This window comes from Sorex araneus, chromosome 6 (genome assembly GCF_027595985.1).
Source record: "Sorex araneus isolate mSorAra2 chromosome 6, mSorAra2.pri, whole genome shotgun sequence".
Taxonomy (NCBI): Eukaryota; Metazoa; Chordata; class Mammalia; order Eulipotyphla; family Soricidae; genus Sorex; species Sorex araneus.
The window spans coordinates 152,499,692-152,559,509 of NC_073307.1; the positions used below are offsets into that span (position 1 = coordinate 152,499,692).

At 36.3% G+C, this 59,818-nt stretch overlaps 4 protein-coding genes and 2 pseudogenes across 4 annotated transcripts; all 6 read right to left on the reverse strand.

Annotated features, from left to right (window-relative positions):
* Positions 1-3,716: 3,716 nt before the first annotated feature.
* On the reverse strand, positions 3,717-6,707 carry LOC101545719 (olfactory receptor 10AG1-like). The gene is made up of 2 exons (XM_055143747.1): positions 6,647-6,707; positions 3,717-4,714 (listed from the first exon to the last, which is right to left on the reverse strand). The coding sequence occupies exons 1-2, from the start codon at positions 6,705-6,707 to the stop codon at positions 3,717-3,719; spliced, it is 1,059 nt and encodes a 352-aa protein (XP_054999722.1).
* Positions 6,708-7,016: 309 nt separating this feature from the next.
* LOC129406009 (uncharacterized) lies at positions 7,017-22,386 on the reverse strand (annotated as a pseudogene).
* Positions 22,387-29,999: 7,613 nt separating this feature from the next.
* On the reverse strand, positions 30,000-30,950 carry LOC129405798 (olfactory receptor 10AG1-like; annotated as a pseudogene).
* Positions 30,951-38,594: 7,644 nt separating this feature from the next.
* Positions 38,595-39,545, reverse strand: LOC101545987 (olfactory receptor 10AG1-like). The gene has a single exon (XM_004621718.3). The coding sequence runs from the start codon at positions 39,537-39,539 to the stop codon at positions 38,595-38,597; it is 945 nt and encodes a 314-aa protein (XP_004621775.2). The 5' UTR covers positions 39,540-39,545.
* Positions 39,546-46,888: 7,343 nt separating this feature from the next.
* On the reverse strand, positions 46,889-47,839 carry LOC129405761 (olfactory receptor 10AG1-like). Its single transcript, XM_055143095.1, has one exon. It carries the CDS (start codon positions 47,831-47,833, stop codon positions 46,889-46,891), a length of 945 nt encoding a protein of 314 aa, XP_054999070.1. The 5' UTR covers positions 47,834-47,839.
* An 8,599-nt stretch (positions 47,840-56,438) lies between these two features.
* On the reverse strand, positions 56,439-57,389 carry LOC129405769 (olfactory receptor 10AG1-like). Its single transcript, XM_055143149.1, has one exon. The coding sequence runs from the start codon at positions 57,378-57,380 to the stop codon at positions 56,439-56,441; it is 942 nt and encodes a 313-aa protein (XP_054999124.1). The 5' UTR covers positions 57,381-57,389.
* Positions 57,390-59,818: the final 2,429 nt, after the last annotated feature.

The following is a 59,818-nucleotide window of genomic DNA, read 5'->3' on the forward strand; positions in this document are numbered from 1 at the left end:
TCTAGTGCTCCCCCTCGGAGAACCCAGCAAGAGTATCCTGCCAGCATGGCAGAGCCTGGCAAGCTCTCATGGTGTATTCAATATGCCAAAAACAGTAACAATGATGAATCTGATCCCCTTGGCCCTGAAAAGCCTACAATGCAGCGCCATTGGGAAGGATGAGAAAAGAGAGGCTGCTAAAGTCTCAGGGCTAGGAAGAATAGAGACAGTACTGGTGCCAGCTCAAGCAAATCGATGAACAATGAGATGACAGTGATACAGTGACAGTGAATGAAAAGGTAGCTAAGTGGTCAGTTCAGCCTTTGGGTAAATATGACATTGAAAGTCATATATCTGGGGCCTGTTAAGAGAGTATAGCATGTAAGTATAAACATTACACATGGTCAACTCCGTTTAATCTCCAGTATCCCATATGGTACCTCAGCCCCACAGGACAGGTCCCAAAACACTATCAGGAGTAATTTCTTAGCTATGTCAAATATGATCACAATACCAGGAAAAAAAATAATGTATCTGAACCTGAGATTATTCTCTTTACGAGATATCTTTGAAGCTTTATGGAATCAGAAAAAACAGAACTGAGAACTGCTGCTGCTTGCTGCTGTCTCTCTGTCTCTTTCTGTCTCTCTCTCTGTCTCTCCCTCTGTCTCTCTCTCTCTCTCTCTCTCTCTCTCTCTCTCTCTCTCTCTCTCTCAACGGAACAATAACAAACATCAGGATCACTGTCCTAACGACCAAGTTTTCATTAGGACAGTATTCAATGGGAAACATTTTTATACAAAGCTTATAGTAAATAAAAGTAAAGATGAAATGAATAGGTGCAGAATTACTTCCCTAAATTAAATGCATATGGAAATAGGATCCCACCATGCTACTTGATATTGTGTGTATACAAGGTAATAAAGAAAAGTGTAACTATCTCAATAAAACAGGAGAAAAACATCTTCTATGCATTCATAGAAGCAAAACTTTAAAATTCCAAAATTGTCAAAAAATGAAACCAACTACTTACATACTATGCACATATTTTATTGCTTTACTATAAATGAAATGGGGACAAGTAATGCGCAGAGGTTATTTCTGGCTCTACAGTCAGCAATCACTACTTGATAAGAATCAGGGGACCATATGTGCTACTGTGTTCAAATTAAGTTGGCCTCAGGCAGGACAAGCTCCCTACAAACTGTACTACTGATCCACCCCAAACCTTAAATAGATTTATGCAAATTATTGATTTCAGAAGCTGAAATATTGGCATGCAGCTGTTTGTGATTTTGTGGATAGATGACAATCTTCCTATATACCAATTGAGCAGTTTCATTTCTTCAAAGACCTTCTAAAGAGTTAAAGACATGGAAAACCATGCACTTTACTGTGAGTGCAGAGGTGTGAACTTATGTAATCCCAAAGGTAACTTCCAAAATTTTCTTATAATTCATAGATATTTAATGTTTATTAATGCATCCATATTCTTTCCTCTCCAACCTGTCTTTCTGCACGAAAAATGGCGGCGGCAGCAACGTCCACGTGGCGGGAGCCATCTTCTAAGACTCCTAACCCAGAGCTATATGACTTTTACACTTTTGGGCTACCAGGAATCATGGGAAGCGGGTGTAACTGGCACACCCCTCGGCCCAGATAAATCCAGAGCTGCTGAGAGTGAAATGGACCCTCTGCGCTTAAAGACTTTGATTCCAGAGACCTTCTAACATATTTAGCCATCCAGCACAGCTTCTTACAGCAATGCACTGGGACTGTGAAATGGGATATGCAATTTCTGGCAGGTTTCCCTGGACTTGATAGAGAAATCCAAAACCACGTGTCTCAACTTAACGTCGCTTATTTGTCAGCAATGTGAAACGGTTTCTTTTTAGCATTTCTGACTTTGGGGGGAAACTGCAAATAATAACAGTGAGTTTTTTGTTGAAATATTGAAGGTAATCAAATTAGCAGCCAATTCTCTAGACTGTAAACTAAGCAACAGCCCCATGTTAGCCGAGAAGAGGAAATATCCCTCTTCCCTGGTTGATTCCCATTTTTGGGGAGAAACGCGGTGTGTGGTCCACCATACTATGAGGCGCGGGAAGGGGGATGAGGAAAAATAAAAGGAAATAGAAAAAGAAAAGAAAAAAGAGTTATGTACTTGGAGCAGCAATAGAAAACCAATTATCAAATGCTTCCTTGTTAGTAGGGCTGTCTTTCTTGGGGGGAAACTCCAACAACAATAGTAAGTTTTGTGTTAAAATATGGAAAGTAATCAAGGTAAAGAGAAAATGAAGTGAAATTCATCAGCTATGCAGTTGAGGGGGCGCAGTGGTGGGGGCAGTAGGTATACTGGGGTTTTGGTGGTGGAATATGGGCACTGGTAAATGGATGGGTGTTTCAATATTGTATAACTGAGACATAAGCCTGAAAACTTTCTAACTTTCTACATGGTGATTCAATAAAAAAATTAAAAATAATGATAAAAAAAGAATACATCCAAATTGGGATTAGGGTTTGGAGATCTCTTAAGAAAATACATTAATCAATCAAAGCCTGTCAATTTGGAGCCACAAATCTGAATTACCACATGAATAACTATGCCGATTCAACAGCTGAAAAATGGTAGAAATTTTGTATTATATAATTTGCTTTAGCAAAAGTCTGTTAGGAGACATATTAATATGAAACAGAAGATTTACTAATTTTTCTAGTGGATATTACCAATATAGGATCATAGTAGATGAAATGATTATGCTCCCAATATGCAACTCATTATTCTATATTTTTATTGTCATGGGATCCATACATACATAACTTATGGCATGTGGTGCTCAAAATAGAACCCAGAAATTGGTAAATACATAGCATGTACTCTTTCCTTCAGCGATGAAATGGACCCCCAACCAAATGAATTGAATCTCTATTATTGCCATAGTTGCATGGCTATGGGATGCAATACAAATTTACCCATCAATAATTGTAATCACCTTCTCAACAGACATTGTGTAATAAGACTGACAGTCTCTGCTATAGAAAAAAAATAAGTAAAATCTTTAGAAAATGATTGAATTTGTTATCTACATTGATACCCAGTATGCCATAACAGATTGTCTTATTTTTCAGTTTTTAAGAAATATGAAAACCATGGGCTGGAGCTATAGCACAGCAGTAGGGCGTTCGCTTTGCATGCTACCATCCTGGGTTAGATACATATGCCCCTCTCGGATAGCCCAGAAAGCTTCTGAGAGTATCTTGCTTGCACTGCAGAGCCTGGCAAGCTACCCGTGGTGCATTCAAAATGCTAAAAAAACAGTAACAAACAAGTTTCACGATGGACATCTTACTGGTGCCCACTCGAGGAAATCAGTGAGAACCCGCTCAAGCAAATCAATGAAATGACAGTGACAGTGATGAGAATCATATTATTAATTGATAGATCAACCAAGCTTATTGGGGAGACAAGGATCATTAAAAATGGTTCAAAAATGTGGACTATAATGAGCATAGTCAATAATAGAAATAAAGTATTTGAGTGTAGACCAGAGAGACAGCACAGGGGAGCAGCTATCTCCCAGTACAATTCCTGGTATTGCATATGTTCCCCAAGCAGGGTGTGACCCACAGTCCCACCTTGTAAATCACAAGGTAAAATCATTGTTTTTCCTAAGAGGATGTGTTTGTTGCCTCATTGCATGAGAATCAGAATAAATAGCTACTCTTGCCCCATGACATTACTTTTTCAGAAATAATTTTCTCAGCGCTGCAATCACCTCCTTGTTCCGGAGGCTGTATATCAGAGGATTAAACATTGGCGTCACCGTAGTATAGGAAAGAGCCAGCAGTTTTTCAGTGAGTGGAGACTGCATAGACTTTGGCTGTAGGTAGGTGATAGTAGCGGATCCAAAGAATAAAAGAACAACTATCAAATGGGAAGAACAGGTGGAGAAAGCTTTGGCCCTGCCTGTGGCTGTTGGCAGCCTCAGAATGGTGCCAATGATTTTGCTGTAGGAGGCAAGGATCAACATGAAAGGGATGATCACAAAGAGCAGAGTTCCTATAAGGACTGTCACCTCTGGAAGAGACGTGTTTCCACAGGCGAGCTTGAGAACAGGGAGGACGTCACAGAAGTAATGCTTAATTTCCTTTGACTTGCAGAAGTGCTGAGAGAACATTTGACACGTTTGCCACATCTGCAGTGGGATTACACTGGTCCAGGATCCAACAGCTAACAGGACACATACTTTGTGGTTCATGACAAGAGGGTAGTGCAACGGGTTACAAATGGCCACGTAGCGGTCATAGGACATCACAGCCAGGAGCAAACACTCTGTGGATCCCAGTGTCGCAAAAAAATACAATTGAATGGCACACTCCACTCTCGAAATGCTTCGATCCTTTGTCAACAGGTCCTTTAGCATCCTGGGGAGAGTGACTGTCACATAGAAGATTTCTAATGAAGAAAAATTGCCCAGGAAAAAATACATAGGTTTCCGTAGTGCAGGGTCAAACTTGGTTATTATTATTATGAGGCCATTTCCAAATAAGACAATCATGTAAATGATGATGAAAAGGCCAAATAATAATACTTGGAGGTTTGGAAGATCAGAAAATCCCTGGAAGACAAATTCTGTCACCGTGGAAGTGTTGCCTTCTGCCTTCATCTCTTCATACTTCGTATCTACGAAAGAGTTAATCAGAAAACAAGTCAATTCATTTTCCAGGGTTTTAACTACTTAGATTAGCACACAATTTTTACTATTCTTTTGTACAACACTTAAGATTCATATACGTTTTTAAAGTATCGTGCTTACAGTTTCATTAATATGAAAATCAACAAGAAAATCCTGTCAATAATTTTTTACATATTTGTTTTCCTATTTGTTGAATATGAAGTGTTTAAACAAAAGTTTGTGATTTATCAAACTTTTAAATATTTTAATATGAATTATTTTTCATTTTTACATCGTACTTATTTTGGTAAATTCTTAGTTCAAATTCAAATTTAATTCTTCTACTTATATAGAATTTAAATGTTTCCAGACCTGCAGTCAGTTTTTAAATAAAAACTATCATAAAGTGCTTTTATTTTTTTATTATTTTTTTTTTGCTTTTTTGGGTCACACCCAGCAGTGCACAGGCTTACTCCTGGCTCTGTACTCAGAAATTACTCCAGTCAGTGCAGGGAGACCATATGGGATGCTGGGAATCAGACCCTGGTCGTCCTCGTGCAAGGCAAACACCCTACCCGCTGTGCTATCGCTTCAGCCCCATCAAGTGCTTTTAAAGATTGGTTTCTCTTTGAAGATGTGCTTATTTAAACCATTTAATTATAAATTAGTGAACATTAAAGATCATATATGAATTAATTTCAAACTGTCTTTCAATGTAATATCTCTGGATGTTCAATGTTGTATCAGTGGTCATCAGTGGTCATAATGTTGTACTTGATAGGTCTTGGGTTGGAAAGTGTCTCTGTAACAACCTTCTCATCAACAACCCAGGCAGTAAGAGGCAGGTTCATCCAGTTATTTACTTTCACAAAATCAATTCTGAACATGTGGGCTCTTTTCTAAAACTTATTCATACTCAGCCATTGAGTGAGACACAGTCATACGTGGTTTGTATTGTTTCCATTTAAATCCACATACTCACTTATTGTTTTTATTTGTAGACATTTATTTTTATGCACTCATTGTTTTCTTCCCACATGTGTTTATGCCCTTGAAGAGATATGTGACTGCTTATGTTTAGTTAAATTGAATGTGAGTCATATGAATTGTTTCTCTGTAATAGTAAATAATATTTAGAAATATTTTTACTTAAAATTAATGTTTTTTTAAAATCCTTCCTTTCTCTATGTCTCAATAAAAATTACCTCCCCTCTTTCTTCTCTAAATATATATACATGTACACAGATAAATATATATACATATATATATTTATAAAGTACCCCAAATTTTTTTCTCCTATGCTTTTTCTCTTGGCCTTTTACTGCTGTACTTTTAGGAATTTAATGTTTTTGAAATTTCTTTCTGAACGATCATATACCTATTTTAAGTACAGGCTACATAACTTATATATTGATCATTAATGGAAAACCAACAGCACTTGGTGCAAAGACGAAAAACGGTAGCTATGGTCTAAGTATGTTCACTGTGGACAAAATTTGCCTTCAAGCAATAAAATTCTCAACATAAGCCTGACAGGAACAGCAACCCAGCAAAACCTTGGCATTCTGAGTATCTTGTGACCAATAAATTCAAAATTATATAGTAGCTTATAACTATCTATAGTATACCAGTGTGCATATTAAACTCTTAAATTCTAAACAGTTAAAATAATTTTAAAAATACTTCTCTGATTTTACAGTTTTCAAAAAAGTGTTTGATGATTATGAATGATTAAATGCAAATCAGTATCTAAGAGAGTCAGCTAGAGGCAAATAGTTGATTTTAAAACACATCTTAAAGTGTGTCATATAAAAAACTGTATCATATAGACAACAAGTACTGCTGTTTTACTACACCATCAACATATTTTATGCTGCTGAATAATTCAATATATAAAAGAACATTTGGTCATAGCTAACCTCTTTTTTTCTATGCATTAGTACACCTGTGTAAACTTCTTTGCTTTGTAATCCCATATTTAATCAGCTAACCATTATTCCAGGAAACTGGCTTTTTCTTTTTGTACTGGTCTTCCTTTGTGTGTGAGCTCATTTCTCATTCTCTTATGTCTTTCCTACAACATTTCTTACACTGTAAGGATATTCATGGGAAAAGCAAACAAATTAAATACCATAATATAGCCCCCTCCCCAAAATAGCAATGATAGTAGAATATATGTATGAACATGTATCTAACCTTTAATATATATCTGTTGCAAACGTTTCTTTCCACCTTCCCCATTTACTTTTCAAATGGAGAGCAAGTATATGAATATTCAGTGCACTATTTCATAGTAAATGTGAAGGCAATCTCAAACAAGATCTCACTAGCACCAATTTGTATCCAAACCTGCCTTTGCTTTTAATCAGCAATCACAATTAAATAAAATTGATAAACTTCTTCAACTCGTAAATTAGCTGCTGGTTTCTTTTCACGTTGGAAACTTTTGGAAGTTCTCTTTCCTAAAGTATGTTTCAAATATAAGAATAAACCAAGATTCAGTCCTTACAATTTTTAACAAATGGCTGTGTTTTCTTGATGTTAAAATATGTTTGTTAAATAAATTTTATCTGGACAGGAAGAATTCATGCTTACCTGATAGGATTGGGGACAAGTATAATTTTCCTTCATTAATTGAGCAAAAACCAATAAAATGAGAGAATGAAATGTACTTTTTTCTAAAAGAGGATAATTTATTAGAAGCAGAAATTAAAAACCTTTTAAATAAAGTCCTACTGACATTAAACATTTAAAACCTTGTTTTTAAAGTAGAAATTCGACTTTACCTTGGGAATCCTCACTTTTCCCCAGGTAACTCCTTAGTTAACCTGGCTCAGGTTTACCTGAGCCAGACTGATTATCACTCAGGGATTTGGTATAATTACGAGAATCCCTGATCGTAATCTTACTAAAATTGCCAGCTATATTTTTGGTTAATCATTAAAAAAATAGAAGCAATTAAAAACAAGAAATATCATATGAGCTATGATGAAAACTTTTAAAAAGACACAAGTATTAAACTTTAAAATTAAAGAGGCATATTTTCCCATGATTTATAATAGCACCTATATCTGAGAGTGGGCTGGAGCGACAGCACAGCAGGAAGGCTGTTTGCCTTGCGCATAGACGACCCGGGTTCCATTCCTCTGCCCCTTTCAGAGAGCCTGGCAAGCTACCAAGAGTATCTCGCCTGCAATGGCAGAGGCTGGCAAGCTACCCAGCGTGTATTTGATATGCCAAAAACAGTAACAAGTCTCACAATGGAGACATTATTGGTGCCCGCTTGAGCAAATAGGTGAACAATGGGATATCAGTGATACATGATACAGTGATATCTGAGAGCATTACTTCATCTTCTCATTGACCAATATAATTTAGATGCTCCCTCAATCCAGGAAGTGGGCTGGGGAAAGAAATAAAGAGGAAGACTCCCTCAATCTGTTCTATTTTCATAAAGAAATAAGAATTTGGAAAATTTTCAAGCATAATTCATAATAACTAATATAGTCACAAGATGATATGTTTCAAGAAAAAACTGCAATCAACTATTTCCATAAGTACTACTTTATATCTGCTTTTTTCTCAACTTTTATCAGGAATATCTCCTCAATTGTGAAAGCTTAAAATTCTAAATAGCCATAATTAAGTTATAAGTAAATACTCTACCACCTCATGTTTTTTGTGACTGCTCTGAGATTATTGATTATAATCTAATAGAATATGTATACTTCTGTTATTGTCACTGTCACTGTTATTCCATTGGTCATTTATTTGCTCAAGTGAGCATAGTAATCTCCATTGTGAGACTTGTTGTTACTGTTTTTGGCATATCCAATATGCCACGGGTAGCTTACTAAGCTCTACCATGTGGGTGAGATAGTATTCGTAGCTTGCAGTGCTCTTTGAGAGGAGTGGAGGAATCAAACCTGGGTTGGCTGCATGCAAGGCAAGTGCCCTACCTCTTTGCTATCATTCCAGCCCAACTTCTGTTATTAAAAAAAAATAGAGATAGGGTTAAAGATATAGTGCAGCCTGTAGGGCTTGTCTTATGTGGCTCTGATCCAGGTTAGAATTCTGGCATCCCCTATAGTCCCCCATATACCAATAGGAATGATTTCTGAGTGCAAATCATGGAGTAACCCGTGAACATTGCCTGGTTTGGCCTCCAATCATGAAACAAACATCAGTGTATCACTGTATCACTGTCATCCCATTGTTCATCGATTTACTCAAGCAGGTGCTAATAACACCTACATATGTCCCAGCCCTGATGTATATATATATACATATATATATATACACACATATATATATTGCTATGCTTATTTATTTATTTATTTATTTTATTGAATCATCATTTGGAAAGTTACAAAGATTTCAGGCTTAAATCTCAGTTATACAATGCTCCAACACCCATCCCTTCACTAGTGCACATATTCACCATCATGAAACGCAGTGTACGTCTCCCTCATTCTATCCCCACCTGTGTAGCTGTTAAATTTCATTTTAGTTTCTCTTTAATTTGATTACATTTAATATTTCAACAAAAATCTCACTATTATTTTTTGGAGTTCCCTTTGCACCCCCAGAGTCAGCTCTGCTGAAAAGGATGCATTTGATAATTTATTTTCCATTGCTGAGAATGAAAAGATATGAGGTTGCATGTCTGCAATAGTGGCCGCGCCGTTTTAGATTTCTGTATTTTAGTAACTAAGTCCAGAGAAATTTCTGCCAGAAATTGTATCATTGCAAGCTTGTACTTCTCTGCAACTTTATATTCCACATATGAATGAAATCTCTCTATGTCTGTCTCTTTCTTTCTGACTCATGTCACTCAACGATACTTTCAATGTTGATCCACTTATATGCAAATTTCATGACTTCATCTGTTCTAACAACTGCACAGTATTCATTTGTGTAAATCTACCAAAGTTTCTTTAACCAGTCATCTGTTTATGGGCACTCTGTTTTTTTCCAGATTTTGGCTATTGTAAACAGTGCTGCAATGATCATACAAATGTAGATGTCATTTCTACTATACTTTTTTGCCTCTCCGGGATGTATTCCCAGGAGTGGGATTATTGGGTCAAATGGGGTCAAATGGAAGCTCAATTTCTGTTTTTTTGAGGATCGTTCATATTGTTTTCCGAAAGGGCTGAACCAGTCGGCATTCCCACCAGCAGTGGAGGAAAGTCCCTTTCTCCCCACATCCACGCCAACACTGGTAGCTTTTGCTTTTTGGATCTGGGCCAGTCTCTGTGGTGTGAGGTGAAATCTCTTTGTTGTTTTGATCTGCAACGCCCTGATGATTAGTGATGTCGAGCATTTTCTCATGTGCCTCTCAGTCATTCGGATTTCTTCTTTGGAAAAATTTCTGTTCATTTCATCACCCCATTTTTTGATTGGGTCAGCAGTTCTCTTCCAGTGGATTTCCCCCTCTGACTTGTATATCTTTGATATCAACCCTTTATCAGATGGTTACAGCATAAATATCCTTTCCCATTCTGTCGGCTTTCTTTGTAGTTTGGTTACCTTTCATTTTGAGGTGCAGAAACCTCTTAGTTTAAGATAGTCTAATTTATTTATCTCTGTTTTCCATTGCTTGGTCAGTGGTGTGTCATCTTTGAAGATACTATTGGCTTCAATGTCATGGAAGGTTTTGCTGGCCTTATCTTCAATGTACCTTATTTATTCTGGTCTGATGTTGAGGCATTTAATCCATTTTGATTTGATTTTTGTACATGGTGATAGGTTAAGATCAGAGTCCACTTTTTTACATGAAGCTGTCCAGTTTTGCCAGCACAATTTGTTAAACATGCTTTCCTTGTTCCAATTCACATGTCTTGCTACCTTATGAAAGAATTGATGATCATATATTTGGGGGGGTGTGTGTCAGAGTATTCAACCCTGTTCCATTGGTCTGAGACTCTGTCTTTGTTCCAGTACCATGGTGTTTTAAATATTACCGGTTTATAATAGAGTTTGAGTTTGGGGAATGTGATACTTCCCATCTTCTTTTTCCAAAAGATTGCATTACCTATCCAAGGGGACTTATTTTTCCATAGGAATTTCATAAGTTTTTTCTCCATTTCTTTAAATAATGTCAAGAGTATCCTTGTAGGGATCACATTGAATTTGTACAATGTTTTGGGGAGTATTGCCATTTTTAAAATATTAATTCTTCCAATCCATGAGCAGGAGATATCTTTTCTTTTCCTCATGTCCTGTTTTATTTCCTCAAGTAGCCTTTGGTAGTTTTCTTTATACAAGTCCTTTACTTCCTTAGTTAAGATGATTCCGAGTTACTTAATTTTTTTGAGGCACAATTGTGAAAGGGATTGCTTTTATTATGTTGTTTACTTGTCTCTCATTATTTGCGTATAGGAAAGCCATGGACTTTTGGGTATTAATTTTATAGTCTGCAACTTTACTATATGAGTATGTTGTTTCTAGGCTTTTGTGTTAGAGGTTTTATGGTTCTCCATGTATAGTATCATATCATCTGCCAATAGTGAAATCTTAAATTCCTTCTTTCCTATATAGATGCCCTTAATACCTTTTTCTTGCCTAATCACTATGGCAAGTATTTCCAATACTATATTGAAGAGAAGTGGAGAGAGTGGGCATCCTTGTCTCATCCCTGTTCTTAGAGTAAAGGCTCTTAGCTTTTCCCCATTGAGGATGATGTTTGCCATAGGCTTTTGATAAAAGGCTTTGACTATCTTGAGGAAAGTCCCTTCTATACACATTTTGGTGAGAGTTTTCATCATAAAATGGTGCTGGATCTTGTCAAATGCTTTCTCTGCACCTATTGTTAAGATTATATGATTTTTATCTTTTCTTTTGTTGATATGATGGATTATGTTGATTGATTTTCAGATGTTAAATCATCCTTGCATCCTTGGGATGAATCCCACTCGGTAATGTTGTACGATCTTTTTGATGAGTTGTTGAATCTATTTGCTAAGATTTTGTTGAGAATCTTCACATTCGTTTTCATCAGAGATATTGGCCTGTAGTTTTCTTTTTTGTGGTGTCTTTGCTTTTGGTATTAGGGATATATGAGCCTCATAGAAACTCTTTGGGAGGGTTTCTGTTTCTTCAATTTCTGGAAAATCTTGAGAAGAACTGGAAATAGGTCCTCATTAAATGTTTGGAAGAATTCCCTAGTGAATCCATCTGGACCTGGGCTTTTCTTTTTGGGAAAACCTTTGATTACAGTTTCTATTTCCTTGATATTAATAGGAGTATTCAAGTACTCCAGATCTTCTTGGTTCAGGCTTGAAAGATTATAGGAATCCAGGAATTTATCCATTTCTTTTAGGTTCTCTTTTTTGTGGCATACAGATTTTCAAAGTAGTCTCTGATTATCTTTTGAATTTTTTTGGTTTCTGTTGTGATGACCCCCTTTTCATTTCTGATTCGGCTTATTATGATTCTCTCTCTCTGTCTTGTGCGTCTTGCTAGTGGTTTATTAGTCTTGTTTATTTTCCTGAAGAAACAGCTCTTGGTTTCATTGATCTTTCAAATTGTCTTTTGGGTTTCCATGTCGTTGATTTCTGATCTAAGTTTTATTATCTCTTTCATTCTGCCTTAAATGGACTCTATTTTTTTGGTCCTTTTCTAAGGTTTTGAGCTGTGAAGTCAAGATATTTATGTGGGCCCTTTATTCTTTCCTGAGAAAGCCTTGCAGAGCTATAAATTTTCCCTTTAAAGCGGCTTTAGCTGTGTCCCACAGGTTCTGCTAGCTTGTGTGTTCAGTCTCATTCGTTTCAAGGTACCTTTTGATGTCCTCCTTGATTTCCTTCCTGACCCACTCATTTTTCAACATCAAGTTGTTAAATTTCCAGGTGTTTGATTTGGTTTTCTACATCTGTACATAATGAGCTTCTATCTTTCGTGCATCATGGTCTGAAAAGATAGCTGGTACAATGTCTATCTTGCCTATTCTGGTGAGGTATGTTGTGTGGCCTTGCATATGGTCTATTCTAGAAAATGTTCCATGTGCACTGGAAAAGAATGTGTATTTCTTTTTGCGTGGATATAAAGCCCTGTATAGATCTATTAGCCCTCTCTCTTCTATTTCTAACTTCAAAGCCAGTATTTACTTGTGAGTTTTAATCTTCTTGTCCTATCCAGACATGATAGTGCGGTATTGAAGTCTCCAATTGCTAGTGGAGCTGGTCCCTCATGGGAGCGTACACATTTAGGAGTGTGATTTCTTCCTGCTCTACATATCCCTGGATTAATAAAAAAATGGCTTTCACTATTCCTTCTTGTTGGTGTTCAACATACCATGATCTCAGGTCTAGCTAGTCTTGGATGTAAAACTCATTTTTCTGTTAGTTACTTTAACTGAGTATTAACTGAGTATACTTCCTTGTGTGTAAATGACTTTGATACTGTTTCCTTTGACTAAGTTAATTTGCATATTCTGCTTATGTGGCTGAATATCATTGGTTGAAACCTCAACCTAATTAATAAAATGGGGCTGAACAGGCTGCTCTCTTGCAGGCCACAACACAAAATCCTGTGGAGACAGTCATGTTATTCTCCCAAAAAATGCATATTTCTTCCAGGAGTGTAATGCCTCGGACTGTCAAGTAAAACTGCAACATTATTGCCACAGCTTCTAATCTTTTTCAACTTGAAGACAATGTTGTCCAATACTAGTAAGGCCACCCCAGCTTTTATAAGGGAGTTGTTTGCCTGCATGGATTGTTTTCCATCCTTTGACTTTGAGTCTGTTTGTTCTGGCTATTCAGATGTTTTTTGCATGCAGCAAAATGTTGGGTTAAGTATCTGAATCCATTTTGCCACTCTGTGTGAGGCTTCTGGACTCCTTTCATCGTTCTCGCCTTGTGGTGGGGATTTGCGCTGTTTCTTCATGTTGATGTGATGGTATGGTAGAGGGACCTCAAGTTTACTATCATTGTTCCCTCTGGTTGTGAAAAAGGATCCTGGTTGGGCTCAGTCAGTGCTGGTCACCTTCTTCTGTACCCCTCTAGTTCATGTCCTTCTCTGATGTTCCTCTATTCTTTACATGAGGCCTCAAGTGATGCTTGTTGAGAATGTGCTTTTTTACCTTGGGCTTGGACAGCTGCTTATCTTTATTGGTACTTTTGATAAATTGGAATAAACTAGCAACCTATTGGCGAACTATTTTTGGGATAGCTTGAATGATACTCAGCAACCCTGATATTTTAGCAGCTTCTCCTTACCTAACACTCCCAAAACTTTCATAATGTAGGCTCTTTCAGGGTCATGGGAATGAGACCCATTATCATTACTGGTTTTGACATATTGAATATGCCAATGGGTTCCTTGCCAGGCTCTGCTGTGTGGGCCAGATATTCTCAGTTCTTGCCAGGTTCTCAAGACTCATATATATATATATATATATATATATATATATGTATATATATTATATATATGTGTGTGTATATATGTATATATTATGTCTATAAATTTTTGCTGTCTGTATCCCATCGAATACGATGTGGTAATTATGGAAAATGGTTAGAGAGTATCTTTTGATGTCTTGCGATGCCACTTTTGCAGCTGTGCAGTCCAGGAATATTTTCGCTCATATATGAGGCATTAAACAAATATATAAACTAAAAAAAAAAAAGTAGAGATACATCCTAACACAAATGCAAACATTAAGTCTAGCTAAAATGAGCGTGTATACTTGTATAAATATTCATGAGTAGACATATTAAGGAATATATTATAAAAGAGCATATGATAAGTAATATTATCAATATTGAAGGTTTAATAATTATTCACAGATTTAGAGTTATGCTATATTGAGTTTGAATTTTATTTTAGTGTTTCAAATATATGTGCTACATTATTTCATTTGTTAAAACATACACCTTAATGATTCCAAGGATAATGAGCAATTCAGTGGCTACTTTATGTATGTATAACCCATTTTGTAAAATATATACTCAAGCCTTTTCTACATTTATAGTTATGTTGTTTCTTTTTAAGTTTCTGATTTCTGATTAAATTATATACTGATTTGGGGGGATATGTTATTTGCAATTAGTTGTCACTTTAATTTGAACTCCTATATGAGTTATGTTAATATCAAAAAAGTTAGATTATTGATGAAATCAAATTCATAAATATCATTTTTATGGATGCTGTGATGGTGAATATTTAAGAAGTTTTGTTTAAGATCACAAAGACTTTTCTTCAATGTTTTTGCTTGTAATGGTATAGATTGACATTTTGCAATTTTTTTCTTGTCATAAAGTAAAGTAGATTAATTTAGGAAATATCAGAGGATATATATGTTGAGATAAAGAGGTAAGAGAAGAGAGAGCACGTGAGAGAGTCACATAAAGTAAGGAAAGAATGTAATCTAGTTGTGGTGTGTAGGTGGCTTCAGAATGGGGCGCTAACTTGAACTTTCAATTGGACCATACTCTCATGGACATCAAATTTAAACTCAGAGGACCAAGAGAAAAAGTTAATAAATGATACAGCATCCAAAGAAATAAATCAAATCTCCCCACAGATATAAAAACGCAGAAGTTTGGGGCTGGAACAATAGCACAGCGGGTAGGGCATTTGCCTTGCATTTGGCTGGCCTGGGTTCAATTCCCAGCATCCCACATGGTCCCCTGAGCACCGCTAGGAGTTAGTTTCTGAGCCATGAGCCAGGAGTAACCCCTGTGCATCGCCAGGTGTGACCCAAAAAGCCAAAAAAAAAAAAACAGAAAAGAAAAGAGACTGATGTTCTTGGCCAAGGAGATGGCTCCAAAAGGCTCCAAAAGCCTCTGCCCAGAGCATCACGTGGCTCCCAGATCATCACCTGGTGATGAAACTGGACCAAAGATCAACACTGGAAAGAGCAACTCACCCTGGCCTGAAGCCTAAAACACAGCACAGTTAACCCTCAGTTTGTCCTTCCAACAAGGGCCCGACCATTTTGACAGGTTATGTTTGTAGATACTGAAAGATCCCGCAATACGCCATTCGGCTACACTAGCATGCAACAGGGACAGAAGAGATGTTACTGGCACCCACTCAAGCAAATTTATGAACAGGAAGACAGTGATACGGTGATATAGTGATGACTGTAGATAAGACAAAATATGCCTTAGGTGACCAGCCCAGTAGTTATTGTTCATTTTGAACCTCCCTCTTTTTTTCAGCTCACACTTTTATTCCTGATCTTTCCCTAAAAAAAAAACAAAACTCCTTCCTTCCGAGATCCTGGAGACAATAAGGAGTTTTAAGGAGAAGTGTTAGGGTCAGAGTTACTTGAGCTAGAGCAGGTAAAGACATTTGACTCAAAAGCAGCTGAGTTAATCCTTGGAACCCTTATATAAGGTTCATGCAGCCTAGTCAGCAGTGAAATTTGAGGGCAGAGCCAGGCATGAACCTGAGCACTGATGGATGTGGTCCCAAACAAAGTAAAACTAAACAAAATAAAATAAAATAACATATTATGTAGACCATAGAGAATATAAATGGGTCCATAAAGTAAAATGTGACTACAGATCAAGGTATCTCTGTATCACTGACATCCCGCTGCTCATCGATTTGCTTGAGCGGGCATTAGTAACCTCTCCATCGTGAAACTTATTCGGGTAGGGCATTTGTCGTACACAAGGCTGATCCAGGTTCGATTCCTCTGTCCCACTTAGAGAGTCGGCAAGCTACTGAGAGTATCTTGTCTGCATGGCAGAGCCTGGCAAGCTTCTCATTGTGTATTTGGTATGACAAAAACAGTAACAGTAACAATAGAACAAGGTATTTTGGTTTTTTTCTTTCTTTTTATTGTTCTAATGCTTGATTACATTTATAATGGATCCCTAGAAGAATAGAATTTGGGTGAAAACAGCTAACGTAAACCCATAAAAGTAGGCATGAATTATGTTCCTAAAAAGAATTTCTAACTTTGGAATCTGGAAGTAAGAGGTTAGGCATTATTTACTCTAATGGCAGATGGGAAATTTCCTTGACTACCCTAGTTCAAAGGTCTAATATCAAACTAAAAGGGTTAAAGGCATGAAAAGATTAATCTGACCAGGACTGGAAAGATAGTACAGCAAGAAAGGGGTTTGCGTTTCACACCACCAACCAGGGTTCATACGGTGTCCAAAGCACTAACAGGAGTAATTCCTGAGTACAAAGCCAAGAGTAACCCCCAAGCATAGCCAGATGTAGCCGCAAAACAAAACACAACAAAAGATTAAATTCACTAATGTAAATGCAGTTTGTTAACTTTGTGTAATTGTTCTGAAAGCTGAATAATAAAATATAACATAGGAATTTGTCTAAATCATCTTGCTGAAGGTTATAGGCATTTTTATATCAAGTGCGTTGGAGTAAGCATTTTAGGAAAAAAAATTCGAAGTACACATAAGTTAAACTTTTACTTGGGTAATTATGATTAATATACATATATTCACTCATGTTTACAGAAAGGTAAATAAATATGCACCTATGTTTATTTTTACTGGAAACTTGCTTTGCAAGGAGTCTTGATATTTTATGAAAATACTTTATTTAATCTATTTGCATATTAGTCATCTATTAACATTTATTATTGAATAACTACTTATCAAGCCATGTGAAGTACATTAAAAAGTATTCTACCAAACACTAGCATAAGGCTTTTTGAAATTATTTAGATAAATATAATTCCATATTTTTATTATATTTTATGTAAAAATACTAACACTCTTATTTTATATACATTTTTATGAATTACGTGAAGTTCATGACTACTTATGTGTAAGCTTATTCATTAGGCATTTAGCATTGAGTATAGTTTAATTGAGATGATATGCAGTCTCAGGTTAATAGGCAATATATATATATATACTTATATCGAATGTGTATAAACTTTCTCTATATATATAGATACATGGAAGACAGATAGATAGATAGATACATAAAAACACACACAAAGCCTTCTCTTCTTATGAAAAGCTGATTCTATCAAGAAGTCTGGAATGGAAGGCAGTAGATTTCTCTGGGTATTGGAAGGGAGGTATTGGCACCTTAGTCATGAGTTTTATATCTTGAAAGCTATAAACATTTACAAACATACAAATTGGTATTAATGACTGAAATGAAACAGAAGAATAAGAGTAAAATATCTAAAGATATACCAGGAGCTCAGGTGATTAACTTGCATGAAGGGGAGTGTTCAGAGATACACTGCATTGCTCTTGGCATTATCTGTGGAACAAGCACAGTAAAATCTTGACACTAGTTTTGAACTCAAGACACTATATTTTTTTAAATTTTTTTATTGAGTCACCATTTGGAAAGTTACAAATTTTTCAGGTTTAAGTCTCAGTTATACAATGCTCAAACACCCATCCCTTCACAGTGCACATATTCCAACACCAAGAATCACAGTATAGCTCACCCCCTCCCCAACACCCCAGCCCACCCCGACACCCCTAGTCCCCCACAACCCCACCTGTGTAACTGATCAATTTCACTTTACTTTCACTTTGATTACATTCAGTATTTCAACAAAACTCACTATTATTGTTTGGACTGACTCCTCCCTAAAGTTGGACCTGCTGAGAAGGAAGCATTTGATAATTTGTTTTCCATTCCTGAGAATGAAGAGGTATGAGGTTGAGTGACAGCACTTATTGGCCTCATGGTTTTGGGTTTCTGTATTTTAGTATTTTAGTAACTAAGTCCAGAGAAATATCTGGCAGAAATTGCATCACTGCCAACTTGTACTTCTCAGTTATATTATATTCCACATATGAGTGCAATCTTTCTATGTTTGCCTCTTTCTTTCTGACTCATTTCACTCAACATGATACTTTCCATGTTGATCCATTTATATGCAAATTTCATGACTTCGTGTTTTCTGATAGCTACATAAGACATTATTTTTTAGCAATAATTTCCTCAGTGTTGCAATCACATCCTTGTTTCAAAGGCTGTATATCATAGGATTAAGTAATGGAGTCACTATGGTATAGAAAAGAGAAAAGTGTCTATCAATTCCTGCAGAATGTGTTGATTTTGGTCTTAAGTAGGTTATGGTAGCAGATCCAAAGAATAAGAACACAAACATCAAATGGGAATATCCGATGGAGAAAGCATTGGCCCGTCCTGTAGCTGTTAGCAACCTCAGAATGGTGATGACGTATAGGATAACATGGGGTTTGTCCTTTTAGCCTTGATGCAGGAAATTTAGTTTGCCTTAAAGCAATATCCTTTTTGTATGGATACAGGAAGACAGTTAATATTATGCTTTGTAACTTGGGAGCTGATTAACTGCAATAATATTTACTCCTGGGCATCTGTTTTCTCAACTCAGTTCCCTTTAGCTCCTAGCACCCCAAAAGCAGAGTCCTGACAGGAACGGAATGTACATAGGGAAGCTGTGAGCTACCCTGGCATTGAAATGGGCAAGACCAGAGCTCCACGATACTCAACTATAAGTTGAGAGCATGGTCATTTACAAATATTGTCATGATCCAAAAGTAACAAGGAGACTAGGGCCCTGCTGGGGTTAGGAAGACTAATCTGTTCTGAGGACTGTGGTCTGGAACATATAGTGAGATATCCTCAGAAAGAACTAAACTTTAAGTTTGATATATCTCTTACTCTGCTCATACAGAATGATATTGCTAGAATAATCTAGAGTAGATTTACTATGATTATCTAAGTGGATTACTAGCTTAGGAAGGAAGAACGGGACACACCCTTGTTTCCATCCCACCCTTGAGCAGATCTCCTAGTAATCTTGAGTATTCTTCTTAGATGATATTTTCTTAATCTCCTGGAGGAGTAGTCTTACTCTGCTTGTTGCTTTGTTAATGTTCAATGCATCTTTGTATTATCACACTATGTGATTGCTTTATAAACTAAAACTGTAATAGAAGTAGAAGACAGAGGCAAGACAGAAGCAAAGAGAAGACACAAGAGAAGAAGTGGGAGCAGAGAAGACACAGAGAGAAGACACAGAAGCAGAGACAGAGAGAGGTCAGAAGAGACCAGAGGAGAGACTACAGAGACAGAGACAGAGATAGATAGACAGACAGAAGAGAGCATAGTAGGGCACATAGAAGCAGACAACAAAGGAGGAGCCATCCCAATCCGGTCCATACAGAGAGGATCGAGAGCACCAAATGCGAGTGAAGAGAAAGAGAGAGAGAGAGAGAGAGAGAGAGAGAGAGAGAGAAAGAGAAAGAGAGAGAGACAGAGAGAGAGAAAGAGACAGAGACAGAGAGCTTGCGAACACAACACACACACATCATCACCTCTTCCTGTGAGCACGTTTGTATTTTTTACACCAATGATTTTGCTATAAGAGGCAAGTATCAACATCAAAGCTTGAATAACAGAGCTATGAAGAATATAACTACTAAATAAACAGATATCTCATGTACAGCGTTGTTTCCACAGGATAGATGGAGAATGGAAGGGATGCCACAACAAAAGTGATTGATTTTTGTTGGAGCTGCAGAAACCCAGAAAAAAATTGACAGGCTTGCCCTATGTGGACTGGGATCCAGGAGCCAATAGATAGTGGACACATATCTTGCGCTTCATGACTAGAGGGTAGTGCAAAGGGCTAAAAATGGACATGTAGTGCTCATAGGACATCAAAGCCAGGAGGATAATCTCAGTGCCTCCAAGTATTAGGACAGCACACATTTGTGTAACACAGGCAACTATGGAAATGGTTCTCTTTAGCATTCTGGGCATAGTAAGAGATACATAGAACATTTCCAAGAATGAAAAGTTACCAAGGAAAAAAATACATGGGAGTCTGGAGAGCAGGACCCACTTTTCTTATGGGAAATATGGTGTCATTACCCAACAGGATGCAGAGATAAAGGGCTAAGAGTAAACTATACAAAAACCACTGGACCTGGTGTACATCAGCAAAGTCCAAGAGAACAAACTGCATCCATTTTGTGAGATTTTCTTTGTGTGGTATTTCTTTGGGCTTCATCTGTAAAAGGAAAAGAAAGTTTGGATGCTTTTCCATGACTTTCCTAAGCACTGTCTCTCTTTTACTTTTTTTTTTTTTTTTTTTTTGCTTTGTGGGTTATACCTGACGATGCACAGGGGTTACTCCTGGCTGTTCACTCAGGAATTATACCTTGATGTGCTCAGGGAACCATATGGGATATTTTAATCAAACATGGGTCAGTTTCTTTCAAGGCAATTGCCTACCCAATGTGCTATCACTCCATTCCCAGCACTGTCTATTTTTAAGTTTATTTTATTTTAATATATTTGCTTTGGGGGCTATATCTGTAAATGCTCAGGATTATTTCTGGCTCTGAGTCAGGAATTATTCTGGCAGTGCTCAAAGGACTATATGGAAGAAAGGGGATCACGAAAATTTCGATCAAGTGAAAGGCAATTGCTCTACCTGATGTACTTTATCTCCAGCCCCTTTTCTTAAAGCTGAAGCAGAACGTCTCACGTGGATTTTCAGATAGATCTTTTTTTATTAAAGAAGATGGTACTGTATTTGTATTTTCATATTCTCACTTTAGATCTCCTGGATTATGACTTTTCTCATGCCCCTGAATCTCCTTTAAGGTCCTTCATTTACACTTGATGAATACATTTGAGAACAAAACAAACCCTACCATTCTCAGCACAGACATCGGAAGAACAGGAGTCATTAAGACAATACATTTTCTAAAGTAATAACTTAACCTCCTTGATGATCAATGTTATTTTTTGAAATTTCATATAATTTCATATTAGCATTTTCTCCACCACAGTTTAATACAAGTGAATGATAGCTTGTCCACTGTCATTACAGCACTTCATTTTTTTAATTTCTCAATGTTCTTTGAAAGTATATTTTCTTAATATCTAATTAATATCAGGAAATTAACCAAATGTAATATTTTCTCCATAGAAGACTAAAATAATGCTTTTGTGTGGGGCACCAACAGTACAGATTCTTAAAATTTCTGTAGTAACATCGACTTAATAAAGGCAAAATAACCTTAACAAGTTACACAAAAATTCTCTATAAGCCATTAATTTTTTTATGAAAAGCTAAATTTATTTTTCAGATTTTTACTCTTTTTAAGTAAGCAAGCAACGACATCAATCAGGAAAAACCTTTGATTGACTATGATGTGGTCAATTTTGTTGTGGAACTGTCCACCAGAAAATACCCATGTCCAATGTTTAGATTCGGCCTTCTGGAACTGTGAGTTACCATGGCTGGTCTCCCACAATATGATGAACTCAGTCTCTCACTCTGATTGTTCCATTCTAAGCCATGGGACCCAATGTGGCGTTCTTTGGGTGACCTTCTCGGTCCTATCATGGCATTAAAATCACCAACAATGATCTTGTTGAAGGTGTGTTCTTCTTTATAGAACTTCTCCAGCTCCATTTAGAACTTCTCAATTTCTACTTCATCATAGTTGGATGTTGGTGCATAGACAACGAAGATAGAAACTGCCGGCAGTGAGCCAAGTCTATTAAAGTGTAATCGTCTGATTCAGGTTGTTAAGCATTCGAATGGCATGTTCATGTTGACGAGGACACTGACACCACCGACGCCTCTGTTGTTGTATGTTCTGAGGAACAGTTCTTCTCCAGTTTCAAAATTGGCATTATGTGATTGTTGTCTTCTCGTTTCAGTCAGACCAATGATGTCTTACTTGATCTTATGCCCTTGCACCATCAGGTCCTCGATGGATTCTTCTGATGCCAGCATATGTGTGTTGAAAGTACAGACAGTCATTTTAGTTTTTCTTCATTTTGGCAGTCTAGTTTGTCCCTGAAATTTTATCAGCTTCTCCTTTCCCATCCTTCTTAACGCTGCTGTATTGGGGGCTCTTTGGGTGCCAGGCAAATGAGGCTCATTGTTATTACTCTTTTTGGCATATCAAATACACCATGGGTAGCTTGCCATGCTCTGCCGTGTGGGCAGGGTACTCTCCATAGCTTGCCGGGCTCTCCGAGAGGAATGGAAGCTTATCGAGTGGCCTCTGGTCACCCTTGTAGGTGTTCCCATGGCTAAAACCATATTTGAAACACATCAAATATGTTGTGAAGCTTATGGAAAATGGGTATTAATTGTCCTATGCTGTGTCCATAAAGTGGCCTGTAACATGGCTGTGGCTGGGTAGTGGAGGTAGTGGATATTGGGTAGTGGTACTGATGTCGCTGTTGTCTCAAAATTCCAAATGGTATCGGACCACCATCTCCTTCCTGCAAATTTCTACTTTACAGAGCAAGGAGAAATGTCTGCAAAGCTTAAGTTTAAGAAGAGAGCTCTCAGAATAACCATGGACTGGGAGCTCTTTGGCTCTATTGCAGCAATGTTGGAAGATGCCATTGTTCACAACATCAACAAGGAGTATAATAGACTGGTTCAGCACCTCCATGACTACGCGAAGAATGCCAAGAATGAGAAAGTCACAGACTCCTGTCTTCAGAAACTCTCAGGCTTATTCATAAATATGGTTGGGCACGAGCCTCAGGCAATCACACACCAACGTCCAAGATTGAAAAGCTGTGAAGAGAAGCGATAAATGAAGAACTCAAAGATAGAAGAGCAGCAGTGTTGGCCGATGTGGCAGAAGCCGGCAAAATATTTGCAGTGCTCGCCTGTACTTCACCAACTACAAAACCAAGATGACTGCCTCCGACATCCTGATGGATCTATCACATCTTCCAGAAGGGCAATGAAGAGGATTATTCACGACTTCTACTCAGATCTCTTTGACAGCTAAGTCTACCTGCCAACATTCCAAATTCCACAGGGTGGATGTCGTTCCCAACATTCTCCTTTCTGAAATTTGACATGCCATTTCATCAGGAAAGACGCGTACAAAACCCGGTCCTTCTGGAAATTGTGAATTTGTAAAATAAATATAGAAAATGACTATTTTCCATGCAGGATAATTTTCTAATCTTACTATTATTCACTGTATCACTAGGTCTCATTCCCCTGACCCTGAAAGAGCCTCCAATGCGCATCCTTAGAACAACCAATCAAGTACAACATTATGACCACTGATATAAAATTGAACAACCAGAGATATTACATTGAAAGACAGTTTAAAATTCATTCATATATGATATGTAATTTTCAATCATTAATTTTATAATTAAATGGTTTAAATAAGCACAACTTCAAAGAGAAACTAATCTCTAAAGCACTACATGACAATTATTATTTTAAAACTGATTGTAGGTCTGGAACATTTAAATTCCTACAAGTAGAAGAATTAAATTAGAATTTGAACTAAAAATTGATCTAAATAATTACAGTGTTATAATAGAACACAACTTAAAATATTTGAAAGTTTGATAAATCACAAAATTTTATTTAAACACTTCATATTCACTACATATGTCAATTAATGTGTAAAATTATTGACAGGATTTTCTTTTGGCTTTTAATGTTAATGAAAAAGTAAGCATAATACTTTAAAAATATTTGTGAATCCTTGGTATTGTATACAAGGATGGGTATATACAAGGATGGGAAAAACTGCATGCTATGCTAAGAAGTTCAAACCATGGAAAGTGAATTGATTTGTTTTCTGATTAAATCATTCCTAAATATGAAGTATGGAATGCTTAGGTGTTTGGACCATTAGGTCTTTGTTCATCTAAAAATCATTATCTTGTGAGTGGAAAATATAATATATAAGGAGGTATCCTTCATACAATTAGTATTTTTACTATTCTCTTCAACAGAGTTTAATAATGACCATCACAAAAGCTTCCGTGAAAACTACAGTAGTCTAATTATTCTATGAGAATTTTGCTTGAAATTATAAAATAGGGACTCTACCATTTATCTTTGGAATATAAGAACTGAATGAGGAAATCTACTATAATAAAAGGGGAATGCTAAGATTACCCTTGACCCCAGTGTTTAGAGAGGAGACAGACAAAGAAGGAAAGAAATCAACAGAGGAGGAAGAGAATAAGAAGAAATGGGTAAACAGGCATGAGGCTTCAGTTTTATACAAATGATATGAGTGAAGGGCATTGTCACATATTCAAAGCACAGATTCAACAAAACTGAAAACATGAGATTTAAGTGGCAACCACTGGAACTTTGTGATTTATGCGCAACTTGAAGGTAGGGGTTCAGTGAGTGTTTACTAATTATGAATTGAAGAGAATACGATGAGAACTTCAAATGAAATCATAATTATTAACTCCAGTAGTACCAGACTGAAAATAAAATTGCATAACTTTCTTTGCTTCCTTTAGAAAAAAAATCTTAAAAGCTGACATTCAGGAATCCTTTAGTTATATATCGAAGTACTCCTATCACTGTCGCACGCCACTTCGTCCAGCGAAGAAACACGCAACTCGGAGATCCTTTTGGCTGCGATTTATTCAGGAACTTTCTCATGCATTAGAGAAGAAATCAGGAACGGGGACGAGGAGGAAGGAGGAAAGGGGGACGCATGAGGGAGAACCTACTAGCTAGGTGACTTCCCCCCTTATATACTTCTCCCTGCCTGTTTGCCCTCAAGTGCCTGCAGCTTATAAACTAGCCATAACTTGTGAGCGTGACAAGACATCCTGATTCCCCATCAGGTGTTGTTCACGAAGCACGGTGCAACCAACAAGAAACAGGTGTTCACGAAGCACGGTTCCATGGAGGCTCTCCACATATCACTAGCAATTATAAAGAATCACTGTATTGCTGTCATACCGTTGTTCATCCATTTGCTTGAGCAGGCATCAGTAGCGTCTCCATTCATCCTTGCCCTGAGATTTTAGCAGCCTCTCTTTCCTCGTCCTTCCCAATGGTGCTACATTAAAGGCTCTTTCAGAGTCAGGGGAATGAGACCCATCATTGTTACTATTTCTGGCATATGTATATACCACTAGGAGCTTGCCAGGCTTTTCCGTGCAGGCAGGAAACTCAGTAGCTTGCCAGATTCTTCAAGAAGGAGAACTAGACTATAAGATGTCCCACAGCTGCAAATAAGGCCACGCTTCCTGGAGCTTTGTTTTGTAGTTTTATATTATAAAGAACATGATTTTTATTGTTTATTGTGGGGGAGGGGTAAACCTTGCTAATCTCAACAATTACTCCTGGCTTTTCAATCAAAAATTACTCCAATGACTCCTGTAAGTATTGGGGGTCCACTTGTTACACCAGGGATTGAAATAGGGTTGCTGCATGCAATGCAAATGCTTTACCCACTGTATTATTGCTCCAGGCCTAACACTACTATTTTTTATTTTATTTTATTTTATTGATTGATTGATTTGCTTTTTCGGTCACACCTGGCAATACACAGGGGTTACTCCTAGCTATGCACTCAGGAATCATCCCTGGCAGTGCTCAGAGGACTACATGGGATGCTGGGAATCAAACTTTGGTAAGCAGCAGCATGCAAGGCAAACGCCCTACCTGCTGTAATATTGCTCCAGTCCTACTATTATTTTTTAAATCAATCTATATATTTTTAAATTTTATCTTCATGCAACTTCTTTGTTCTTGCTTTCTTCTGAGGATACTCTGGATTTGTAGACTCTAGATCTCCTTATCTACTTCAATGAGTGTCCCCAGATACACAAAGAGCAAAATAAACTGTAGTGAATTGAAATTTTATTCTTTAATAGAATTGAATGAAAATCAAATTGGCAGGCACATGACCTCTTATTGTCTAGTGCTCCCCCTTGGAGAACCCAGCAAGCTACCGAGAGCATCCCGCCAGCATGGCAGAGCCTGGAAAGCTCCCATGGTGTATTCAATATGCCAAAAACAGTAACAATGATGAATCTGATTCCCCTGACCCTGAACGAGCCTCCAATGCAGCACCATTGGGAAGGACGAGTAAAGAGAGGCTGCTAAAATCTCAGGGCTGGGATGAATAGAGACATTACTGGTGCCCGCTCAAGCAAATCGATGAACAAGGAGATAACAGTGATACAGTGACAGTGAATGAAAAGGTAGCTAAGTGGTCAGTTCAGCCTTTGGGTAAAGATGACATTGAAAGTCATATATCTGGGGCCTAGTAAGAGAGTATAACATGTAAGTTATGAACATTGGACATGGTCAACTCTGTTTAATCTCCAGTATCCCATATGGAACCTCTAGCCCCCAGGACAGGTCCCTAAGCAGGGTCAGGAGTAATTTGTTAGCCATATCAAATCTCATCACAAAACGAGGAAAAAAATCATGTATCTGAACTTGAGATTATGCTCTTTATGAGATACCCTTGAAGCTTTATGGAATAAGAAAAAACAGCTGCATAGTATTCCATTGTATAGATGTACCAGTGTTTCTTCAACCAGTCATCTGTTCTAGGGCACTCGGGTTTTTTCCAGATTCTGGCTATTGTAAACAGTGCTGCGGTGAACATATAAGTGCATATGTAACTTCGGCTATACTTTTTGGCTTTTCTGGGATATATTCCCAGCAGTGGTATTGCTGGGTCAAATGGGAGCTCAACCTCTAGTTTTTTGAGAATCGTCCATACTGTTTTCCAAAAGGGCTGAACTAGCCGGCATTCCCACCAGCAGTGTAGAAGGGTCCCTTTCTCCCCACATCCTCTCCAACAGCGGTTGTTTTTGTTCTTTTGGATGTGTGCTAGTCTCTGTGGTGTGAGGTGGTATCTCATGGTTGTTTTGATCTGCATCTGTCTGACGATTAGTGAAACTCTGGTACATCTATACAATGGAATACTATGCAGCTGTTAGAAAAAATGAGGTCATGACATTTGCATATAAGTGGATCAACATGGAAAGTATCATGCTAAGTGAAATGAGTCAGAAAGAGAGAGACAGACATAGAAAGATTGCACTCATCTGTGGAATATAGAATAATAGACTATAAGACTAACGTCCAAGAATAGTAGAAATAAGTACCAGGAGATTGTCTCCATGGCTTGGAGGCTGGTCTCTCATTCTGGGTAACTCAGGGAAGGGACCACCAAGTAAAATGTGGTTGGAGGTCATGTGGGGGAAGGGTGATGCGGGCCGAATACAGACTAGAGACTGAACACAATGGCCACTCAACACCTTTATTGCAAACCACAACACCTAATCAGAAAGAGAGAACAAAAGGGAATTCCCTGCCATAGTGTCAGGGTGGGGTGGGGGGAGACGGGACTGGGGAGGGGGGGAGGGATGTTGGGTTTACTGGTGGTGGAGAATGGGCACTGGTGAAGGGATGGGTTATCGAACTTTGTATGGGGGAAACATGAGCACAAAGATGTATGGATCTGTAACTGTACCCTCACGATGACTCTCTAATTAAAAATAAACTAATAAAAAAAAGAAAAAACAGAACTGAGAACTGCTGCTCTCTCTCTCTCTCTCTCTCTCTCTCTCTCTCTCTCTCTCTCTCTCTCTCTCTCTCTCTCTCTCTCAAGCAACAGTAACAAATATCAGGATCACTGCTGTCCTAACAACCAAATTATCATTAGGACAGTATTCAATGGGAAACATTTTTATACAATACTTGTAGTAAATAAAACTAGAGATGAAATGAATATGTGCAGAATTACTTCCTTAAATTAAATACATATGGAACTAATAGGATCCCCTCATGATACATGATAGTGTCTGTATACAAAGTAATAAAGAAAAGTGTAACCATCTCAATAAAACAGGAGAAAAACTTCTTCTATGCATTCCTAGAAGCAAAACTTTAAAATTCCAAAATTGTCAACAAAATAAAACCATATACTTACATGTTATGCATATATTTTATTGCTTTAGTGTAAATGAAATGGGCCAAGTAGTGTGCAGAGGTTATTTCTGGCTCTACAGTCAGAAATCACTACTTGATAAGACTCAGGGGCCCATATATGCTACTGTGTTCAAATCAGGTTGGCCTCAGGCAGGACAAGCTCCCTACACACTGTCCTAGTGATCCAGCCCCAAACCTTTTATAGATTTATGCAAGTTATTGATTTAAGAAGCTGAAACTGGGGGCATGCAGCTGTTTGTGATTTGTGGATAGATGACAATCTTCCTATAATACCAATTGAGTAGTTTCATTTCAAGGGTTAAAGACATGGAAAACCATGCACAATACTGTAAGTGCAGAGGTGTGAACTCATGTAACCTTTAAGGTAATTTCCAGCATTTTCCTATAATCGCATAGATATTGTATGTTTAAGAATGCATCCATATTGGGATTATAGTTTGGAGATCTCTTAAGAAAATAACATAAATAATCAAAGACTGTCAATTTGAAGCCACAAATATTAATTACCACATGAATAACTATGCCAATTCAACTGCTGAAAAATGGTACAAATTTTGTATTCTATAATTTGCTTTAGCAAAAGTCTGTTAGGAAAAATATTAATATGAAACACAATATTTACTATTTTTCTAGTGGATATTACCAATATAGGAGCATAGTAGATTAAATGATTATGCTCCAAATATGCATCTTATTATTCAATAATGTTATTGTCATGGGATCCATACTTACATAACTTATGGCATGTGGTGCTCAAAATAGAATGCAGAAATTGGTAAATACATAGCATGTACTCTTTCACTTCAGCCAAGAACTTGACCCCCACACAAATGAATTGAATCTCTTTTATTGCCATAGTTGCATGGCTATGGGATGCAAAACAAATTTAGCCATCAATAATTGCAATCACCTTCTCAACAGACATTGTGTAATATGACTGACAGTCTCTGCTGTAGAATAAAAAACATAGGTAAAATCTTTAGTAAATAATTGAATTTGTTATCTACATTCATACCCAGTGCGCCATAACAGATTGACTTATTTTTCAGTTTTTAAGGAATATGAGAACCATAGGCTGGAGCGATAGCACAGCAGTAAGGCGTTCGCCTTGCACGCTACCAACCCGGGTCTGATTCCTCTGCCCTCTCTGAGAGCATGGCAAGTTAGCGAGAGTATCTCGCCTGCACTGCAGAGCCTGGCAAGCTACCTATGGTGCATTTAACATGCAAAAAAACAGTAACAAACAAGTTTCACAATGGACACGTGACTGGTGCCCGCTCGAGCAAATTAGTGAGAACCCGCTCGAGCAAATCAATGAGATGACAGTGACAGTGATGAGAACCATATTATTAATTTATAGAACAACCATGATTATTTGGGAGACATGGAGCATTAAAAATGGTTCAAAAATATGGACTATAATGAGCAGAGTAAATAATAGAATTAAAGTATTTGACCGTGGACCAGAGAGACAGCACAGGGGAGCAGCTATCTCCCAATACAGTTCCTAGTATTGCACATGTTCCCCAAGCAGGGTGTGACCCACAATCCCATCTTGTAATCCACAAGTAAAACCATTGCCTTTCCGAAAAGGAAGTGTTTGTTGCCTTATTGCACAAGAATCAGCATAAATAGCTACTACTGGCCCCATGACATTACTTTTTCAGAAATAGTTTTCTCAGCGCTGCAATCACCTCCTTGTTCCGGAGGCTGTATATCAGAGGATTAAACATTGGCGTCACGGTGGTATAGAGAAGAGACAGCAGTTTATCAGTGCCTGGAGACTGAATAGACTTTGGCTGTAGATACGTGATAGTAGCGGATCCAAAGAATAAAAGAACAACTATCAAATGGGAAGAACAGGTGGAGAAAGCTTTTGCCTGGCCTGTGGCTGTTGGCAGCCTCAGAATGGTGCCAATGATTTTGCTGTAGGAGGCAAGGATCAACATGAAAGGGATGACCACAAAGAACAGAGATGCTGTATAGATATTTACCTCCTGGAGTGACGTGTTTCCACAGGCGAGCTTGAGAACAGGGAGGACGTCGCAGAAGTAGTGCTTAATTTCTGACTTGCAGAAGTCCAGAGAGAACATTTGACATATTTGCCACATCTGCAATGGGATTACACCGGTCCAGGAGCCAACAGCCAGTAGGACGCATACTTTGTGGTTCATGAGGACAGGGTAGCGCAAAGGGTTACAAATGGCCACGTAGCGGTCATAGGACATCACAGCCAGGAGCACACACTCAGTGGATCCCAGTGTAAAGAAGAAATACATTTGGATGGCACACTCCACTCTCGAAATGCTTCAATCCTTTGTCCACAGGTCCTTCAGCATCCTGGGGAGAGTGACTGTTACATAGCAGATTTCTAATGAAGAAAAATTGCCCAGGAAAAAATACATGGGTTTCCGTAGTGCAGGGTCAAACTTGGTTATTATTATTATGAGGCCGTTTCCTAATAAGACAATCATATAAATGATTATGAAAAGGCCAAATAAAAATTTTTTGAGGTTTGGATGGTCAGAAAATGCCTGGAAGACAAATTCTGTCACCGTGGAAGTGTTGCCCTCTGCCTTCATCTCTTCATACTTCATATCTAGGAATGACTTCAGCAGAAAACAAGTCAATTCACTTTCCATGGTTTTAACTTCTTAGCATAGCATGTTATTTTTCCCATCCTTGTATACACCCATCCTTGAACACAACTCCAAGAATTCATAAATATTTTTAATGTATTATGCTTACTTTTTTATTAACATTAAAAGCAAAAAAGAAAATCCTGTCAATAATTTTACACATTGATTGTCATATCTGTTGAATATGAAGTGTTTAAATACAATTTTGTGATTTATCAAACTTTCAAATATTTTATTATTAAGTTGTGTTCTATTATAATTATTTAGATCAATTTTTAGTTCAAATTCTAATTTAATTCTTCTACTTGTTGGAATTTAAATGTTTATAGACCTGCGGTCAGTTTTAAAATAATAACTGTCACGTAGTGCTTTTAAAAATTGGTTTCTCTTTGAAGGTGTGCTCATATATGGATTAATTTTAAACTGCCTTAATGTAATATTTCTGGTTGTTCAATGTTATATCAGTGGTCATAATGTTGCACTTGATTGGTTGTGGGTTGGAAAGTGTCTCTGTAACAACCTTCTCATCAACAGCCCTGACGAGTAAGAGGCAGGTTCATCCAGTTATTTACTTTCACAGAAGCAATTCTGAACACATGGGCTCTTTTCTAAAACTTATTCATACTCAGCCAATGAGTGAGACACAGTCATAACTGATTTCTAGTGGTTTCCATGTAGATCCACATACTCACTTACTTTTGCTATACTGTGGACATATATTTTTATGTACCCAGTGTTTTCCTTCCACATGTGTTTAGGCTCATGAACAGAGCTATGTGACTGCTTGTGTTTATTTAGTAAATTGAATGTGAATCATATGAATTGTTTCTTTGTAATAGTAAATGAGATGTAGAAATATTTTTACCCAAAATTAATATTTTTGTAAAATCCTTCCTTTCCCTATGTCTTAATAAAAATTACCTCCCCTCTTTCTCTTTCTAAATATATATATACATGTATACACATACATATATATGCATATATAAAGTACCCCAATTTTTTTTTCTATGCTTTTTCTCTTGGCCTTTTACTGCTGAACTTTTAGGAATTTAACATTTTTGAAGTTTTTTTCAGAAAGAGCATATGCCTTTTTTTCAGTACAGGCTACATAACTTATATATTGATCATTAATGGAAAACCAACAGCACTTGGTGAAAAGAAGAAAAACGGTAGCTATAATCTAAGAATGTTCACTGTGGACAAAATTTGACTTCTAGCAATAACATTCTCAGCATAAGCAGTGTAGGAACAGTAACTCGAGCAAAACTTTGGCATACTGAGAATCTTGTGACTAATAAATGGAAGATTACATAGTATTTTTAAGTACCTATAGTATTCTAGTGTGTGTGTTAAACTCTAAATAGTTAAAAATAATTCTTAAAATGTCTCCGATTTTACAGTTTTCATAGAAGTGTTTGATGATTATGGATATGAAAATGTAACTGAGTATCTAAGAGAAAGATCTAGGGCTAATAGTTGATTTTAAAAGACATCCTAATGTGTGTCATATCAAAAAGTATATTATATAGACTACAATTACCTCTGTCTTGCTATACCATCAACATAGTTAACCATGTTTTATGCTGCTGTATGATTCAATGTACAAATGAGCATTTGGTTAATAGCTAACTTCTATTTTTCTATGCTTTAGTACATGTAAACTTCTCAGCATTGTAATCCCACATGTCATCAGCTAACCATTATCCTCAGAAACTGGGTTTTTTTTTTTTTTGGTACTGGTCTTATTGGTGTTACTCTCTGTGTAAGCTCATTTCTCATTCTCTTATGTCTTTCCTACAACATTCCTTAATCTATAGGGATATTCATTGGAAAAGCAAACAAAAGACCAAAATTTAGCCCCCCCAAAGTAAAGCAAAGATAGTATTTGCAATACAGAATATGTATATACATACACCAAACATTTGATGTATATCTGTTGCAATCATTTCTTTTCACCTTCACCATTTGTTTTTCAAATGGAGAGCAAGTATATGAATATTCAGTGGACTATTCAATTGGAAAAGTGAAGGCAATCTCAAACAAGATCTTACTAGCACCAATTTGTATCCAAACATGCATTTACTTTTAAACAGCAATAACAATTTAAAAAATTAATAAACTTCTTCAACTTGTAAATTAGTTAATGGTTTCTTCTCCCTTTGGAAACTTTTAGGAATTCTCTTTCCTAAAGTCTGTGTTTCAAATATAACAACAAAACCAAGATGCAGTCCTTTACAATTTTTAGCAAATGTTTGTGTTTTGCTAATGTTAAAATATATTTGTAAATAAATTTTATCAGGACGGAAGAATTCATGCTTACCTGATTGGATTGGGGACAAATATAATTTTCCTTTATTAACTGTGTCAAAAGAAAATGAGAAAATGAAATGTATTTTGCTCTAAAAGTGGATAATTTATTAGAAGCAGAAATTAAAAACCCTTTAAATAAAGTTCTACTGACATTAAAAATTTTAAAAACTTTGTCTTTAAGTAGAAATTGGACTTTATCTTGGGGATTCTCTTTTTTCCCCAGGTCACTCCTTAATTAACGGTTTACCTGAGCCAGACTGATTATCACTCAGGGATTTGGTACAACTCCAAGCATCCCTGATCATAGTCTTACTAAAATTGCTGGCTATATTTTTGGTTAATCATTAAAAATTAGAAGCAATTAAAAATAATAAATACCATATCAGCTATGATTAAAACTTTTTTTTGTTTGTTTGGGTCACACCTGGCGATGCTCAGGGGTTACTTTTGCCTCTGCACTCAGGAATTACTCCTGGAGGTGCTGGGTGGACCATATGGGATGCTGAAACTTGAACCGGGGTCAGCTGCGTGCAAAGCAAATGCCCTACCCACTGTGCTATCACTCCAGCCCCCTGATGAAAATTTTTTAAAAAGACTCAAGTATTCAACTTTAAAATTAAAGAGGCATATTTACCCGTAATTTATAATAGCACTTATATCTGAGAGCACTATTTCATCTTCTCATTCTCAATCTTTACACATCAACCAAACTAATCTAGACTCACCCTCAATCCAGGAAGTGGGCTAGGGAAATAAATAAAGAGGAAGACTCCCTCAATCTATTCTATTTTCACAAAGTAATAACAATTGGAAAATTTCCAAGTATAATTATTAATAACAAATGTAGTCACAAGATGGTATGTTTCAGAAAAAAACTGCAAAATACTATTTCCACTGGCACTACCTTTTGTTTGCTTAAGTTTCGCAACTTTTAACAGGAATTTTTCCTCAATTGATAGCTTAAAATTCTAAATAGCCATAGTCAAGTTACAAGTTCTCTATCACCTCATGCTTCTTGTGACTGCTCTGAGATTATTGATTATAATCTAATAGAATATGTACTCTTGACTTACATTATTAAAAAAAATAGAGATGGGACTCAAGAAATAGGACAGCCAGTTAGGGCTTGCCTTGCAGGCCTCTAATCTAGGTTAAATTCCTGGGATCCCATAGGGCCCCCAAATACCAATAGGAATGATTTCTGAGTGCAAATCATGGGGTAACCCATGAACATTGCCTGGCGTAGCCCCCAAACTGAAAAACAAACATATCACTGTATCATTGTATCACTGTCATTCCGTTGTTCATCGATTTACTCGGGTGGGCGCCGTATCGTGTCCATTCGTCCCAGCCTTAAGATTTTCGCAGACTCCCCTTACTTGTCTTTCCCAACACTGCCATAATGGTGGCTCTTTCAGGGTCAGGAGAATGAGACCCCTTATTATTACTGTTTTTGGCATATCAAATATGAAAGAGCTTGTCAATCTCTGCCATGCTGATGGGATACTCTCGGTAGCTTGCCAGGCTCTTGGAGAGGGAAAAAGAAATAGAAGCTGGGTCGGCCACGTGCAAGGCAAATGCCCTATCCGCTGTGCTATTGCTCCAGTCTGAGTAGAAATATTAAGGAATATATTTCAAAAGGGCATATGCTCAGAGATATTACCAATACTGAAGGTTTAATTAATTATTCAACAATTTAGAGGGCTGAGCAATACCGGAGCAGGTAGGGCATTTGCCTTGCATGCAGCCGACCCAGGTTCCATTCCTCTGCCCCTCTTGAAGAGCCTGGCAAGCTACTGAGAATAACTCGCCCACACAGCAGAGCATGGCAAGCTACCCGTTGCATATTCCATATGCCAAAAACAGTAACAGCAAGTCTCACAATGGAGATGTTACTGATGCCCGGTCGAGCAAATCAAGGAGCAATGGGATGACAGTGACAGTGACAGTGCTATATTGAGTTTTAATTTTTTTTAGTGCATCAAATATATGTGCAACATAATTTCATTTGTGAAAACTTACATTTTATTTGGTTATAAGGATAGTGAGCACTTCAGTGACTATTTGATGTATGTATAACCCATTTGGTAAAATATATACTAGAGTCTTTTCCACATTTATAGTTATGTTGTTTCTTTTTAAATTTCTGATTTCTAATTATATTATATACTCATTTGGGAGGATATGTTATTTGCAAGTACTTGTCACTTTATTTGGACTCCTTTATGTGTGATGTTAATAACAAAGCAAAAGTTAAAATGTTGATGAAATCAAATTGATAAACATCATATTTATGGATGCTGTGATGGTGAATATTTAAGAGTTTTTGTCTAAGCTCACAAAGATTTTTCTTCAATGTTTTTGCTTGTAATACTGTAGATTGACATTCTGCAATCTTTTCTTGTCATAATGTATAGTAGATTAATGTAGGAAATACAAGGGGATATGAATGTAGATATAAAGAGGTAAGAGGAGAAATAGCAAGCAAGAGAGTCACATAAAGTAAGGAAAGAACATAATCTAGTTATGCTGGGCAGGTGGCTCCAGAATGGGGCACTAAATTGAACTCTCAACATAGCCTGTATTCTTATGGACATCAAATTCAAACTCAAAGGAACAAGAGGAAAAGTTAATAAATAATACAGCATCCAAAAAATAAATAAATACTACCCAGAGCAATAAAAAGGCAGATATGAACGGCCAAGAAGATGGCTCCAAAGGCTGCACCTCTTCTGTCCAGAGCAACAAATGGCTCCCAGCTTCACCTGACATTGAAACTGGACCAAATATCCACACTAGAAAGAGCAACTCACCCTGGCCTGAAGCCTAAAACAGAGGACGGTTTACCCTCAATTTGTCCTTCCACCAAGGGCCCAACCACTTTGACATGCTATGTTTGTAGATCCTAAAAGAGCCCCCAATATGCCATCGCACTACACTAGTACGCAACAGGGTCGAATGGAGATGTTACTGGCACCTGCTCAAGCAAATCGATGAACAACAGGTTGAAAGCAACACAGTGATATAGTAATGTTTGTACATAAGATAAATTATGCCTCAGGGGACCACGGGGACAAGCCCATTAGTTATTGTTCATTTTGAACCTCCTCTAAGTGTGCAGCCCCTACTTATTTTCCTGATCTATCCCTAAAAAAAAAAAACTCCTTCTGAGATCCTGGAGACTATAAGCAGTTTTGAGGAAAAGTGTTAGGGTCAGAGTTAGTAGTGCAGGTAAAGACACTTCCCTCAAAACCTGTAACTGTCATCCCATTGCTCATTGATTTGCTTGAGCAGGCATCAGTAAATGTCTCAATTGTAAAATTTGTTGTTACTATTTTTTGGCATATCGAATATGCCACGGGTAGCTTGCCAGGCTCTGCTGTGTGGGCAATATACTCTCAGTAGCTTGCCAGGCTCTCTGAGAGGGGCAGAGGAATCAAACCGGTGTAGGCCAAGTGCAAGCAAACACCCTACCAGCTGTGCTAAATCTCCAGCCCTTGCCTCAAAAATAGCTGAGTTAATCCTTGGAACCCTTATATAAGGTCTATGGAGCCTAGTCAGGAGTGAAATCTGAGGGCACAGCCAGCCATGAGCCTGGGCACTGATGCATGTAGCCCCAAACAAGATAAATCAAAGCAAATTAAAGTAAATAAAGTAGTATATCATTTAGGCCAGAGAATATAAATGGGTCCATAAAATAAAATATAACTATAGATCAAGGTGTTTTTGTTATTTTTTCTTTCTTTTTATTGTTTTAATGCTTGATAACAATTATAATGGATCCTTAGAAGGATAGAATTTTGTGTAAAACAGCTAACATCAATCCACAGAAATAGGCATGAAATATGTCCCTTATGAAAATTTCTGATTTTGGAATCTGGAAGTAAGAGCTTAGGCATAAGTTACTCTGATGACAGATGGGAAATTTCCCTGACTACACTAGTTCAAAGGTTTAATATCAAAATCAAAAGGGTTATCAGCATGAAAAGATTTATCTGACCAGAGCTGGAAAGATAGAACAGCAATTAAGGTGCTTGCCTTTCACACCACCAACCAAGGTTCATACGGTGTCCAAAGCACTGCCAGGAGTAATTCCTGAGTACAAAGCCAAGAGTAACCTCCAAGCATAGCCAGGTGTAGCCTCAAAAAAAAACACAACAAAAGATTAAGCTCAATAATGTAAGTGCAGTAACTTGCTGCAATTTTTTAAATAAATCTAATATTTTCTTCTCCTTAAGCTTATAGAAAATTTCTTTTAAAATAATCCCTATTGTAAGATTATTTTTGGACCACTCTTATGAAAAGCATAAAAAATTTTAACACAATTGTTCTGGGACCTAAATAATAAAATATTACATAGGAATATATCCAACTCATCTTGCTGAAGGATGTAAGCATTGTTATATCAAGTGCTTTGGAGTAAGCTTATAAGGAAAACAAATTTAAAGTACACATAAGTTTAACTTTTATTTGGGTAATTATGATTGATATTACTATACACATATTCACAAATGTTCACAGAAATGTGAATAAATAAGCACCTATCTTATTTTGTGCTACAAAACTTAATATTAATGTTTTAGGAAAATGAAATATTTTATCTATTCACTTATTAATAAACTATTAACATTCATTATTTAATATCTACTTATTAAGCGATGTGAGTACATTATAAATATTCTAGCAAATACTAGCATAAGGCTTTTTGAAATTATTTAGGCAAATAGAATTTCATAACGTTTATTATATTTTATGTAAAATACTAACATTCTAACTTGATTTACATTTTTAGGAATTATGTGAAGTTCATGACTACTTATGTGTAAGCTTATTCTTTAGGCATTTACCATTGAATATAGTTTAACTAAGATGATATACAGCATCAGGCTAATAGGCAATACATATGTATATACAAATGAGTTTATATATAATGTGTATAAACTTTATATAGATAGAAGATAGTTAGATAGATAAACACACACACAAACTCTTCTACTCTAATGAAAAATTGATGCTATCAAGAAGTATGGAATGCAAGGTAAGTTCCTCTGGATATTGGAGGGGAGATATTGGCACTTTAGTCATAAGTTGGATATCTTAAAAGCTATAAACATTTACAAACTTGCAAATTGGTGTTAATGACTGAAATGAAACAGAAGAATAAGAGGAAAATTTCTAAAGGTATACCAGGAGCTCAGGTGATTAACTTGCATGAATGGGAGTGTTCAGAGATACACTGCATTGCTCTTTGTATTAACTGTGGAGCAAGCACAGTAAACTCTTGCCATAGAAGTCGAAACACTATCTTTTTAGGAATAATTTCCTCAGTGCTGCAATCACTTCCTTGTTTCGAAGGCTGTATATCATAGGATTAAGCAATGGAGTCAGTATAGTATAGAAAAGAGACAAGAGTCTATCAATTCCTGCAGAATGTGTTGATTTAGGTCTTAAGTAGGTGATGGTAGCAGATCCAAAAAATAAGAGCACAACCACCAAATGGGAAGAACAGGTGGAGAAAGCTTTGGCCCGTCCTGTAGCTGTTGGCAACCTCAGAATGGTACCAATGATTTTGCTATAAGAGGCAAGTATCAACATGAAAGGGACCGCTGCAAAGAGCAGAGCTACTAAATAAACAGATATCTCATGTACAGTGGTGTTCCCACAGGCTAGCTGAAGAATGGGAGGGATGTCACAGAAGAAGTGATTGATTTTGTTGGAGTTGCAGAAATCCAGAATAAAAATTTGACAGGTTTGCCCTATCTGGACTGGGATTCCACCAATCCAGGAGCCAACAGCTAGGTGAACACATGTCTTGTGGTTCATGACAAGAGGGTAGTGCAGAGGGTTACAGATGGCCACGTAGCGGTCATAGGACATGACGGCCAAAAGGAAACACTCAGTGGCTCCCAGCATAAGGAAGAAGCACATTTGGGTGGCACAGTTCAGTCTAGAAATGCTTCCATCCTGAGTCCACAGGTCCTTCAGTATCCTGGGGAGAGTGACTGATACATAACAGATTTCCAATGAGGAAAAATTTCCCAGAAAAAAATACATGGGTTTCTGTAGTACAGGATCCAGGATGGTTATTGTTATTATTAGAGTATTTCCTAGTAATATAACTAAATAAATGACAGAGAAGATTCCAAATAATAACCCTTGAATCTTTGGAAGATCAGAAAATCCCACGAGGACAAATTGGTTCACCATGGAGGAATTGTTTTCTTCTTTCATATGTTCATATTTCATCTGTACATATGATTAAATGAGAGATGTAAGTTAATTCCTGTGCCTTGTGTTTTACCTAAAAACATTATGACTGAGATTCTAAGGAACTAAATAGTGGATAAGAGGTGACATCGGCATAAATTTCGTCTGTGAAGTCTACTAAATCAGGAGCTTTCTTCTCTATATTATTCTACATCTTAAAGCATATTGAGTTCTCCTATATCATTCAACACAGATTCTAATCCTTGGGTATTGATTAAAATTAACGGTTAAAGGATTTACTGAATCATTCTGGGAGAGAGACTCCATCTTGCACCCACTTTTGATTTAAGTTATTGCTTTCAGAAATGTCCATTAATTTCATTCTCTTAATGACATCTACCCTTTATGGAAGCTCCGTCGATCTTCAATCTCTTCTTTACATATATTTATAGGCAAAGGAGAACTCTTATAAAACTCAGGAATACACTTTACCATAGAAGTTAAAAGAATGTGTGAGGCATTCTGTCACAAAACTTTCACCTCAACTTTCATTTCTTATACAGTAATTTTATAAGTACCAAATGGAATTCTAAGTAATTTAGATATACAAAGAAAGAAAAAACAATTGTATCAAAGTCATGTTTTATCTTACAAACACTGTGCCACCAACCTTCGAAAAAGAATCTTCCACAAATTTTACACCATAATTGCATGTTTTTCTGTTTATGAATGTGTAGATGCTTCTATTTTTTTCAACTCTGAAGGTGAGCTATTAGGTCACAAGATAAAAGTAGCCATGTGATTTTTCAGAATATTGATTACACCAATTATTCAAAATATATCTTGAGTTTGTTTAGGATGTGGCCATTTTATTAATGAATGGAATAAATATTGCACATTTGTCAATTCAGAGCTTTTCATTTTAATCTAATTCTATAAAGGTATAAATAAACTCTTGTCATGAAATCATTAGCATGTTTAGATTCACTATTAATGTAACTTAATCCTCAACGAATACTTCTATAGTACTAGTAAGATGCAAACCTCTATCTGTCTTTAACTTTCCTGATATATAGTTGGATTTTTATGAGACATAATGTAGATTTATCAGTTACAAAGCATTAAATGCAAGCAAACCAATACTCTTTAATACTTGTTATCACTTACACTGATTATGAGTCTAACAACAATGAAAAATTTTTAAATTTATCAGCTCACTATGTTATAAAATATGTTTTATTTTCTATTTGGATAAGATGTTTTTAAAGGTACAAAGATTACATGCATTGTGTATTTGAAGGTAAAGGACAAAAGAAATAAGTGTCCTCTTTTTATTTTCTGTACATGAGAAAATTTACTGGTGCCCACTTGAGCAAATCGATGAACAACAGGATGACAGTACTACAATGCTACATGAGAAAATTTAACATTAACAATAAATTTGCAGATATTAAAATCACAGATTTATGTTTACTGAAACTTGATATGAAAAGATATGAGTGCTTAGCTAGTAGATTGCTATTAAGTATAAAGCTTACCTTTGGTGATTTACTTAATGTATGAATAATAATAAATAAGAATTTTTGAAGAGGAATAATTCTTTTGTTTAAACTGAGGCTAAACACCATCAACTCTATGTTCTATTATCAAAACAAATCCTGCTCTTTAAGTAAGAAATGGTCTTCACCCTGGGGATTAAGACTCACCCCTCCTTCCCCACAAACTTTCCTTTTCAGTTAATGATCCTTCTTGCCATTAAACCAGTATAATACAGTAAGTCAGAACTGATATGCATGAATTTTTTTTGTACATGGCAAAATAATACTATCACTACTCAAAATAATAATACAGGGTCCATATCTCTTATAAGCTAAATGATAAAGAAAATCTGTAAAATCCTTAAAAAGTAGGTAGTTCATCAGCCAAGAATGTAGCAAACTCTAGAATATTATAATGACTTTGAAGTTGTTTCTGGTATAAAAAAAATTACAGCAATTTGTCAGGTCCTTCAGGCTGATTTGGGTCTTTAATAACTGGTGGGAGAAGACCCAAAGACTAATACTATGAGAAAAAGAAGTATAAATATGGATAAAATTGCACTGACCAAGGGTTGAAGACTGCATTAGAATGGGTCAAATGATTTTAATCTAGGAACTGAGTAGTGATAGGAAAGAAATCATTGCAACTAATATAACAACAATATAGAGACAAATCTCATTAAGTGAAGGAATCCAAAGACTGCAAGGATCAGTAGAGGAACATCACTCAGGAAGTGGCTAGCAAGGTGATAGTATCAGGGGTAGGCCACATGCATTACTCATGACTGACTTGGGGTGATCTGCGGCATACTATATGGTCTCCATAGCAGCGACACAAGTAATTCCTGTGTATAGAGCCAGTAGTAACCCCTAAGCATCACTGCACACGTGCCCACAACAAACAAACAAAAATTGGCTGACTTAGTGAAATTAGCCCTATTAACTCGGAATCCCTATATTACAGAGCTGAGCATCAATCTGATGCACATGTTTTGGGTTACAACTCTAGGGCAGGGCAGGGAGCTACAAGTGGGTGTTTAGTAGTTATAGACTGTAGCATATCATTGTTTGTCCTTTCTCCCTTGCCACAGAATTTGGGCTTATCTGGTAATAGTCTCTAAACTATTCTAGACTACATTGGTATGTCCTGCTCCCCTGCCACTAGGAGCTTAGGTATATCAATCACACCCATCAAAGTGCTCCCAAGTCACTTCCATTCCTTTGTTTTTCTGTAACCACTTCTACTAGTTTATCAGCTTTTCCCCTAATCAGACTGTTAATTTGTAAGGTCAGACCTTGCTAAGACAGTGAACTTATATTCTAGCTTAATATTGCTTTTTTCCACTCCTTATGTCTTTTGAAGAGTTTACTTTAAATCAATGTCCTTTTTGTATGGACAAAGAAAGACAGTTGTTAACGTGCTTTGGTAACATGGGATTTAATTGGCTTTGAATATTATTCACTCCCGGGTATCTGCTTTCTCGACTTAAGCCTCAGCTGCCCTTACTTCCTAATACCCCCAAAAGCAGGGGCCTGACGAGGGACGGGACGGACCCAGCGCAAGCGGTTAGTTATGTCCTACCCTGGCATCGAGATGGGTCTGGCCAAAGTGCCTAATGCTTAACTATGTGTTAAGAGCTTGGTCATGGACATGTGATGTCATGATCCAAAAGCAACGATGAGATAAAACCACAATATGAGACAAAGAACTACAGATGGAGAAGACTTTGTACTGACTGGTGGCTAAAGTCAGCATCAGAAAGGCATCATTCTAATACTGAGTAGTAACAGAAAAGAAGTCATTGCAATTAACATAAAAACTATGCGGAGGCACTTCCCATTAAGTGAAGGAATCCAAAGACTGCAATGATCAATAGAGGAATGCCACTCACAAAGTGTTTAGCCAGGTGATAGTACTGAGGTCACATGCCTTACACATGGCTGACCTGGGTTCCACCTGAGGCATCTGATATGGTCTCCAAGAAACAATACAAGTAATTCCTGTGTATAGAAACAGAAGTAAACCCTGAGCACCACCGCATGTGGCCACAAAAGAAACAAATAAAAATCAGTCATTGGTGGAGGTAAATGAGCACTGGTGGAGGAATGGGAAAACAATCACTGTATGAGTGAAATGCAAACACAAAAGTTCATAGATTTGTAACTGTACATCACAGTGATTCTCTAATAAAAAGATTTTTAAAATCATTTGACTCCATTAAGCCACAAGAGGGCAAAATGAAAAATTCATATAGTTGCCCTATAACTAGGAATCCCTATAATCCAGAACTGAAGCACCACTTTGATGGACGTTTTGGTTTATGACTCTAGGGCAAGGCAGGGAGCTATAAGTGGGTGTTTAGTGGTTATAGACTGACCATCACAGTCAGAATTAAACTTTCAGTACTTTGCAGAATAAAGAAGAACGCACTGGTGGACTTGTCCAGCATGGACGTGCTTTTTGTCCTGAATGTGCAGGTACTTCAGAAATCTCAACATAGTCACAGATTTATGCTGATAAAAAGTTTGTCCAGAAAAAAAAAAGCAGTTTCTTTTTTCTTTCTTTAGGTCAAGTATCAAACTTGGTTTGGATGACTTTGATGCTATTTCGAGTTGAAATAATCATTTGGGGGGATATGTTATTTGCAAGTACTTGTCACTTTCTTTGGACACCTTTATGAGTGATGTTAATAACAAAGCAAAAGTTAAAATGTTAATGAAATCAAATTCATAAATATTATTTTTATGGATGCTGTGATAATGAGTATTTAAGAATTTTTGTCTAAGCTCACAAAGACTTTTTTCAATGTTTTTGCTTATAATAATATAGATTGACATTCTGCAATTTTTTCTTGTTATAATGTAAAGTAGATTAATGTAGGAAATATAAGGGGATATATATGTAGAGATAAAGAGGTAAGAGGAGAGATAGCAAGCTAGTGAGTCACATAAAGTAAGGAGAAATAATCTAGTTATGCTGGGCAGGTGGCTCCAGAATGGGGTGCTAATTTGAACTTTCAACATAGGCTGTATTCTCATGGACATCAAATTCAAACTCAAAGGAACAAGAGGAAAAGTTAATAAATGATACAGCATCCAAAGAAATAAATAAATACTCCCCAGAGCAATAAAAAGGCAGAGGTGAGCGGCCAAGAAGATGGCTCCAAAGGCTGCATCTCCCCTGCCCAGAGCAGCACATGGCTCCCAGTTTCAACCTGGTCTTGAAACTGGACCAAATATCCACACTAGAAAGAGCAACTCAGCCTGGCCTGAAGCCTAAAACAGAGGACAGTTTACCCTCAGTTTGTCCTTCCACCAAGGGCCCAACCATTTTGACATGCTATGTTTGTAGATCCTAAAAGATTCCCCCAATACGCCATCCAGCTACACTAGCATGAATTAGGGACAGATGTAGATGCTAGTGGCACTGCTTAAGCAAATCTATGAACAATGGGATGACACTGATAGAGTGATATAGTGATGTTTGTAGATAAGACAAAATATGCTTCAAGGGGCCAGGGGGACAAGCCCATTAGCTATTGTTCATTTTGAACCTCCTCCTAGTTTGCAGCTCACATGTTTTTTTTTTCTTTCTTATCTTTCCCTAAAAAAACATTCTTCTGAGATCCTGGAGACAATAATGAGTTATGAGGAAAAGTGTTAGGGTCAGAGTTAGTAGTGCAGATAAAGATATTTGCCTCAAAATCTGTCACTAACACTGTCACTGTCATTCCATTGCTTATTGATTTGCTTGAGCGGACATCAGTAATTGTCTCCATTGTAAGATTTAATGTTACTGCTTTTGGCATATCGAATATGCCATGGGTAGCTTGCCAGGTTCTGCTGTGAGGGCAAGATACTCTCAGTAGCTGCCAGGCTCTCAAAGAGGGGCAGAGAAATCAAACCAGTGCAAGGGAAATGCCCTACTTGCTATGGTATCTCTCCAGCCCTTGCCTGGAAAAAAGCTGAGTTAATAATTGGAACCCGTATACAAGGTCCATGGAACTGAGTCAGGAGTGAAATCTGACGGCACAGCCAGCCATGAGACTGAGCACTAATGGATGTGGCTTCAGACAAGATAAATCAAAGCAAGATAAAATAAATAAAAAGAGTATATCATTTAGTCCATAGAGAATATAAATGGGTCCATAAAGTAAAATGTGACTATAGATCAAGATGGTTTTTGTTTTTTTCTTTCTTTTTACTTCTTTAATACTTGATTACAATTATAATGGATCTGTAGTAGGATAGAATTGTGGGGAAAACAGCTAACATCAATCCACAGAAATAGGCATGAAGTATGTTCCTAATGAAAATTTCTGTTTTTGGAATCTGGAAGTAAGAGGTTAGGCATAAGTTACTCTGATTGCAGATGGAAAATTTCCTTGACTACCCTAGTTCAAAGGTTTAATATAAAAATAAAAAGGGTTAAAGACATGAAAAACTTAATCTGACCAGGCCTGGAAAGATAGTACAGCAGGTAAGGTGCTTTCTTTTCACACCAGCGACCAGGGTTCGTATGGTGTCCAAAGCACTGCCAGGAGTAATTCCTGAGTACAAAGCCAAGAGTAAACCCCGAGCATAGCCAGGTGTACCCTCAAAACAAAATACAACAAAAGATTAAACTCACTACTGTAAGTGCAGTTTGCTAACTTTGTGTAATTTTTTAAATAATTCTAAAAATTTTCTTCTCCTTAAATTATTTATGAATAATTTCTTTTAAAATAATCCCTGTTGTAAGATTATTTTTGGACCGCTCTTATGAAAAGCAAAAACTAATTTGAAGACAATTGTTCTGGGACCTGAATAATAAAATATAACATTGGAATATATCCAAATCATCTTGCTGAAGGATGTAAGCATTGTTATATCAAGTGCTTTGGAATAAGCGTATTTGGAAAAAAATTCAAAGTACACATAAATTAAACTTTTCTTTGAGTTATTATAATTGATATTACTATATGCATATTCACTCATGTACACAGAAATATAAAAAATAAAGCACCTATTATATTTTGTGATATAAAACTTGATATTGATATTTTATGAAACACATTCTTTAATTTATTCAGTTATTAATCAACCATTAACATTCATTATGAAATACCTACTGATCAAGCCATGTGCAGTACATTAAAAAGTTTTCTACCAAACACTAGCATAAGGCTTTTTGCAATTATTTAGACAAATATAATTCCATATTGCATATTATATTTTATGTAAAAATACTAACACTCTAACTTGAGTTACATTTTTTTGAGTTATGTGAAATTCATGACTACTTATGTGTAAGCTCATTCTTTAGCCATTTAGCATTGAATATAGTTTAATTGAGATAATATGCAGCCTCAGGATAATAGGACATACATAGATACATATGTGTTTATATATAATTTGTATTAAATTTCTATATATAGATAAATAGATAGAAGATAGGTAGATAGATAGAAGGACAGACAGATAGATAGATTATACATAGATAGATAGATAGATAGATAGATAGATAGATAGATAGATAGATAGATAGATAAAAAACACACAATGTCTTCTAATGAAAAACTGATGCTATCAAGAAGTATGGAATGCAAGGTAAGTTCCTCTGGATATTGGAGGGGAGATATTGGCACTTTAGTCATGAGTTGGATATCTTAAAAGCTATAAACATTTACAAACTTGCAAATTGGTGTTAATGACTGAAATGAAACAGAAGAATTAGAGGAAAATATCTAAAGGTATACCAGGAGCTCAAGTGATTAACTTGCATGAAGGGGAGTGTTCAGAGCTACACTGCATTGCTCTTTGCATTAACTGTGGAGAGAGCACACTAAACACTTGCCATAGAACTAAACACTATTTTTTTAGAAATAATTTCCTCAGTGCTGCAATGACATCCTTGTTTCGAAGGCTGTATATCATAGGATTAAACATTGGAGTCACTATAGTATAGAAAAGAGACAAGAGTTTATCAATTCCTGGAGAATGCGTAGATTTAGGTCTTAAGTAGGTGATGGTAGCAGATGCAAAGAATAAAAGTACAACGACCAAATGGGAAGAACAGGTGGAGAAAGCTTTGGCCCGTCCTGTAGCTGTTGGCAACCTCAGAATGGTGCCAATGATTTTGCTGTAAGAGGCAAGTATCAACATGAAAGGGAACGCTACAAAGAGCAGAGCTACTACATAAACAGATATCTCATGTGCAGTGGTGTTTCCACAAGCTAGCTGAAGAATGGGAGGGATGTCACAGAAGAAATGATTGATTTTGTTGGAGTTGCAGAAATCCAGAAAAAAAATTTGACAGGTTTGCCCTATCTGGACTGGGATTCCACCAATCCAGGAGCCAACAGCTAGCTGGACACAGGTCTTGTGGTTCATGACGAGAGGGTAGTGCAGAGGGTTACAGATGGCCACGTAGCGGTCATAGGACATCACAGCCAAAAGGAAACACTCAGTGGCTCCCAGCATAAGGAAGAAGCACATTTGGGTAGCACAGTTCAGTCTAGAAATGCTTCCATCCTGAGTCCACAAGTCTTTCAGCATCCTGGGGAGAGTGACTGATACATAACAGATTTCCAATGAGGAAAAATTTCCCAGAAAAAAATACATGGGTTTCTGTAGTGAAGGATCAAGACTGGTTATTGTTATTATTAGAGTATTTCCCAGTAATATAATTAAATAAATGACAGAGAAGATTCCAAACAATAACCCTTGGATCTTTGGAAGATCAGAAAATCCCACGAGGACAAATTGGTTCACCATGGATAAATTTTTGTCTTCTTTCATCTTTTCATATGTCATCTGTACATATGATTAAATGAGAGATTGCAAGTTAATTCCTGTGCCTCATGTTTTACCTAAGAAATTATGACTGAGATTCTAAGGAACTAAATAGTGACTAAGAGGTTACCTTGGTATGGATTTCTTTTGTCTAAGTCTACTAAACTCAAGATCTTTCTTCTCTATATTATTTTACATTTTAAAGCACACCGAGTTCTCTTATATTATTCAACACAATACTCTAAACCTTGGGTATTGATTAAAATAAATATTTAAATAATTTACTGAGTCATTCTGGGAGAGAACCTCCATCATGCACCCACTGTTGATTTAAGTTATTGCTTTCAGAAATGTCCATTATTTTCATTCTCTTAATGAGATCTACCTTTTATGGAAGCTCTGTCAATGTTCAATCTCTTCTTTACATATATTTATAGGCAAAGGAGAACTTTTATAAAACTCAAGAATACACATTACCACGGAAGTTAAAAAAGATATGTGATGCATTCTGTCACAAAACTTCTGCCTCAACTTTCATTTCTTATATAATAATTTTATAACTACCCAATGGAATTCTAAAAAATGTAAATATACAAATAAATAAAATCAGTTGTATCAAATTACCAAAGTCATGTTTTATCTTACAAACACTATGCCACCAACTTTCAAAAACGAATATTCCACAAATTTTACACCATAATTGCAGGTTTTTCTATTTATGAATGTCTAAATAGTTCTATTTTGTACATCTCTGAAAGGTGATCTGCTGTATCACTTAGCTAAATGTAACAATGTGATTTTTCATAATATTGATTGAATCAATTATTCAAAATATTTTCAGAGTTTGAATTTAGAATGTGGCCATTATATTGATGAATGGAATAAATATTGCCCATTGGTCAACTCAGAGCTTTTTATTTCAATCTAATTCTATAAAGGTATAAATAAACTCTTGTCATGAAGCCATTAGCATGTTCAGATTCACTATTAATGTAACTTAATCTTCAACAAATGATTCTATAGTACTAGTAAGATGCAAACCTCTATTTGTCATTATCTTTTCTGATACATAGTTGGATTTTTATGAGATATAATATAGATCACTTACAAAGCATTAAATGCAAGCAAACCAATGCTCTTTAATACTTTTTATCACGTACAGTGGTTATGAGTCTAACAACAATGAACAATTTAAAAATTTATCAGCTCATTATGTAATAAAATATGTTTTATTTTCTATTTTGATAAGAGAGATTTTCACAGGTACAAAAATTACATACAATGTGTTTTTGAAGGTAAACAACAAAAGAGTTAAAGGTCCTCCTTTTATTTTCTGTAATGAGAAAATTTACTGGTGCCCACTTGAGCAAATCAATGAACAACAGGATGACAGTGCTACAGTGCTACATGAGAAAATTTAATATTAACAATAAATTTGCAGATATTAAAATTACAGATTTATGTTGACTGAAACTTGATATGAAAAGATATGAGTGCTTAGCTATTAGATTGCTTTTAAGTATAAAGCTTACCTTTGATGATTGAATTAAAGTATGTATAATAATAAGTAAGAATTTTTGAAGAGGAATAATTCTTTTGTTAAAACTGAGGCTAAACACCATCAACTCTATCTTCTACTATCCAAACAAATTCTGCTCTTTAAGTAAGAAATAGTCTTAGCCCTGGGGATTAAGATCCACCCCTCCTTACCCACGAACTTTCTTATTCAGTTAATGATCCTTCCTGCCATTAAAATAGTTTAATACAGTAAGTCAGAACTGATATGTATGAAGTTTTTGTACATGGTTAAATAATAATATCACTACTCAAAATAATAATACAGGGTCCATATCCCTTGTAAGCTAAACAATAGAGAAAAATCTGTGAAATCTTTAAAAAGTAGCTGGTTCTTCAGCCAAGAATGTAGTAACCTCTAGAATTTTTTTTTCTTTTTTGGTCACACCCAGCGATGCTCAGCGGTTACTCCTGGCTTTTCATTCAGGAATTACTCCTGGTAGTGCTTGGGAGACCATATGGGATGCCGGGGATCGAACCCGGGTCGGCCGCGTGCAAGGCAAACGCCCTACCCGCTGTGCTATCCCTCCGGCCCCCAACCTCTAGAATATTTTAATGACTTTGAAGTTGTTTCTGGTATAAAAACAAAATACAGCAAGTCAGTTCTTGCAGACTGACTTGAGTCTTTTATAACTGGTGGGGGAAGATCAAAAGAATAATACCACACTATGAGATAAAGAAGTATAAATATGGATAAGAATGTCCTGACCTCTGGTTGAAGGCAGCATTAGAATGGGTCAAATGATTTTAATCTAGGAACTGAGTAGTTAGTTATAGAAAAGAAATCATTGCAACTAATATAACAAATACCAACTACATAGAGACAAATATCTTTAAGTGCAGGAATCCAAAAATTGCAAGGATCAGTAGAGGAACACCACTCTGGGTAGGCCACATGCAATACACATTGCTGACGGTTAGATCCATGGTATTCTATATGGTCTCCACAGCAGCAACACAAGTAATTCCTGTGTATAGAACTAGTAGTAACCTCTGAGCACTGTTGCATGCATACCCCCAAAAATCAAACAAAAAATGGCTGACTTTGTAAAATTGGCCGTATCAACTAGGAATCCGACGTTCCAAAGCTGAGCACCAATCTGATGGACATGTTTTGGTTTCTGACTCTAGGGCAAGGTCGGGAGCTACAAGTGGGTGCTTAGTGGTTATAGACCATCAGAGACAGAAATAAACTTTCCGTATTTTCCAGAATAAGGAAGAACACACTGTATGGCCAGTCTAGCATGGACATGCTTTTGTTCTCAATCAACAGCTTGTTTCTTCAGAATCCTCAGTATATTCACAGATTTCTGAAAAAGAAAAAAGCCAGAAAAACGAAGAACATGTTTTTTTTTCCTTTAGGTCAGTATGAAACATGGTTAGGATGATTATGATGCTACTTCCAGTGGAAAAAAATCATTTAAATGATGAGAAAATGCAAGATTTGGAAGATCTTCAAATCTCAATAGTCCATGATAACAGCATGTAACATATTTTTTTCTGCTTTTTCTCTTCATATTCCATCTGTAGGAATTGGCACTATTCCAATACATTATTATATATCTGATTGATTTTTTTTGTAGGAATACTGCTATTCAGCAACTTATTTAGCTGTTTTAAGTGGTCATGAACTCCACATTACTTTTCTTAAAAATATTTTCAATTGAATATCCATGAGATAGATCTTTACAAAGCTGTTCATTATTGGGTTTCAGTCATGCAATAATCCAGCACCCATCCCTCTACCAGTGTACATTTTCCATCATCAATGACCCCTCTTGCCCTACCTCTCTCCCCCAGCACCGCAGCCCCCACTCCCTGCCCCTCTATATGGGAGGCCCTTTTCTTCTTGCTGTTTCTCTCTCTCTCTCTCTTTCCTTTTTCTTTTGTGCATTATGGTTTGCAATACAGATACTAAGAGGTCATCCTCTTTGTTCAGAGTATTCAGTATTTTTATCGGGACAGTAAGACTATAGTAGCTTTTTAACAGGGAGGCAGCTTTGAAGTGTGGAGGTGATTGCCAAGGCTTCTAGAAGTACAGGAATTTGTGACAAGGTAGCCCAACCTGACCCGAGAAAGACTGGATATCCGCCTACCAGGATTTTCAGCAGATTATATCTCTGTGAGGTCTGTCCTGAGATGATGGAGTTAGGCTGGGGGTATGGTAGCGATTTTGGATTGTTGAAGCTAGAGGCTCCCAGGGGCTCTGCTTGGGCAGGCACCAGGCTGACCTAGCCTCTCCAATTTACCCTATCTGTTCAGCCATGCAGGGGTCAGGATTAACTGCAGCCAGGGAAGCTACTGAGAGTATCCCACCCGCATGCCAGAGCCTGGCAAGCTACCCGTGGCGTATTCGATATGCCAAAAACAGTAAGAACAAGTCTCGCAATCAAGATGTTGCTGGTGCCCACTTGAGCAAATCGATGAACAACAAGACGCCAGTGCTATGACAGTGCTACAGTGCTAATATCCAACTAATTTAAGCAATTCGCCAAATCAACATTTTTTGCATTTGGTACTAAAATAAATCTTTTGCGTAGGGCGCTAGAAGTATAGATTCTTAAAATGTATAGATTTAAGTATAGATTCTTAAAATTAGTTAATATTCTATATTAACTAATTGGTTGAATATAGGTAAAATAACTTGAAGTGACATAAAATTTCTCTAGAAGCTATTTTGTTATTAATAGCTCAATTTATTTTTCAGAGTTTTATTCTTTAAGGAGCAAATAAAGACAGTCTATTCTTTTCTTTGCATCCTACTGTTAAGATGAAGATTCCATATTGTCACACATGGACTTGTTTCACATGCTTATCTATATTCAGCCAATAAGTGAGAGTCATAATTGATATCTGATGGTTTTCCAGGTTAGTTACATCTTCACTTACTTATGCTAATCTGTGGACCTGTTTTTTTTCCCTCCCAATGTTTTCCTTGCACAGGAGCTTATGCACATGAATGGAGATATGTGACTGCTCGCGCCTGATGATTAAATTTCAAGTCAGTCATAAGTGTCATTTCTTTGTAATAGAAAAAATATATATAAGGACCGATTTTTACCTAAAATTAACATGTTTGTAAACTTCTTCCTCTTCCTGCATCTCAGGTAAAATTGGCTACCCTCTTTCTCTTTCTACATATTTGTAATTATATATCTATCTGTTTTACACACGCATATGTATACATACATATATATGTATACTTTAAGGACTGGCCATTTTGTTCTCTAAATGTTTTCTTTTGTCCCTTTACTGCTGTACTATCAAGAATTTAACTTTTTAAATTCACTTTCAGAAATATCATATAACTTTTTAAAGTACGGATCCATAAGTCACATATTGATCATTAACTTCCTGGGACCTAGGTCAGCTATATGAAGATAAGTGCCCAGCCCACTGGACTATCACTCCTGGCCCTCTTATTCATAATTTGAAATTTCATAGATTTACTTGTTTGTTTGCTTGCTAGCTTTTGTTTCGGGGTCACACCCAGAATTGCTCAGGGCTTATTCTTGGTCGTGCACTCAAGGATCAATTCTGGCAGGCTCAGGGGACCTTATAGGATCCAAATCAAAAATAAATACATAAATAAAATGAAACTCGTTATTTTTCTTAAATATCAGATAAAAATTTATTATTCTAGGTATACCAGGACAATCTCCAGGCATACCTGGGTGCATATCCTCTACTCTTCTGGCTGATGGAGCCTAATAATTTAAGTAATTCATATTTAACTTTACAGAAAGTATCTACACATAAATTATTTTCTTCTATTCTTATCTCGTATTTGTTATTATCCATCCTGTTTTTTTAAACCATTATAAAGCTGTTCATGATTGGGTTTCAGTGATATAATGTTCCAACACCCATCCCTCCACCAGTGTACATTTCCCAGCACCAGCCCATCAACCCCCACCCACTACCTCCTACCTGCCCTATGGCTGGCACATTTCTCTCTCTCTCTCTGTCTCTCTCTCTCTGCCTCTCTCTCTCTCTGCCTCTCTCTCTCTGTCTCTCTCTCTCTCTCCTTTTAGATATTGTGGTCCTCAATATTCACACTGAATGTCCCTACTTCTAACCTTCAGATCTTGTACAGCCTGATCATTCTCAGTTATTATTGTCATAGATTTCCAAAACAATAAATTTATAATTTTTTGAACTATATTTTCAAATATTTTCTATCATAATCCTTTAACATTTTCACTGTACAAAATTTCAGCAGGAAAATATTATGCAGAATATTTAAGAATACATTTGTAAAATTGCACCCACAGTTCTAAGTATGGCCCCAGGGAAAATAACAATGGTTAGTTAAAGTGTACAATTTAATTGACCTAAGATATACAAGAATATTCTAACATGTGCATGAACTTCCAATATGGAAAACAGAGTCATGAGTTATGTACTCACAAATTAGTAGATTTACTGTTTTACTACATATTGTGATTGTCATAGAATAATGACTCTGTATGGTATACCATATATATCAGTTATATGGCATCTAATTCAATTATTTGGCATCTAATCCTCTTAAATATTACCAGTTTTGAAAAAAGAAAAGAAATATTGCTAGTTGACTAAATTCAACTATAAATTAAAGTATACATACAATTCCATGGACATAGAAGTCCTATTCATTTGTCCTTATATATTATAATATATCTTCACACCCATGTACAAAAATTAAACATGAATACCCAAAGCTATCTATCTTTCTGTGTATTTTCATTATTAGGGAAAAAGTCAATAATAGTCCTTTTTGTTTAAGATTCAACATTATCTTTGTTTAGTGATTTATATAACTCATTTTCCCCACTCTCCTTTACTAGTACTCCTGACACACTCTCAATATTCCAAATTTATGAATATATCTCCATTTGTCTTCTCTGTATAACCATAATTTGAATGTTTTAGTGTCTCACTAGAAGGACCATAATAATATTATCACCATGAAGGTTTACAAATAGGGTAACATTCCAACAGTAACTATAGCAAAGACTCTTTACTGCAAATCTGGATTAAAGTTCAAGAGATAGTCACATTTTTGTTTACATGTGTCAAGCTAGTGATTTGTTTATCAATATTTCCTGCACATTATTAATTTAATGAAATATCAATGGACTTGAGCCCACAGAAGTATTGTTCTCCACTGAATGCACACACACACATGAAGAAGCCTGATTAAGGTTTGTAAATAAAAGTCTGTTCTTATGGTTTATAAAATATGCCATTATCAGTGAATATCACAACTAAAATATTCAAAATAAAAATAGAGTTTTTAATAAAGACTATAATTTATTCAATGTGTTATTAACTTCACATACTCAGTGTTGTAAAATCAGTAATGCACATACACTTTTGGCACATTTGGCACATTTTTGGAAATGACTGAGCTAACTAGATTAGGTAGATAGTTATATGGCTTTGGAATATAATAATTTGCACATCAAGAGAAATATTGGGAACAAAGAAAGAAGAAAACTATCACTCACAATAAGATAGTGGTGGAATAATACCTAGTGCAAAAGATGAAGTAAGTTTGAACAAATGTCAATGTTAATGTAACCATGTTATCTAAAATGCAAAACCAAAATATAAGTTAAACAGCAAAATAATTTTGGATCTGTCTACTCTGTGTTTAGTATGTAGAGCTTTACCATCTACTAAAATATCATAGCATCCCACAAACTTTCATTTGACCTTATCTGGAAAAAATAAAGCAATTTGTATCACTTCCTTATGTTTATTATCTCATAAGAATGTTATAATTTCTAGAAGCTGCATTATCTTAGCATAGTGATGATTCATTGATTTGTTTCCAGCTAGCCTTGATTTTCCTTTTTAGGCTCATTATCATGTTTGCTATTGTAAAATGTGTTTTCTTCCCTAGGAAAACGTTCCATGTCTTTTTTAATCTCCAATGTGAAGTTAGATACATATAACAATATATTATGTATAGAAAGTGGCAATTTGCTTATTTTAATGAAAGATAATAAGAAATAATGAAACTAAAAAAATAGATTTTAACTTTTACCACAATGTCGTGCCCTGAGTACTGATAATAGTGATAAATTTACATATATACATAGCTTCTCTATATGGAAAATTTATTATATGAGCGATTTTTAAAAATTACATATATACAAATAAAACATGCATCTAACCATTATGATTTGCTCATCCACAATGTACAGAGATTCATTGCTTTCAATATTACATACAAATATCACATTAACTTTGAACTGTGCTAAGCAATAAAGTACTAGTAAATAAAAATGATGTTTTTTTCACAGTATTAAATCAATCATGTCTAATAAGTAGGTAGGTGGTATAGTTATGTATTATATTTTTGATTTTACATTACTTTTGTAAACACTTAGTTTCTTTTCTTTTCATTTTTTTTTTTTTTTTTTTGCTCTTTGGGTCAAACCCATCGATACTCAGGAATTACTCCTGGCAGTGCTTTGGAGATGCCGGAAATCGAACCCAGGTTGGCCGGCATGCAAGGCAAATGCCTTACCTGCTGTACTATCAAGTAAGCCCCCATTTCGTTTATTTTCTTAAAAATTATTTTTATAAAACATTAGTTTCTCTCCTTCCTGGATAGGACTGCTACAATCATTATAAATAAATTAATTTAAGAAAAAATGCTTTTGAATATTTTACAAGACATACACATTGTTCCTGTAATTTACTAGTAAGGTTATAGCAACCTAAGTTTACAAAATTTATTACTAGAGGATAGAAGTAGTAAAGCAGGAAAATGCTTTTTTTGCATGATTTTGACTTGAATTTGATCTCTTTGAAAGTCTGACCCCTGTATATAGTTCCAGAACCCTGTCAGAGTAATCCCTCAGTGAAGAGCCAGAAGTGAAACACATTATTAAAGAGAATGAAATAACATAGAAATAAAGGTCAAACATGTGTAATATGGAAATAAGTAGCAAAATGTAGACAGAAAAATCAAGAAAAGTATTAAAGCTGGTGAGATTTTATTGCAAATTATTCCCAATAAATTCCTGTGAATATAACGCTTTTCTCATGAACTGAATCATTTACAGAATAACTTCCTCAAAGCCATTATGACTTCTTTATTCCTCAGACTGTATATCAGGGGATTAAATAAAGGAGTGACAACAGTGTAAAAAAGAGAAAGCACTTTGTCAGTTCCTGCAGAATCTTGGGTCTTGGGACTTAAATAAGTAATGATGGCTGAACCAAAGAACAGCGCTACAACAGTCAGATGAGATGAGCAGGTGGAGAAGGCTTTGGCCCTACCTGAGGATGATGGCAGCTTCATCACTGTGGAGATGATTTTTCCATAGGAGACGAGGATCAACACAAACGGAACTGCGACAAACAATGCAGCAACTACGAAGATCATCATCTCATTCATAAATGTGTCCCCACAAGCCAGCTTAATTATTGGGGGGATATCACAGAAGAAGCTGTTGATGATGTTTGAAGCACAAAAGGACAGAGAGAACATCTGGTATGTATGTCCTATCATGACTGGAATTCCACTAACCCAGGAGCCAGTCACCAGCTGCACACAGACCTTGTGGTTCATCACGAGAGGGTAGTGCAGAGGGTTACAAATGGCCACGTAGCGGTCATAGGACATCACAGCCAGGAGCAAACACTCAGTGCCTCCCAAGGTTAGGACCAAGCACATTTGTGTAGCACAGGCAACTAAGGAAATGGTTCTCTTCTGGGTCCAAAGACTTGTGAGCATTCGAGGGAGAGTTATAGACACATAGCTGATTTCCAAGAATGAAAAGTTGCCAAGAAAAAAATACATGGGAGTCTGGAGAGCAGGACTCACTTTTGTTATGAGAACTATGGTGCCATTACCCAGCAGGGTGCAGAGATAAATGACCAAGAACAATCCAAACAAAAACCACTGGAGTTGGGGAACATCAGCAAAGTCCAAGAGAATAAACTCCATCCATTTTGTGAGATTTTCTTGGGGTGGTATTTCTTTGGGCTTCATCTGTAGAAGGAAAAGAAATTAGGGATGTCTTCCCATGATATCCCTAAGCACTGTCTTTTTATTTAAGTTTATTTTAACATCTTTTGTTTTGGGGCCACATCTGGGAATGCTCAGGGGTTATTCCTGGCTCTGAACTCAGGAATTATTCTAACATTGCTTCAGAGGACTGTATGGAAGAAAGAGGATCAAACCCAGGTAGATTACTTGAAAGCCAAGTGGCCTACATGTTGTACTTCATCTCCAGCCCATTTTCTTAAAAGCTGAAACAGAACTTCACACATGTGTTTAGGGTGGATCCATTATTGTTTTTTATATTTTAAAAGATGGTACTGTATTTGTATGTTCATGATCCCCTGGATTATGACTTCCCTCATTCCCCTGAATCTCCTTTAAGGTCCTTCATTTACACTTGATGAATATAGATAGTTAAGAAGAAAGCAAATCCTGCCATTCTCAGCACAGACATTGGAATTACAGACTCAGTAAGGCAATATATATATTTTTTTAAATCAAATAACTTAATCTCCCTGTTATTTGACTGTTATTTTTGCAATTCCATATCTCATGCCATTATTTCTTTTTTTTTTTCTTTTTGGGTCACACCTGGCAATGCACAGGGGTCATTCCTGGCTCATGCACTCAGGAATTACCCCTGGCAGTGCTCAGGGGACCATATGGGATTCAAACCCGGGTCGGCCGCGTGCAAGGCAAACGCCCTACCCGCTGTTCTATCACTCCAGCCCTCATGCCATTTTTTCATCACACTTTAACACAATTAAATCATCCACATATGAAAATCATGTTTTTATCATACAAACGCTGTGCCACTGCACACCTCACCCGCAAAAACTAAGAAAGTTTGCAAATCTTGCAGCATAATTGTAGTTTTTTCTGTTTATGAAAGTCTAGATGCCTCTATTTTTACCACTCTAAAAGGTGAAATGCTATGTGATTTAGCTAAATGTAACCATGTGGTTTTTCATAATACTGATTATACCAACTTATCAAAATGTGTATAGTGGTTTGTTTTTAAAATAAGAACACTAAGTTGAATTGATAAATATTTTAATATTCATATATATATTTCACATTGGTGAATTCGATGCTTTGTATTTTAATATTATAAAGGTATAAATAAAATCATGTCAAGAAACCATTAGTATGCTTAGTTTCACTATTAATGTAACTTAATCCTTAAGAAGTAATTCTATAATACTTGTAGAATGCAAACCTCTAATACTTTTGACCTATTGCTGTATACAATTAGATTTTTATAAATACAATATAGATTTATCAGTTGCAAAGCATTAAATGCAAGCTTACCAATAATCTTAATAATTGGTATCACTTGCAATGGTCATAAGTCTGACAACAACGAAAATTTTTTTAATTTGTCAGCTCATTATATAATAAAATATATTTTATTTTCAATATTGATAAGTCAAAGACTTTTAAAAGTACTAAAGTTACATGCACTGTGTTTTTGAAGGTAAAGAACTAAAAAAAGTCCTCTTTTAATTTTCTGTACATGAGAAAATGTAATATTAGCAATAAATTTGCTGATACTAAAATCACAGATTTGTGTCAAATGAAACAACATAAAAAATTAATGAGTGCTTAGCCGTTAGATTGCTGTTAAGTATAAGGCTTACCTTTGGTGATTGATTTAAAGAATAAATAATAATAAATATTTTTTTTGAAGGGAAATTGCTATCTTTTGTTTAAAACCGAGGCTAAAAACTATCAACTCTATATACTATTATCAGAACCAATCCTTCTTTAAGTAAGAAATGGTCTTAACCCTGGGGATTAAGACTAACCCCTCCCTTCCCAAGTACTTTCTTATTCAGTTAATGATTCTTCCTGCCATTAAAGCGGTTTAATACAGTGAGTCAGAACCGATATGCATGACTTTTTTTTACATGAGTAAATAATAATAAAACTACTCAAAATTAATAATACAGGGGCCATATATCTTGTATGCTAAATGATAAAGGAAACTTGTAACAAATCTTTGAAAAGTAGCTGCTCCATCAGCCAAGAATATAGTAACCTCTAGAATATTATAATGACATGAAAGTTGTTTCTGGTGTAAAAATATTACAGAAATTTTTCAGTTCCTTCAAACTGAGTTACACCTTTAGTACCTAAAGGAAGAAGATCCAAAGAATAAAACTACACTATGAGATAAAGAACTACAAATGGAGAAGACTTTGTACTGACCAGTGGCTAAAGTCAGCATTAGAAAGGCATCATTCTAATACTGAGTAGTAACAGAAAAGAAGTCATTGCAATTAACATAAAAACTATGTGGAGGCACTTTTCATTAAGTGAAGGAATCCAAAGACTGCAGTGATCAATAGAGGAATGCCACTGAGGAAGTGGTTAGCCAGGTGATAGTACTGAGGTCACATGACTTACATGGCTGTCCTCGGTTA

Coding starts and splice junctions, on each gene's coding strand:
- LOC129405761 (XM_055143095.1), bottom strand. CDS start 47,833: ATGACATATGAAAAGATGAAAGAAGACAAAAATTTATCCATGGTGAAC.
- LOC101545987 (XM_004621718.3), bottom strand. CDS start 39,539: ATGAAATATGAACATATGAAAGAAGAAAACAATTCCTCCATGGTGAAC.
- LOC129405769 (XM_055143149.1), bottom strand. CDS start 57,380: ATGAAGCCCAAAGAAATACCACCCCAAGAAAATCTCACAAAATGGATG.
- LOC101545719 (XM_055143747.1), bottom strand. CDS start 6,707: ATGAGCTCACACACAAAGGAAGACCAGTACAAAAAGAAAAAGCCAGTT. Junction 4,715..6,646: donor GCCAGTTTCCTGGAATAATG/GTTAGCTGATTA, acceptor TAATCTAAGTAG/TTAAAACCCTGGAAAATGAA.